We start from the raw sequence: 72,089 nt of genomic DNA, 5'->3' as shown, positions 1-72,089 counted from the left end.
CCACCATGTTTCTTTTCCAACTGTTCCTCTTCCTGAGCTGACCCCTATCACTTCTTTGGTCACTTCACGGATTGTATCAGCAGTTGTTTTCCATTCCTTTGGGAAATCAATTCCAAGTCTTCCTTTCACCGTTGTAGCAAATATTTTTCTTTGCTCTTCCTCTTTCAGTTTCCACCATCGTGTCTTTCTCCTCACTTTGTGTCTCTTTTATCTTACTCTTTCCAAATGCCACATTCGCAATAACAATCTTATGTTGCGCTGCAACTCTCACTCCCGGCAAACTGCCTTCAAATTTCTCCTCCAGCACAACAGGTAATCAACTTGTGTCTTACTCACATCACTTGAATTCTTCACTCTGTACTCATCTTTCTTTCTAAGATATGTATTTAGTATTGACAGATCTATCCGTGTTGTAATTCTTACAATATATTCGCCTTCTTTATTTCTCCTGCCATATCCATTCCTTCCCAACCATCTCTGCTCTCTGATATTGCTTTCTCCAACGTGCCCATTCAAGTCCGCAACGATGAAAAATCTTTCTGATTGGTCGAACATTTCCATTTGTTCATCAATCTCCTTCCAAAATTATTCCTTCTTATCTTGCGTACAGCCTGTCTGGGGTGCGTGTGCACTCACGACAGTGACTTGCTCCATATTGACTACAACCTTGATCCACATAAGTCTGTCGGACACCCTTTGGACTTTAACAATATTTTGTGCAAGTTCTTAAACCAGGATGATACCAACTCCCTTTCTTGTGGTCTCATTTCCTTTATGAAATATTTTAAATTTTCTACCAATCTGCCTTACTGATTCACCTTTCCATTTTGTTTCTTGCACACACAGAATGCTAATGTTTCTTCTTTCCATAGCATCAGCGATTTTCATCGATCTGTCTGTCATACTTCCAACGTTCAAACTTCCAATCTTGATCTCCATTCCCATCCGTTACCTCGACCATCTTTTACGCCTTTCCTCCTTGCATTAGAAATGTAGAAATATAGATGACATCCTTTGGTGAGATGTGGATTAAACTTCGAAAGTTTATGGAGGATAAAAGTTTCTGGCGCTCCTAACTGTCGACCTTCATCATCAAGTGCAGGCCTGTTGCAGACATCGGCGATCATGTCCCTCCAACCATATCTGTCCTCAGATCTTCTCAATAGCTCGATTCCTGTTCCTCCTCCACCAATCCATACGTTCAGATTGTCAATGTAATCTATACTCTATCTCCCTCTTCTTTTCTTCCCAGCAACTTTACCCGTAAGTACAATCTTTTCAATTCCGTTTTTTCTGTAAATATGTCCGAGAAATTTTAACTGTCTTTTTCTGATGGTGTTTACCAAAGTTGGTCGTACTCCAAGTTCTTTTAATACCTCCTCGTTTTTTATTTTATCTTTCCATGAGATTTTAAAAATGCGTCTATAAAACCAAATTTCGGCTGCAGTTATTCTACGACCTTATCTATTGATGAATCACCACAGACGATTAAGTAATTAACAAACTGAGTCTAAAGGACAGTAAAACTTTAACTGCATAAAAATCATATCACATATATATGTATGTGTGATAGGTGTATGTATGTCGCCATTAGTATTCACAATGAGGTATGCCCTACCTAATTCAGTCAGACCAAACTAGTGCATTAAAGAGCAAATATCGTGGGATTGTTGAAGGTTCATTACCCACATATTGCCTATAAACGAAACCGTGAATAATAGTAGGAATTGTCATTCGTATAAATCTTACATATAGATATTAAATTTATATTGAATTAAATAGTCTAAAATTATGCCATGCCATTGAACAAAATCATCAAGTTTTTTTCTCTAATTTTATAGCCGTGCCCAGATGATTATTACTGCACGTTTGACTATCCCTTGGAGGCTATAATGTGCTGTAAGTATTTCATTGTTTGATATCACAATGTCTAACATTTTAATATTGAAAATATATAACGTGAAGTCTACTCGTATCGTCCACTGAACGCTAGCAGGGAAATAGTTGTGATGTAATGTGTTTTTACTTGGATGCTACGATTTCTTTTAAACGTAATATTAATGAATTCCCTCTGGGACTAACCATATGACCCTGGTAATTGTGGGTTTTTATAAAGTCACTCCACAAACCTGTGTTATGTTAATTTATTTAATGAATATAACAGCTTCAAAATTAGCAAAATACCAAAAACGGAGCGTTTCGGGCTGAAAATCCTTTTTCAGCCAACAACAACAAAACTTAGAGACATAAATAAATTACTAAATTCAAGATTGACGATAGTTGTTAGCCTGGAATTTAGAAATGTATTTAATCTTCTGTTGTATTTTGTTTTGTTTGGTATTTTCTTAAGCTGTTCTATCTATTCATTTTTGTTTATTACTTTTTACAGTCCACAGCTTCTAACAGCTTAGTATCACTTTAAAGTCATGTTAACTGATGCACTCCGTATAAATCAAGCTTTAAAATTGAGCTTTATATAGCGCAATATCCACTAAATGTGCTCAAAGCGTTTTACAAGGAGCCCCTGGTATACAGCAACATTTAACATGTAGGACGGGACATGATGCCTGTTTGGCGATATTACAATTTTTCGGAAAAGACAACGCGGTTGACGGCCAGGTACTCATTTATTTTACGCCTGAGTACGGTGAGAGAATGTGAGAAAAGAGCCTTTTCCATGGATTAAACTATGCGCCGAGCGCGAGGCTCGAACCCAGGACCTTCCGATCCGAAATCGAGTGTCATACCACTAGACCACATAGCCTCACATAGCCGTACAATCCATAAAAGAGATCCTCGTCAAACACTTCTGTCGCCTCATTTTATGCTCAAGATTGTTGTTGCTTTAGGTCTCTTCCAACACAATTGAGGTTATATGAGAGGAAGATTGTTCACTCGTCATAACTCAATAGCTTATATCATGTTATAATAAGAATAGTAATGGGTATAAATGAACACAACAGCTTCACAAAAAAATATAATTTCTTCAATTTAGAATAATAGAAGTATGTTTTGGATCTCGGTGATCTAGTGGTATGACACTCGCTTTCGGATCGGAAGGTCCTGGGTTTGAGCCCAGCTCAGTGGCGCATATTTAAGTCCTTGGAGAAGGCTCTTTACTCACATTATCTCACCGTACTCAGGTGTAAAATGAGTACTTGCCGATAACAGGGTTGTCTGTCGGAAATTTGTAATATCGCCTAACAGGCGTCATGTCCAGTCCTACATGTTAAGTGTTGCTGTTGGTCAGGGACTCCTTGTAAATCGTTTTAAGCACGTTTGGTGAATACTGAGCTATATGAAAGCTCAAATATTATCAACTTACCAGTGCTACTCAATAAACTTCTTGAATTGAGAATATCTTTCCTTCATAAACTCTTTTGTTTTTCTCTATAATTCTGTGACATGCGCTATAAAGCATATTAAGATATGAAGTGAGTAGAAAAGTGCCAGAAGACAATAGAGAACAAAAAATTTTCGCGGCGGTGGTGGGGTTTGAACCTGCGACCTTATTGGTATAAAGCATATTCCATAGATGTTTATGTTTTTATTGTTTTATTTTTGTTTGTTTGATTTTTTGCTGTTAGCTGAAGAAGGAATTTGGGTCCGAAACATTCGATGTTTGTTTTTTTTTATTTGATTTTTAAAAATTTAAGCTGTTATATATTTATTTTTTCTTCTGTATATTTCTAATTTTTTTTTTAGATACAAAGAATGTCTATGATCTCTATCCAGAAGAACAAGACGAATAATAAGACCATGACCAAGATCAGGAAGACCAAGAGCAAGGATGATGTCAGTAAGTATAGACTATATCAGTCTATTAAAAAACGTATGCTGAGTTTGTATGTTATATTGAAGACAATAAATGTGGTTCCTGGAATTGAAATAAAGTTAAAAATCCCACTTTTTGGGTCATTTTAATGTTAAAATAACTTTCTTACATGATATTTATCCTTAAATAATAACTATTGGAGACTGTCTATACATTTGATTTTGCTACCACTGAACGACATTTATATAGATATGAAATTTTAAAAGGATATTTAAATGTATTTAGTCTGTTGTCGTTGACTATACATTTGATTTTGATACCACTGAACGACATTTATATAGATATGAAATTTTAAACAGATATTTAAATGTATTTAGTCTGTTGTCGTTGTCTATACAATTGATTTTGCTACCACTGAACGACATTTATATAGATATGAAATTTTAAACGGATATTTAAATGTATTTAGTCTATTGTCGTTGAATCCAATTAAGACTGAGAATTTATCAATGATTACTTAAACTCCCATCTTGACGAGTCGTCTACACATTACAACGATATTGAAATCTCTTTATTTCATGTTTTATCAACAATTGTCCTCAATATCTCAAATTAGATCTTTCTCTGGTTTACAACCGTTCGTTATTGTTTATTCGCCTTTAAAACGTCATTCTCACATTGTATCTCATTCGTCTGTAAGTTAGTGCTTCGGTCACCGTAACGTCAATCTCACATTGTATCTCATTCGTCTGTAAGTTAGTGTTTCGGTCACCTTATCGTCAATCTCACATTGTATGTCATTCGTCTGTAAATTAGTGTTTCGGTCACCGTATCGTCAATCTCACATTGTATCTCATTCGTCTGTAAGTTAGTGTTTCGGTCACCGTATCGTCAATCTCACATTGTATCTCATTCGTCTGTAAGTTAGTGTTTCGGTCACCGTATCGTCAATCTCACATTGTATCTCATTCGTCTGTAAGTTAGTGCTTCGGTCACCGTATCGTCAATCTCACATTGTATCTCATTCGTCTGTAAGTTAGTGTTTCGGTCACCGTATCGTCAATCTCACATTGTATCTCATTGGTCTGTAAGTTAGTGCTTCGGTCACCGTATCGTCAATCTCACATTGTATCTCATTCGTCTGTAAGTTAGTGCTTCGGTCACCGTATCGTCAATCTCACATTGTATCTCATTCGTCTGTAAGTTAGTGTTTCGGTCACCGTATCGTCAATCTCACATTGTATCTCATTCGTCTGTAAGTTAGTGTTTCGGTCACCGTGACGTCAATCTCACATTGTATCTCATTCGTCTGTAAGTTAAGTGTTTCGGTCACCGTATCGTCAATCTCACATTGTATCTCATTCGTCTGTAAGTTAGTGCTTCGGTCACCGTATCGTCAATCTCACATTGTATCTCATTCGTCTGTAAGTTAGTGTTTCGGTCACCATGACGTCAATCTCACATTGTATCTCTTTCGTCTGTAAGTTAGTGTTTCGGTCACCGTATCGTCAATCTCACATTGTATCTCATTCGTCTGTAAGTTAGTGCTTCGGTCACCGTATCGTCAATCTCACATTGTATCTCATTCGTCTGTAAGTTAGTGTTTCGGTCACCGTATCGTCAATCTCACATTGTATCTCATTCGTCTGTAAGTTAGTGCTTCGGTCACCGTATCGTCAATCTCACATTGTATCTCATTCGTCTGTAAGTTAGTGTTTCGGTCACCGTATCGTCAATCTCACATTGTATCTCATTCGTCTGTAAGTTAGTGCTTCGGTCACCGTATCGTCAATCTCACATTGTATCTCATTCGTCTGTAAGTTAGTGCTTCGGTCACCGTATCGTCAATCTCACATTGTATCTCATTCGTCTGTAAGTTAGTGTTTCGGTCACCGTATCGTCAATCTCACATTTTATCTCATTCGTCTGTAAGTTAGTGTTTCGGTCACCGTGACGTCAATCTCACATTGTATCTCATTCGTCTGTAAGTTAAGTGTTTCGGTCACCGTATCGTCAATCTCACATTGTATCTCATTCGTCTGTAAGTTAGTGCTTCGGTCACCGTATCGTCAATCTCACATTGTATCTCATTCGTCTGTAAGTTAGTGTTTCGGTCACCATGACGTCAATCTCACATTGTATCTCTTTCGTCTGTAAGTTAGTGTTTCGGTCACCGTATCGTCAATCTCACATTGTATCTCATTCGTCTGTAAGTTAGTGCTTCGGTCACCGTATCGTCAATCTCACATTGTATCTCATTCGTCTGTAAGTTAGTGTTTCGGTCACCGTGACGTCAATCTCACATTGTATCTCTTTCGTCTGTAAGTTAGTGTTTCGGTCACCGTATCGTCAATCTCACATTGTATCTCATTCGTCTGTAAGTTAGTGTTTCGGTCACCGTATCGTCAATCTCACATTGTATCTCATTCGTCTGTAAGTTAGTGTTTCGGTCACCGTATCGTCAATCTCACATTGTATCTCATTCGTCTGTAAGTTAGTGCTTCGGTCACCGTATCGTCATTCTCACATATCTCATTCGTCTGTAAGTTAGTGTTTCGGTCACCGTATCGTCAATCTCACATATCTCATTCGTCTGTAAGTTAGTGTTTCGGTCACCGTATCGTCAATCTCACATTCGTCTATACTAATTCAATCATCCTGTATTGTTGATAAAGGGAAAACCCGAAGCGTCCGCATTATCTGTTTTGGTTGAGATTTTAAAAATAACAAAAATATTTGGAAACGTAAAACACACCGTAAAATTAACATTGGTGAGCATTTCTTGTACGTTTTGGCATTCTATTTTTAAAACGCCCTCTCATGAAATTTAACTGATACATGATCATAATCCATTTTAAAGTTTAAATCACGGTTAAATAATTTTGTTTAGGTCCTTGATGAACTGATTTGTCTTTGAAATTTATTGACACCAATTTCCCTTATGGCCGATGGGACTTAAGTATGTAGCTAGTTTGAGAAGTAAAAGAGAATACTCCATGAGCAAATATTATTTTAATATGATGCATCAAACATGAAATCTATATTTCCTTAAATTTTTCTCTCCAGCCAAGATCAAGTTTTTATCAGACATCAGATGATGGAGTCTCATAAGGATCTATTTTTGGCCTATCCTATAGCATATGACAATAAAATCAATGAAATAAATCGATTGAGTTTCATCTCACGAACGTTATTTTTATCACATACGTGGATGAAACTACAGTTACTTTGAAAATACAAATGTCTAAAAATTCAAAAATTGTCAAAGACAAATGATGTTCTTTAAAAGTCATTGTGGTCTAGTGGTTTGGCACCCATCTTCGGACGGATGGGTTACTGGGGTGATGATTCGGGCTCGTCCCGGCGAGTCGGTGGAGCAATTTAAAGACTAGGAGAAATTATAGAAGATAGGGGGTTTCCTATGATACGTTTCCCTACAAATCGGGCCGATGCCCTGAGCCCAGCCTGGAAGAGAAAAGAGAGAAGGTGGAAGGAGGTTGTACTTCACGTATTGACCATGATAAAGAAATTATAATTAAGTCCATCCAAAACACAAATTGGAATCAGGAATGACACAGCTCTACTTATCCATTCATCCTGCTTGTCTCCCTCCTGACATCCACGAATAAAGAAAACCATGGAACAAAATAATAATAATAATAATAATAATAATAATAATAATAATAATAATAATAATAATAATAATAATAATAATAATAATAATAATAATAATAATAATAATAATAATAATAATAATAATAATATAATAATAATAATAATAATAATAATAATAATAATAAAACAACCGCTGTACGTGGTAAAGTGTCCAGTCAAGAAAAAAAATTAATTCTCCCTCTGTCTCCTCGTGCATCGTTTCATATAACCCCCATCGAACCCCCCATTATTTTTTTTGAAGCACTTACATCCAATGTACTGAGACACGGATGAGTCCCGAGGTCGAGACGCGCCTCAAGCACAAATGTTCTTTTTACCTTCGGCAAGATTGTTGACACCAATTTGAAAATGTTGTATATATCTGTTGGCATCAGACCTTTGTTTGATGTGATGGATTATCTAGTTTCCCACTTAGTTTGTTTATGTTTTATGTTTTTAAGGGTTTTACGGCGCTTGCAACACATTTAGGTCATATCAGTGACAGTAAAAATGAAAAAAATGGAATAGGAAAAAGTTATAGAATAACAATCAAAGCACCCAAGAAAAGGTAAAACAAAGGCGAACTGGTTCAAATAGGAAACAGATGAAGATTCCAAGAGCACACCATCAAAGTATTTAATTTTAAATCACCTAAAAGTCTCATCCAGACACAAGTCCCAACTAAGAGGGATACGCTCAAAAGTTTACAAATCATATATAATACATAAACAAAACAATACAGTGCATAACAGAGAGATGATTTACAAGGAGAAAAAAATAATCTCCCAAAACTCTAACTATACATCTGACTGTTTCCCTCCCAGCCAGGGCCTGGACAAAACCAAGTACAGTGCATTCTGGATACGTCAACGTTGCTAAAGTCAATTTTTACCCAAGTCATTGTTTTTCTGGGTCCCTCCCCCTTCTTCCTATATAACATTCGTAAGAAAAAAAAAAAAAAAAAAAAAAAAAAACTCCACATAAGTCGATGTTCTTATCACTCATGACCAAAATAAAATCACAAATAAACAAGTATTTTCATTGGTTAAAATAGCTACCAGTATGAATTTTCATTGGTTAAGAATATCTGCGAATGATTGATGCACACCAATGTGACGTAGGTGCTTTGCCTGACGTCCGTGTTCAATGTACATAAGCAGTATCGAATAACTTGGATTTCTCCATCTCACATTTGTGACCCTCCGTCTCAAAACGGTATTATGTCGGGATGATTCAGATCCCAAAAAGTGAATTTAGAGATAGATTGATGAGAAATTGGAGCTTAGAAGATTTTGCAATGCAAGAAATAGTCTTTATACTCCAGCATAAAGTAGAGAAATTAAACCCAAGTTGGATATTTGTGGCCATGAATTCAAATTCCCTTACCGAGTGGATCCCGACATAATACCGCTTCGATACGGTGGGTCACATTTTACATCGTCGCAACTTCGAGTTCAAGATTATTTATCTTTTTTTTCTAATCACAGGCCATTATTCTATCTAATGGCCCTCTTAATTAGTATCAATTTTATCAAGAATTCAAGTCATGTCTACAACTACAATGGCAAACCTATCACTGAAAAGAAAGATCCAGTTGATCGATGCAGTTGAAAAGTCTGGCATGCGACAGAAAATCATCGCAGAGGAAATTGGCGTACCAACCATTTCTGTCTCGACGATTTACAAGAAGCATGAGCTAGAGGTTCCTACCATTCCGCTTTTCGCGGAATAATTCCACTTAATTGGTCCACATTCCGCAGTCAAGGCAAGCATTCTGCTTTTCGGCTTTCCAAAAACAAACATCATCTCTCAAAAATAGCTACACATTTGACTGTTTCCCTCCCAGCCAGAGTATCCGACCAGGGTTAGCACAAAACCAAGTAATCTCGCTCCAAGACAAAGACAGAAAGCAAGTTGGAAAATGGATAGCGGGGGATAGTAGTGACGGTAAGTACCTCCCTGCCCACTATGGGAGGTCAGGAACCCCACCTAGGAAGTCACGGTAAGTACCTCCCTGTCCACTATGGGAGGTCAGGAACCCCACCTAGGAAGTCACGGTAAGTACCTCCCTGCCCACTATGGGAGGTCAGGAACCCCACCTAGGAAGTCACGGTAAGTACCTCCCTGCCCACTATGGGAGGTCAGGAACCCCACCTAGGAAGTCACGGTAAGTACCTCCCTGCCCACTATGGGAGGTCAGGAACCTCACCCAGGAAGTCACGGTAAGTACCTCCTTGTCCACTATGGGAGGTCAGGAACCCCACTCAGGAAGTCACGGTAAGTACCTTCCTGTCCACTATGGGAGGTCAGGAACCCCACCCAGGAAGTCACGGTAAGTACCTTCCTGTCCACTATGGGAGGTCAGAAACTCCACCCAGGAAGTCACGGTAAGTACCTCCCAGCCCACTATGGGAGGTCAGGAACCCCACCCAGGAAGTCACGGTAAGTACCTCCCTGCCCATAATGGGAGGTCAGGAACTCCACCCAGGAAGTCACGGTAAGTACCTCCCTGCCCACTATGGGAGGTCAGGAACTCCACCCAGGAAGTCACGGTGAGTACCTTCCTGCCCACTATGGGAGGTCAGGAACCTCACCCAGGAAGTCACGGTAAGTACCTTCCTGTCCACTATGGGAGGTCAGGAACCTCACCAGGTAGTCACGGTAAGTACCTCCCTGCTCATTATGGGAGGTCAGGAACCCCACCCAGGAAGTCACGGTAAGTACCTCCCTGCCCACTATGGGAGGTCAGGAACCCCAACCAGGAATTCACGGTAAGTACCTCCCTGCCCACTATGGGAGGTCAGGAACCCCAACCAGGAATTCACGGTAAGTACCTCCCTGCCCACTATGGGAGGTCAGGAACCCCACCCGGGAAGTCACGGTAAGTACCTCCCTGCCCACTATGGGAGGTCAGGAACCCCAGCCAGGAATTCACGGTAAGTACCTCCCTGCCCACTATGGGAGGTCAGGAACCCCAACCAGGAATTCACGGTAAGTACCTCCCTGCCCACTATGGGAGGTCAGGAACCCCAACCAGGAATTCACGGTAAGTACCTCCCTGCCCACTATGGGAGGTCAGGAACCCCAACCAGGAATTCACGGTAAGTACCTCCCTGCCCACTATGGGAGATCAGGAACCCCAGCCAGGAAGTCACGGTAAGTACCTCCCTGCCCACTATGGGAGGTCAGGAACCTCACCCAGGAAGTCACGGTAAGTACCTCCCTGCCCACTATGGGAGGTCAGGAACCCCAGCCAGGAATTCACGGTAAGTACCTCCCTGCCCACTATGGGAGGTCAGGAATTCACGGTAAGTACCTCCCTGCCCACTATGGGAGGTCAGGAACCCCAACCAGGAATTCACGGTAAGTACCTCCCTGCCCACTATGGGAGGTCAGGAACTCCACCCAGGAAGTCACGGTAAGTACCGCCCTGCCCACTATGGGAGGTCAGGAACCCCAACCAGGCTTCCAGTGCCAAATGGGGTCTAGATGTACAATTAAAAGGACTTGAGGAAAAGGTAAGACATAGGGGAATGGTTCAAATAGAGAACAAATAGATCCCAAGAGCCCACTATGTGTACTTAGGAAACCACAAAAAGTCTCACCCAGACACCACACAAGATCCTACTAAAAGAAATACACTCAAATGTTTACAAATAATATGATAAAGATTTTTAAAAAATATAATAAAAGTACATAACAGAGAGATATGATTTACAGTACATCCTGTATTTTATCCTGATTTTTATCTGACATTTCGCCTGGATTTTAATACCATCTGATTTGTGATAGTCTTGTGGTTTTATTGATATACATTTTAACGATTTCTAACAGAGGATTTTTCTAAAATTTTAAAATTTAAGTATGGATTTTCCAAAGTCGAACATAGTTTTAAACTGCTATTTGTTTACAGCCATATTGGAAACTTTATTCACTGTGCTATATTTTACAACTTTTAAAACAACTACCGTGTACATCGATCTATTAATAATACTAATTTTGTGAACAGACTCAGAGGGGGTAGACGAAAACAACGCCCTATAACCACCGTCATTGGTCATCGGCCAACCCCACGCCCGCTCCCCCTACGACCTCGATCCTCGCTTTAATTTATCAACACTCGTCCCCCATCCAATCTAATCACTTCAATGAGTAATCCTCACCGTTCCTTGTCAAATGTCAACACTGTCCGTGACAGTCAGTATGAAATTAACGACCACCATGACAACAACTCGCAGCAACAGCACCGTCTTGAGCAACAACAACAACAACAACAACAACAACAACAACAACAACAACAACAACCTGCACGTAGTGATCATACCAGTTTAAAAATTGGATTACTAAATGTTAGATCGTGTCGTAATAAAACTCAAGACATAATCGACATTATTGAAGATCATAAAATTAATATTTTTGTCATCTTGGAAACATGGCTTAATCATTCATATGATGATCCAATTATGAAAGCAATTACACCCGAAGGCTTTTGTATTAAATCATTTCCACGCATTGGGAGGAAAGGAGGTGGTATTGCAATTATTTACAACTTGTCACTCTTTGACAAGATATCATTTCACCATGATAATTTTAGAAGTTTTGAATACGCTGGATTTGCCATTCATGAAAATAATTTTAAAAAGTCGTTTCACTGTGTCTACCGCCCACCACCAAGCCAACAAAACAAAATATCAACAATTGATTTTTTATCTGAGTTCGGAGAATTTATGTCTATGCAATCCATTAACAAAAAGCATAATATTTTTATGGGTGATTTTAACATTGATTATTTCGGAAACAAAAATGAATCGAAAGTATTTCGGGAGATTATTGACACAAACAACTATATTCAACTTGTAAGCGGTCCTACAAACAACCATGGCCACACAATAGATCATGTCATTACAGACATTGAACATTCTCTCTCTTCACCTGTCTCAAATATTGATAAATTAATCTCTGACCATCATTTAATTGTGTTTTGCGTTTTATTTCCAATGAAGCACGAAGTAAAAAAGATGATAACATCTCGTAATTTGAAGAATATAAACATGAACATTTTTAAACAAGACCTTGACCATAACGTTAAAAATAAACATGATGCGAATGGTCTCCACGAGTCAATTGTTGGTACGGTGGACAAGCATGCTCCCTTAACAACTAGAGCAGTAAAAGTGAGACGTCAAGCACCCTGGTATAATACCGAAATAAAATTGAATGGATTAGCCAGGAGGCGGGCAGAAAGAAAATGGCTCAAGTCCAGAGATGCTGTCGATAAGAAGCGATACATCGCGGCTAGAAATGATGCAAAAGCCGTCAATTTCAGGGCCAAAAAGAAATTCTATGAAGAAAGCCTCAAAAACGTGGGACGTTCGAGACAATTCTTTGCCTTGACCAAGGAACTGCTGGGACAACAGACGCAACCAGCTCTCCCATCTTTAATCGATCGTGCATATCTACCAACTCGCTTTGGTCAATATTTTAAAGAAAAAACGGATACCATCAGGAAGGAACTCTCGTCTGAATCGATCCCTACAACATTTGACAAGTTTCATGGTGATTCGTTAACACATTTTTCAAAGATTACTGAAGCTGACTTACGTGATTGCATTATGTCGTCTCCAACTAAAAGTTGTGATTTAGACCCCTTAAATACTGCCATTCTAAAAAAATGCATTGATGTAATTTTAACACCATTTACATGTATTGTTAATAATTCGTTGCAGTCAGGTGCTGTACCAGACATTTACAAAGTTGCTCATGTCAAACCCCTTTTGAAAAAACCTGATCTCGATAAAGAGAACTTAAAAAACTATCGCCCTGTCTCTAATCTTCCTTTTCTCTCTAAGATCTTAGAAAAGCTTGTTTTGAAACAATTACTGTCTCATCTTAAAAATAATTGTCTTGAAGAAAAATTTCAGTCTGCTTATAGGCAACATCATTCGACGGAAACCGCACTTGTTAGGGTTGTTAATGATCTCCTCTCTGTTATAGACAATGGTTCATGTTCTTTGCTGAATTTGCTTGACCTATCGTCTGCTTTTGATACTATTGATCACAATCTTCTTCTCAAACGTCTTGAAATTACTTATGGCGTGTCTGGTGCAGCGCTTGATTGGTTTAGGTCATATTTGTTTAATCGTAAACAGATTATTACGGTGGATGAATATAGATCGGAGGAAATCTTTCTTGATTGTGGGGTTCCCCAGGGTTCAGTACTTGGACCCGTTCTTTTTGTTTTGTACGTTGGCCCTCTGTCTAAAATCATCAGAAGTTTTGGTCTGTCTTACCATCAATACGCTGATGATACGCAATTGTACTGCGTTTCCAATATGAGAAATTTACAAGAAGTATCAGCCAATAGTAAAAATTGTATCCAAAGTGTTAAGAAATGGATGAATGAGAACAGACTGAAACTGAATGATGATAAGACGGAGGTGCTGTATGTGGGGAACAGGAAGTGGAAAAGCCTCTATTCAAATTGTTGACAAAGTGAAAAACCTTGGCACATTCTTAGACTCTGGACTGTCGATGGAGCATCAGGTTAATAATTTGGTTAGATCTCTCTTTTTCCAACTAAAAAAGATTGCTTCCATTAGACGGTTCATATCTGAGGATGTGACCAAGCACCTGGTTGTGTCCCTCGTACTATCGAAATTGGATTATTGTAATGCTCTGTTGTTTGGCGTTTCGCAATACAATCTGAAACGTCTTCAGATTGTCCAAAACAGCGCTGCCAGACTAGTATTTATGAAGCATAGGTGCGACTCTGCCGGACCTCTACTTCATGACCTGCATTGGCTGCCTGTTGAGAAAAGAATTAAATTCAAAGCTTGTGTTTTAGTGTATCGTTGTCTTGAAGGTACTGCCCCTTCCTACCTTTCAGAACTAATTGAAAGATATTCAAAACCCGCCCCTTACGTTCGGCCAGTGATTCCACAAAACTAGTTGTCCCTCGAATTCGGAAAAATGCTGGAATGAGATCCTTTTCTCATTTCGGACCCTCTATTTGGAACGCCTTACCGCAGAGCATTTGTGAAAAAGAATCTTTGTCTATTTTTAAACGTTCGCTTAAAACATATTTGTTTCGATTTTAGTAGATGGTATGAGAAGCAAGATAGGTTTGGTTTGTGTTGTGTGTTGTGTTGTGTGTGTGTGTATGTGTGTGTGTGTGTGTGCTTGTGTTTGTGAACGAGTATGTTTCAGCCAAAGTAATTTGTAATTTAAGCGCTTAGAGTCTGGTGTCTCTGAGTTATAGCGCTATATAAGTTTTCAGCATTATTATTATTATTATTATTACAGGGAAAATACATATCATCTCCCAAAAATATAATTATAGATTCGACTTTTTCCCTCCCAGCCAAGGGCAAAACTAAGTAATCTCATTCCAAAACAAAGACAGAAAGCAATTGGAAAACAGATGGGTATAGAAGACACAGCAAGTTCCTCATTGCCCACCATGGGAAGTCGAAAACCCCACAAAATTAAAGGCCTGTCAAACAGATTCACTTTCAAAATAATTATTTTTAGAGTAGCCTACCCTTGAACCAGCGCGATGGCAGCAGCCTCTTATGGTTCACACTATTATGTTATGACGATCGACCAATCAGCAAAGTCCGGTCCGCATTCGTGCACTGTCGCAAAACCGCCGGGTAGCATTAGCATCGTCACAACACACCTTTCGACTAGATGCTCTGCCGTCTCGGGTTCTTGCCCACAGCGTGGACATATTGGACAGGAAGTTAGACCCCACCGATGCGATGCATTATTTTATTGGCTTCCAAAATTTTCCCTTAACATTTTTTTTTTTTGTTTGTTTGTTGCTTTAGGTCTCTTCCAACACAATTGAGGTTATGTGAGAGACCGCCGAAACAAAAAAACAAGCAATCTAACAAAAATAGTACAAATGTCAATCAAAATCATAGCCTAAAAATATCATAAGCTAAATTATAAATAACCAAGAACAAACAGGCAGAAGATTTACAGAAAAAAAATAATCCCCTGTCAAAAATACAATCACAAACCAAAGAAGCAGGATAGGCTAGTAAAGAGAAGAAGAAACGACATCACTATCGGATCGTACACCCATGCGAACATCATAGGTATATGATTCAAGGGTGATGCTCCCATCCAACCACCCGCTCCCTTAACATTCAAATAAAATATTTTGACTGTATGGCAAAAGAGAGAGTTATGGTCTCAATAATATATCAAATTTTATTTCTTAAAACTTGCACCATCAACCATGAGAATTTCATGCTTTCATCAAAAATTTGCACAATTCCAAGGATTGAGTTCCTAGTTCCCCTAGCGATATGAAGACACATTCATACATTCATACGCTCACATAAACACACACACACACATTCATACATTCACATAAACATACAAACTCACATGCATACGCTCACATAAACACACACACACACATACATTCACATAAACACACAAACTCACATGCATACGCTCACATAAACACACACACACATACATTCACATAAACACACAAACTCACATGCATACGTTCACATAAACATACACACACACATACATTCACATAAACACACAAACTCACATGCATACGCTCACATAAACACACACACATATACATTCACATAAACACACAAACTCACATGCATACGCTCACATAAACACACACACACACACACACACATACACACACACACACATACACTCAAAACAAAATCAATTCCATTTTTCCAAACTAAAATCAACAATATATCCAAGGTTTGAGCAAAGCCATGTTTTGGGCTCAAAACCCTACTTCAGCCACAAAATTTACATTGACCACAACAATATCAATTATACTTGAATGAAGGGTACATAACGTGGTGTTACGGAAATGAGTATTTGCGACTGTCATCATTGTCCATCGCCGTCTGTGGTGGTGTTGATGATGATGTTGTTGTTGTTGTTGTTGATTTGGATATTGCAGAAGCTATGTTGTTTGAGAACTAAAGTGAAACCTCGATATATCGTTGTTTGGGATTCTAGCAGTATTTGTATTCACTATCTGTCAATGTTGTATGGGATTCTAGCAGTATTTGTATCCACTATCTGTCAGTGTTGTATGGGATTCTAGCAGTATTTGGAATCACTATAACATGTCAGTGTTGTATGGGATTCTAGCAGTATTTGGAATCACTATAATATGTCAATGTTGTATGGGATTCTAGCAGTATTTGGAATCACTACATATCAATATTGTATGGGATTCTATCAGTATTTGGAATCACTATAATATGTCAATGTTGTATGGGATTCTAGCAGTATTTGGAATCACTATAATATGTCAATGTTGTATGGGATTCTAGCAGTATTTGGAATCACTATAACATGTCAGTGTTGTATGGGATTCTAGCAGTATTTGGAATCACTATAATATGTCAGTGTTGTATGGGATTCTAGCAGTATTTGGAATCACTATAATATGTCAATGTTGTATGGGATTCTAGCAGTATTTGTATCCACTATCTGTCAGTGTTGTATGGGATTCTATCAGTATTTGGAATCACTACATATCAATATTGTATGGGATTCTAGCAGTATTTGGAATCACTATAATATGTCAGTGTTGTATGGGATTCTAGCAGTATTTGGAATCACTACCTATCAATATTGTATGGGATTCTAGCAGTATTTGGAATCACTATAATATGTCAGTGTTGTATGGGATTCTATCAGTATTTGGTATCACTATAACATGTCAGTGTTGTATGGGATTCTATCAGTATTTGGAATCACTATCTGTCAATGTTGTATGGGATTCTAGCAGTATTTGGAATCACTATAATATGTCAGTGTTGTATGGGATTCTATCAGTATTTGGAATCACTATAACATGTCAATGTTGTATGGGATTCTAGCAGTATTTGGAATAATCAGAGCTACTTTGATCACATAATGTCAAGTTGTGTATGGGATTCTATCAGTATTTGGAATCACTATAACATGTCAATGGATTTAGGTATTGGGATTCTAAGCAGTAGTTTATGGATTCACATAATACATATGTCAGTGTTGTATGGGATTCTAGCAGTATTTGGAATCACTATAACATGTCAGTGTTGTATGGGATTCTATCAGTATTTGGAATCACTATAATATGTCAGTGTTGTATGGGATTCTACAGTATTTGGAATCACTATAACATGTCAGTGTTGTATGGGATTCTACAGTATTTGGAATCACTATAATATGTCAGTGTTGTATGGGATTCTATCAGTATTTGGAATCACTATACATGTCAGTGTTGTATGGGATTCTAGCAGTATTTGGAATCACTATAATATGTCAGTGTTGTATGGGATTCTAGCAGTATTTGGAATCACTATTATGTCAGTGTTGTATGGGATTCTATCAGTATTTGGAATCACTATAATGTCAGTGTTGTATGGGATTCTACAGTATTTGGAATCACTATAATATGTCAGTGTTGTATGGGATTCTAGCAGTATTTGGAATCACTATAACATGTCAGTGTTGTATGGGATTCTATCAGTATTTGGAATCACTATCTGTCAATGTTGTATGGGATTCTATCAGTATTTGGAATCACTATAATATGTCAGTGTTGTATGGGATTCTAGCAGTATTTGGAATCACTATAATATGTCAATGTTGTATGGGATTCTAGCATTATTTGGTATCACTATAACATGTCAGTGTTGTATGGGATTCTAGCAGTATTTGGAATCACTATAATATGTCAGTGTTGTATGGGATTCTAGCAGTATTTGGAATCACTATAATATGCCAGTGTTGTATGGGATTCTAGCAGTATTTGGAATCACTATAATATGTCAGTGTTGTATGGGATTCTAGCAGTATTTGGAATCACTATAATATGTCAGTGTTGTATGGGATTCTATCAGTATTTGGAATCACTATAATATGTCAGTGTTGTATGGGATTCTAGCAGTATTTGGAATCACTATAATATGCCAGTGTTGTATGGGATTCTATCAGTATTTGGAATCACTATAATATGTCAGTGTTGTATGGGATTCTAGCAGTATTTGGAATCACTATAATATGTCAGTGTTGTATGGGATTCTATCAGTATTTGGAATCACTATAACATGTCAGTGTTGTATGGGATTCTAGCAGTATTTGGAATCACTACATATCAATATTGTATGGGATTCTATCAGTATTTGGAATCACTATAATATGTCAGTGTTGTATGGGATTCTAGCAGTATTTGGAATCACTATAATATGTCAATGTTGTATGGGATTCTATCAGTATTTGGAATCACTATAATATGTCAGTGTTGTATGGGATTCTATCAGTATTTGGAATCACTATAATATGTCAGTGTTGTATGGGATTCTATCAGTATTTGGAATCACTATAATATGTCAATGTTGTATGGGATTCTAGCAGTATTTGGAATCACTGTCTGTCAATGTTGTATGGGATTCTAGCAGTATTTGGAATCACTATAATATGTCAATGTTGTATGGGATTCTATCAGTATTTGGAATCACTATAATATGTCAGTGTTGTATGGGATTCTAGCAGTATTTGGAATCACTATAATATGTCAATGTTGTATGGGATTCTAGCAGTATTTGGTATCACTATAACATGTCAGTGTTGTATGGGATTCTAGCAGTATTTGGAATCACTATAATATGTCAGTGTTGTATGGGATTCTAGCAGTATTTGGAATCACTATAATATGTCAGTGTTGTATGGGATTCTAGCAGTATTTGGAATCACTATAATATGTCAGTGTTGTATGGGATTCTAGCAGTATTTGGAATCACTATAATATGTCAGTGTTGTATGGGATTCTAGCAGTATTTGGAATCACTATAATATGTCAGTGTTGTATGGGATTCTAGCAGTATTTGGAATCACTATAATATGTCAGTGTTGTATGGGATTCTAGCAGTATTTGGAATCACTATAATATGCCAGTAATGTATGGGATTCTAGCAGTATTTGGAATCACTATAATATGTCAGTGTTGTATGGGATTCTAGCAGTATTTGGAATCACTATAATATGTCAGTGTTGTATGGGATTCTATCAGTATTTGGAATCACTATAATATGTCAGTGTTGTATGGGATTCTAGCAGTATTTGGAATCACTATAATATGCCAGTGTTGTATGGGATTCTAGCAGTATTTGGAATCACTATAATATGTCAGTGTTGTATGGGATTCTAGCAGTATTTGGAATCACTATAATTGTTATGGACTTATACATAGAGTTACTCTAGGAAAGAGTTGCTCCCCTTAGTTATTAGCTAATTGATTTTAGTTACAGCTTAATTAGTTATTATTCATTAAGTCCATTGTTAAAATATTATTTGTGCTTAACAAATATCAGAGTGGCATGCCCTAGAGAAGGATGCACTCTTTGTTCCTTACTTTTCATAGTTGAGTTACTTATACTATTTTTCCTTCTTAAAATGTTGTTGCGATATATTTGTATATACTGTAACTTATACACAGTAATAAACTGTTCTCTCACATATCACTTAACGCTTCTGAGTTGAGTGATTCCACAATATTAATCTGGAGGCCCGTCAAAAACGCAACATTGGCGACGAGGATTTTTCATCTTTATCCTGCGCATCAGCCTATTGGAGCGTTTTGTGACGTCAGTCGAAAAGCCAACACACCACGGACGGAAACCTGCCAGCCGAGAAAACCGGAGCAAGTGCCTTTTCTGCCTGCAGTGTCGTCAGCACGTGGTAAGACGCCTTCTTCGTGGACAGCCGCCCATCACGTGGTAAGAAGCCTTCCCGCCTTTTTTTTCCCGCCACAGCTCGTGGGCGCTGAGGTCAACTGCCTACGTCACGAAAGAAAACAAAACGGTACGTCGTCTTCATACAACCAAGCAGTCGGACGCTTGGGGGAGTAATTATAGTTATATTTCGTCAATAATTTACTACCCTTCGCTCGCGTCCTATCTTCGTACCTTTATTGTACATAATATAGTCGTGTCAGCAGTACTGTCATCATGTCAAATAAAGAGCTCATAACCATATTACAACAACAGATTGAACAGCAAAATGAGCAAATGAAGCAAGTCGTTGAACGACAAGAAAAGCAGATGGAAATGTTCATGAAACTAATGACCGGTAGCAATACATGTTTACCAAAACCTCCAGCTATTCCGAGCTTTGTCGCATTCGACCCTGCCTTAGAGATATGGAGCGACTACTGGCATCGTTTTAATACGTTTTTAACTGCTCACTCCGTACCTGATGAGAAGAAAGCAGACGTTTTCCTTGTCAACCAATCGCCGGTTGTTTACAAAATACTGACTAACATGGCGAGTCAAGAAACACCAGCTAAGGCGATAACTGCCCTCAGTCTTCCAGATATCGAAAAATATATGATGGAGCAGTATCACCCTCGACTATTTGTTGTCAGAGAACGTTATAAATTTTGGACGAGCCTCCAGAGGAAACCAGGCGAAACTATTCAGGAATTGGCAGCTAGAATTCGCCAGAGCGCTGTCACATGCGATTTCCCATCCATTGAAAACCCCTTGGATGAAGCTATGCGTACCTGTTTCATGTGTGCAGTTAACAACACAGCTGTTCTTGAAGCGCTATTCAAGCACAAGGAGGACGAGCTTTCGTTTAACAAAGCCATCGAGGTCGCCACGGAGATAGAAGATGCCTCAAAAGTGGCTAACGAGACTGCATTATCTGTTCAACCCGAGGTCCATAAAATTAAGCCTCAAAGAAAACAGATTCCGATAATTCAGCAAGGCAGTCAAAACAAACAGCACATCAAACGTTCGAATGAAAGACAGACAGAGCCGACAAAGGATTTTGATAATAAAAATCAAACCTGCTCGAGATGCGATGGGCGCCACAACAGACAAAACTGCAAATTCAAAACAGCCGTGTGTCGCTTCTGCCAGAACACTGGACACATCGAAAGAGCCTGTAGACGTAAAAAGAGAATGTCGAGTTCGCCTAACATCAACACGATTCGTCGCATGTCACGGGTCAATTTCGTTTCAGTGACACCGCTTAAGTTAGCTACGACTGTATTCAACCATGAAATTGTTTTCGAAATAGATACAGGGACTGGTGACAATTTCATTTCTACTAGAACATGGGAGAGGATTGGCAAACCACAACTCTGTAATGCCAACATTAAGTATCAATGTGCATCCAACCAGGAACTCCCCGTCATTGGAACTGTTTTCTTGCCGGTGTCTGTGAACGATACGTGCCGCGAGATAAATTTTGTTGTCACCACTATGCCGTTACACTTATTAGGACGTTCTGCCATACAAATGCTCAATGTTTCAGTAGATGAACTGTTTCAAACGAAAAAAGTAAAATCTGTTCGTAGTAAGCCCGCAACAAACATGTCACATCTTCAAAAGGCATGTAAACAAGTGTGTGCAGAATTTCCTGATGTTTTCAAACCAGAACTCGGTAAATTGAAAGATTTTGAACTTGACATTAAATTTAAAGCCGATGTGACGCCTGTGTTTCACAAGCCTCGTTCCGTCCCCTATGCGATCCAAGACGACCTCAACAAGAGCTTGGATGCCGGTATTGCAAAGGGTATTTGGAAACCTACATCCTTCAACGAATTTGGAACACCGATTGTGCCAATAAAAAAGATGACAATCAGTGGTGAGAGACCGAAAATTCGAGTATGCGGAGACTACTCTGTTACAGTTAATCCGCAATTGGAAACTCACAGATATCCGATACCGTTACCTGAGGACCTCATGCGCAAATTAGGAGGAGGCTACGGATTTTCCAAAATCGACCTAGCCGAGGCTTACACACAAATCCCGTTGTCACCAAAATCACAAGAACGCCTCGCACTCAGCACGCATAAAGGTGTTCTCCTTCAAACGAGACTACCTTTTGGCATCAGTTCAGCTCCCGGATATTTTCAACAAATAATGGATCAACTGACTCAGGATCTTCCAGGTGTCGCAGTCTATATCGACGATATCCTTGTGAGTGGCAAGGATTCCACCGATCATTGACACAATCTGCGAAGATTATTACAGCGACTTCATGATAAGGGACTTCGCTGTAATCTCCAAAAATGTTCTTTCGCAGAATCACAATGTGAGTACTTGGGTCATCTACTATCAAAAGACGGAATTGAAAAAGGTACAAAGGTTGATGCAATCACTAAAATGCCACCACCCACTAATGTATCGAGCCTAAAATCGTTCTTAAGACAAGTACAATTGTATTCGAAATGTTTACCAAATCTTTCAACTGTCTTAGAGCCCCTCTATCAGTTAACCAAGAAAGAAGTTAAATGGAAATGGACAGCTAAAGAACAAACAGCTTTTCAACATGCGAAGAGACTTCTTTGTGACGAGACAATTCTTGTGCATTTTGATCCATCTCTCGACGTGGGTATGTCTTGTGACGCATCAAATGATAGAATCGGAGTCGTGTTATTCCATCGTTTCCCAGACGGTAGTGAAAGACCGATTGCCAATGCTTCTAACATTTTGAACAATACTCAGCGAAGATACAGTCAGATTCAGAAGGAAGCGTTATCAATCATTTTTGCGCTGAGTAAATTTCATCAATTTCTTTACGGTCGCAATTTCATACTCGTCACCGATCACAAACCTTTATTGTCGCTCTTTGGTCCAAGAAAACCAGTACCTGCTTTAGCTGCCAACCGCCTGGCCAGATGGGCTTTGACACTAAGTCAGTACGACTATAGAATTGAATATCGTAAGACAGCTCACCATGGCAACGCTGATGCACTGAGCAGACTTCCTGCAAGTGCCGACCCAGTCTTCGACAGAGAGGAAGATGGAGAAGATGTCAACACTGTGTTTACAATCTCTACAGTTGGAAAACAGCTAAGAGCTACTGACCCCGGAGTCATCGCTAGAGAATCCGCTAAAGATGACACCATATCCGTTGTCATGAGAAATACGACTCGTAAATGGTCTAAACCAGATTCCAAAACGGACAATCTTAAACCATTCTTCAAGATGAAGGACACGCTGTCAACGTCTCATGGATGTTTATTCTACGGATCAAGAATAGTTATTCCTAAGAGTTTACAACGAGACGTCCTCAATATCCTTCACAACGGTCATTTCGGCATGCAACGCATGAAACAATTAGCGCGAACGATCGTATATTGGCCAGGTATTGATTCTGACATCGTCAATACGTGTCGTGGATGTGTTACGTGTGCAGAACATCAAAACAACCCACCAAAGGAGCCAAACCATCCATGGATAACGCCAGACTCACCGTGGAGTCGAATGCACATCGATCACGCAGTGAATTTTATGGGTAACAACTGGTTAGTAATGGTCGACGCCTACTCAAATTACCCATGCATTCACGCAACCAGTTCGACGTCAACGAAAGCAACAACTAGCCTTCTGGAAGAGGACTTCGCTCACTTCGGCTATCCTCACGCTATCGTGTCGGACAACGCAGCATGCTTCACTTCTGACGAATTTCAGACATGGTGTAGGGAGAGGGGAATCAAACATCTCACTGGAGCTCCCTATCATCCCGCTACAAACGGTGCAGCAGAACGACTTGTGGGAAGTTTTAAAAAGGCTTTGAGAAAATCGTCTTTTCCTCCAAGACAAGCCTTGCAACAATTTCTTATGCAATATCGTCGCACACCTTTAGCTTCTGGCTCGTCACCTAGTGAATTGCTTCATGGACGTCAAATTCGCACATTGATCGACACACTCCGCCCAATGTCCACCTCAAATTCCAAACCACGTGTAACAAAAACGCGTTATAAAGTTGGGACACACATTTATTCCTTACGTTTTGGTAATCGAAATGACAGAGAGGCGAAATGGATTCCCGCAACTGTCACCAAAGTGTTGGGACCACGTCATGTCATGGTAACTCTCCAGAGAGACGGAACAACGTGGAAGCGTCATATTGAACAAATAAGACCACGTTACAACCTTCCTCGCCAAAACGTATCTGCTTCAGCAAATGATACCATAGAGGACGATTTCATTACTAATCCTATCGGTGATTATTGTGAGCGTTCATGATCGAATGCAGCTACCCCCGGAGCAGAATCGAATCGTGAATCGGATCGTGTCCAACTGAGAAGATCGTGTCGTACCAGAAAATACCCCAATCGATTTTAGCCTTCGAACCTTCGAAACCTACTTCTCAGGCAAAACAGGGAGGTGTTATGGACTTATACATAGAGTTACTCTAGGAAAGAGTTGCTCCCCTTAGTTATTAGCTAATTGATTTTAGTTACAGCTTAATTAGTTATTATTCATTAAGTCCATTGTTAAAATATTATTTGTGCTTAACAAATATCAGAGTGGCATGCCCTAGAGAAGGATGCACTCTTTGTTCCTTACTTTTCATAGTTGAGTTACTTATACTATTTTTCCTTCTTAAAATGTTGTTGCGATATATTTGTATATACTGTAACTTATACACAGTAATAAACTGTTCTCTCACATATCACTTAACGCTTCTGAGTTGAGTGATTCCACAATATTAATCTGGAGGCCCGTCAAAAACACAACAATAATATGTCAGTGTTGTATGGGATTCTAGCAGTATTTGGAATCGCTATAATATGTCAGTGTTGTATGGGATTCTAGCAGTATTTGGAATCACTATAATATGTCAGTGTTGTATGGGATTCTAGCAGTATTTGGAATCACTATAATATGTCAGTGTTGTATGGGATTCTAGCAGTATTTGGAATCACTATAATATGTCAGTGTTGTATGGGATTCTAGCAGTATTTGGAATCACTATAATATGTCAGTGTTGTATGGGATTCGAGCAGTATTTGGAATCACTATAATATGTCAGTGTTGTATGGGATTCTAGCAGTATTTGGAATCACTATAATATGTCAGTGTTGTATGGGATTCTAGCAGTATTTGGAATCACTATAATATTCCAGTGTTGTATGGGATTCTATCAGTATTTGGAATCACTATAATATGTCAGTGTTGTATGGGATTCTAGCAGTATTTGGAATCACTATAATATGTCAGTGTTGTATGGGATTCTAGCAGTATTTGGAATCACTATAATATGTCAGGGTTGTATGGGATTCTAGCAGTATTTGGAATCACTATAATATGTCAGTGTTGTATGGGATTCTAGCAGTATTTGGAATCACTATAATATGCCAGTGTTGTATGGGATTCTAGCAGTATTTGGAATCACTATAATATGTCAGTGTTGTATGGGATTCTAGCAGTATTTGGAATCACTATAATATGTCAGTGTTGTATGGGATTCTAGCAGTATTTGGAATCACTATAATATGTCAGTGTTGTATGGGATTCTAGCAGTATTTGGAATCACTATAATACGTCAGTGTTGTATGGGATTCTATCAGTATTTGGAATCACTATAATATGTCAGTGTTGTATGGGATTCTAGCAGTATTTGGAATCACTATAATATGTCAGTGTTGTATGGGATTCTAGCAGTATTTGGAATCACTATAATATGTCAGTGTTGTATGGGATTCTAGCAGTATTTGGAATCACTATAATATGTCAGTGTTGTATGGGATTCTAGCAGTAGTTGGAATCACTATAATATGTCAGTGTTGTATGGGATTCTACAATTATTTGGATCTTTATCTGAACTCAAATTGGAAAGATTTTAATAAATAAGTCGAAACAGATGGTAATTACACATTTTTTTTAAATGGCCAAATCCCATCTATCTGACACCGTTTTTTTTTTTTCATTGTGATCAAAAACTTTAGGAAAATTCTGTCAGTGCATGACATAATCAGTCTGAAGGTAAAAATGTTGGTTTTGCATTTTTTTTTTTTTTTTTTTTTCATTTTCTGAAAGAATATGCTCCCCAGAGCATTTTAATCTTTATTTGAAGTAAATCGGATGATTTTTCATGAAGTTTTGGTCAGATGTATGGGAAAGGTATCCAGCAACTTTTCTCAAGTTTCATACTTTTTCAACGTGACTAGCTGTAAAAAAATTTTAGAAGTGAAGTTAAGCTTTGATATTTCCCGAAGATGTACAAAAATGGTTGATTTAATAATTTATGACAAGAACTCATTTTGGATAAAAATTGACCTTCTAACTAAACTTGGCAATATCTTAGCTCAAACCTTTTCACCATCCGACTGATTATGTCATTCCTTTTTCTTCTTGTTCTTGTTCTTCTTGTTCTTGTTCTTCTTGTTCTTCTTCTTCTTCTTATCATTATTATTATTATTATTATTATTATTATTATTACTATTATTATTATTATTGTACGCATTGATGGTATTACGATTGTTGTATTTTTGTGTGGTGTATCAGTTTATTTTTTGGTTCCATTTACCTTTTTTTTTTCTTTCTTTTCCACTTTCATGTATGTTGGCATCAAATTGTTGATTTATTGGCGAAAGCCTAAAATTGAATAAACTTCGTTAATAAACTTCGTTTATTAAACTTAGCATAGACGGTAAAACAAATTTTTTTTTTTCTATTATTATTGTTTAAAGCGTTCTCGCCATCAGATGTGTCAGGTGGCAGATGGCGCTATAGTATAATGAGGTTTTGGCATTTCTTAAAAGAGAAACGATTTGTTACAGGCAAAATGTTGGCTATACTCGAGGCTGGTGGTATATAAGGGTGTTGGGAGGGGGGTGGGGGCGCTGGAACGAGGTGACTCTACTACATCTAATGTCCCTCATACTTGGGGGGACGTTTTTCTCGGAAGGCCTTGAGTCCTTCTATCCTGTCTTTGGTTGGGATGACCTGTAGAAGATAATAATAATAATAATAATAATAATAATAATAATAATAATAATAATAATAATAATAATAATAATAATAATAATAATAATAAGGAATAATAATAATAACAATAACAATAACAATAATAATAATAATAATAATAATAATAATAATAATAACAATAACAATAATAATAATAATAATAATAATAATAATAATGACATTTATATATATTGCACCTAATCCTCTATACAATAAAGTTCTAGGTGCATAACAATAACATCAATCCATTCAAATCTCTCTCTCTCTCTGTCTATATATATATATATATATATATATATATATATATATATATATATATATATATATATATATATATATATATAATATATATATATATATATATATATATATATATATATATATATATATATTATATATATATAAATATATATTTCTCACAAACACACACACACACACACACACAAACCTTCCACCATCTAACTATCTACCTATTTAATATATATATATAGAAAAGAATAAACCAATATATAGAAAACAAACAAACACCATCAAATAATAAATCGAATGATACATAGGATTCTATTTAATTCACATAGTCGTGACGGGTTTTCCCTTTGTCGACAAAACTTGATGAAAGAGACTCTAAAAGACGAATGAAAAATGATAGAATAGTGCTGTCATTAAAATCATCATCATCATCATCATAATCATCATCATCACCATCATCTCTCCAGTTCGTGTCATGACACTTGTACCATCGTCTGTCCCTCGTTGAGCTCTGCATGTTTCTCCATCAAGATCTCTTTCTCAAAATTACTCTTTCTGTATATATGACTGTAGCTTTCTGTAGGAACGAAGGACTATCAATCGTTTAACTCCTGTGGTTCTAAAGAGAGAATGTGTTATGAGGCAGACCATGATGAACGACTTTTAAAGTCAAATAAAGTGAAACATCGTAAATGTCAAAATCGACTTTTCTAAAGGCCACCACAACATCCAGTTTGACTTTCCTTTGTCTTATCTACTTATTCATCCTCTTGGTGCCTGATCAGCACATTAGGCTGACACGGTGGAGCTCCATCTTGATGCTTGATCACCACATAAGGCTGACAGGGAACACCATCTTGGTGCCTGATCACCACATAAGGCTGACAGGGAACTCCATCTTGGTGCCTGATCACCACTTAAGGCTGACAGGGAACTCCATCTTGGTGCCTGATCACCACATAAGGCTGACAGGGAACTCCATCTTGGTGCCTGATCACCACATAAGGCTGACACAGTGGAACGCCATCTTGGTGCCTGATCACCACATAAGGCTGACACAGTGTAACGCCATCTTAATGCCTGATCACCACATAAGGCTGAGATGGAACGCCATCTTGATGCTTGATCACCACATAAGGCTGAGATGGAACGCCATCTTGATGCTTGATCACCACATAAGGCTGACAGGGAACTCCATCTTGAAGCTTGACCACCACATAAGGCTGACACGTTGGGGCGCCATCTTTCTCGGTTGGAGGCAATTTTTGTCATCCCAAGACCAACCACTAGCTTTAAGCTCATCCTCCAGATCTAGAGCGGGTGGCCACATCTTCTCGTACCCTGGTGGGTCGGTCCACTTCAGGGCTATCCTGGGAATGGCACTCAGATCCATTCTGAGGACATGTCCAGTCCATTTCCATCTTCTCTTTACAACTTCAGATACTGGTTCAAATTCAGTGCGTTTAGCCTGTTCTTTGTTTGAAATTACTTTAGGCCAAAATATCCTCAGGATCCTTCTCAGGCATTTGGTCATATCTCTCATATTTTCCACTTGTTTCTTTTTCATTTCTTGCCTAGGTGGCGTTATCTCACAATGACGTTTCTGTTTGTTTTTAAGGGTTTTACGGCACTCAAGACACAATTATGTCATATCAGCATCAATAAAGAGGAAGAAAATTGGATAGTAAAAACATTCTAGATGTACAATAAAAGGACGAGGAAAAAGTAAGACAAAGGGGAATGATACCAATAGGGAACAGATGTAGATTCCAAGACATACTTAGTTTGAGACTACACAAAAGTCTCATCCAGACACCAGCACAGTCTCACTAAAGGTTACACACTAAAATGTTTAGAGAATAGATAATTAACAAAACATGATTTACAAAGAAAGAAATATCATCTTCCAAAACTATAACTATATATTTGACTATTTCCCTCCCAGTCAAGGACTCCAGCCACGGCTGAGACAAAACTAAGTAATCCCATTCCAAGACAAAGACAGAAAGCGACTTGGAAAACAGATATAAGAGGATAGAAGACATAGCTTGACCTCCTGCCCACCATAGGAGGTCAAAGGATCCCGCCCAGGATCTCACAGTGAAAACATGGGCGATTCCTGATGATATCACTTGTTTGTATCTGTATCTGTATGGTTGGCGCTGAAGAAACCAATGGTCTGGTTGTATTTCAGCGGCGTCCTCATTGGGCGTGGGCGGGCCTTGAAATCGTTTAGGTGTGGTGCCATGGTGACCAGTTCATCCAGCCCATTCCACTCTGAGATAGTTCTAATGAAGAAATAATTTCCGTAGTTTTGTGTTCTTGTCTGTGGGATTTTGAAGCAGTTCGAATTGTTTGTGGCGTACCTGTCAATGGGGTTTTCGGTTATGTGGTTGGCGAAAGTGAGTGCTCGGATTTTTCTTTTGTTTGGTCGTGGCGTGAAAATGAGTTTGATAAGTCAATGCTATTCCTTCCCACAATGCCTAGCGACAACTTCATGTAGGGTGTCATTTTTTTAAATAAATTCATAGCGGCTAACTTTTCAAAGAGCTAAATCAGGTCAACACCCTAACACTAACAACACCGTCATGATCTAAAAAACACAAGTATGTTTGGACTATTGTACAACATAATCTAGATTTAGAGATTTTCTGTTCTATGTTTTACTTTGCTTGTCAAAAACAAAACATCCTGGGACACGCAAGGGTCATTTCGGGCTGCTAAGTTGTTTTGTTTTTGTTTTTAAGGGTTTCATGGCGCTTGCAACACATTAAGGTCATATCAGCGCCAGTAAAAAGGAAGAAAATGGGATAGTAAAAAGTTCTAGAATTACAATTAAAGCACAAAAGATAAGGTGAGACAAAGGGGAATTGGTTCAAATAGGGAACATATGTAGATTCCAAGAGCACACCGTCAATGTATTTAGTTTGAGATCACCTAAAAGTCTCATCCAGACACAAGCACAGGTCCCAACTATGAGGAATACACTCAAATGTTTACAAATCAGATAATATAATATGTAAACTAAACATAATACAATGCATAACAGAGAGATGATTTACAAGGAAAAAAATATCATCTCCCAAAACTATAACTATATATTCGACTGTTTCCCTCCCAGCCAAGGAACTCCGGCAAGGTTCAGGACAAAACTAAGTAATCTCATTCCAAGACAATGACAGGAAACATTTGGAAAACGGGTATAGTGGGATAGAAGACACAGCAAGTACCTCCCTGCCCACTATGGGAGGTCAGGATCCCCACCCAGGATACAGGGGGATAGAAGACACAGCAAGTACCTCCCTGCCCACTATGGGAGGTCAGGAACCCCACCCAGGATACATGGGGAAAGAAGACACAGCAAGTACCTCCCTGCCCACTATGGGAGGTCAGGATCCCCACCCAGGATACAGGGGGAGAGAAGACACAGCAAGTACCTCGCTGCCCACTATGGGAGGTCAAAAACACCACCCAGGATACAAGGGATAGAAGACACAGCAAGTACCTCCCTGCCCACTATGGGAGGTCAGGAACCCCACCCAGGGGCTGCTAAGTTCAACAAGTCAAAATGAGGGACGTTTTGGGGCAGAATGTGGGACAAATGAGAGACAGAGAAATAGGCGTACACACACACACACACACACACATACACATACACATACACACACACACAAATACACACACACACATACAAACACACACAAATACACATTGTCAGTAGCGGACAGCACACAATAATATTACTGATTGGATGTAGTTTAAAATAACTGGGTCATTGACCCTAGTATTGGAGGCATCATATAGTAATAACTCGATCATTGACCCTAGTATTGGAGGCATCATATAATAACATCTCAGTCATTGACCCTAGTATTGGAGGCATCATATAATAATACCTCGGTCATTGACCCTAGTACTGGAGGCATCATATAATAATAACTCAGTCATTGAACCCATTATTGGAGGCATCATATAATAATACCTCGGTCATTGACCCTAGTATTGGAGGCATCATATAATAATACCTCGGTCGTTGACCCTAGTATTGGAGGCATCATATAATAATATCTCGGTCATTGAACCCATTATTGGAGGCATTATATAATAATACCTCGGTCGTTGACCCTAGTATTGGAGGCATCATATAATAATATCTCGGTCATTGAACCCATTATTGGAGGCATCATATAATAATACCGCTGTCATTGACCCTAGTATTGGAAGCATCATATAATAATAACTCGGTCATTGACCCTAGTATTGGAGACATCATATAATAATAACTCGGCCACTGACCCTAGTATTGGAGGCATCATATAATAATACCTCGGTCGTTGACCCTAGTATTGGAGGCATCATATAATAGTACCGCTGTCATTGACCCTAGTATTGGAGGCATCGTATAATAATACCGCTGTCATTGACCCTAGTATTGGAGGCATCATATAATAATACCGATGTCATTGACCCTAGTATTGGAGGCATCAGATAATAACTCGGTCATTGACCCCAGTATTGGAGGCATCATATAATAGTACCGCTGTCATTGACCCTAGTACTGGAGGCATCGTATTACCTCGGTCATTGACCCTAGTACTGGAGGCATCACCGCTGTCATTGACCCTAGTATTGGAGGCATCATATAATAATACCTCGGTCGTTGACCCTAGTACTGTAGGCATCATATAATAATACCGCTGTCATTGACCCTAGTATTGGAGGCATCATATAATAATACCTCGGTCGTTGACCCTAGTATTGGAGGCATCATATAATAATACCGCTGTCATTGACCCTAGTATTGGAGGCATCATATAATAATAACTCGGTCATAGATCCCAGTATTGGAGGCATCATATAATAATACCGCTGTCATTGACCCTAGTATTGGAGGCATCAGATAATAATAACTCGGCCATTGCCATTGACCTACAAAAATTTAATATTATCCGACATCAACTACATACACTTTGAAGGGACTAATCAAGACACACAGAATGTGTATTACTAATCAAGACACACAGAATGTGTATTACTAATCAAGACACACAGAATGTGTATTACTAATCAAGACACACAGAATGTGTATTACTAATCAAGACAAACAGAATGTGTATTGATTGATCATACAGGATGATATATATCACAGTCACATTCTCCTAATACTAATAACTATCAACAACTGGGCTGAAATGCGGGACATGAGGTGGTGCGGGACACTTGGCCGCCCTGAATTTCCACACACATAAACGTTCCAGTTTTCTTTCTTTTTTTTTTTTTATTTTCTCAGATTGCTAAATTGGGACATCCTGATCTGATCACTGTGGTTGATCTCTATGTAAAATTACCTGGGCGTAGTAAGCTTCCTCAAATCGCAAACCAGCCTCTAACTCCACCTGCAAGTAAAATGGAAATATGTTATTAATTTGAAATTAACAAATAATTTATTAACTTATGGGGCAGCGCAGCTCAGCGGTACGGTCTTTGCTTCGTACCCGAAAGGTACAGAGTTCGATCATCCGCCGATTCACTGTGTGGCCTTGAGCAAGTTACCTCGCCTTAGCTCAATTTGCGGTGCTGCACTGCAGCTAACGCCTGGGTTATTCCAGTCTTCCCTTGAAATAGACCCTAGAGACAAATTTCCCCTATGGGATGAATAAGGGGAATTTTATTATTTTATTATTTTATTTTTATATTCAGTGGCTCAAAACCATTCTTTAGCCATTAACAAAACAACAAAAAATTTGGATTGTTTTTGTTAATGGCTAAAGAAGGGTTTTGAACTCGAAACGTTTATGGTATTTTGTTCTTTTTCAAAGCTGCCATATTCATCTTTGTTCATTCTTTTTAAAAGTCCACAGCTTGTAGTTCTAGGAGTTTTTATAAATCACTTCCTGGTCCAGAGCATTGGGAAAGGAACATGTGCAGCTATGTGGTCTCGTGGTAAAACACTCGCCTTCCGATCAGAAAGTCCTGGGTTCGAGTCCTGCCCTGAGTGGGGCAGTCCTTGGCAAAAGGCTCTTTAGTCACATTCTCTCACCATACTCAGGTGTAAAATGAGTACCTGGCTGTTATCAGCGTTGTTCATGTTGAAAAAATTAGGCTTTTAACGAAATCGGGCCGAACGAGACGCCAAACGCCGATCCCGAATGGATATAGCCTTCTCACGTGACCATGAACGAGATCTGGATAGTGAAGGCTCTCAAGCGGTATGCAGCATCGGATCTACCATGTGTTAGGGGAGGGGCAAGGTCAGTGTCATTCAATAGTATATAATTGTGCATGTGGCGCTCTTTACGGAGAGAAAATTATAAATTGATTACGGGGGAATGTGGGGGGAGGGGGGGAAGGGGGGGGGGGGTTGACCCACAAACGATCGAGGTGTTGGGCTTCGGGTAGACCATGATACGAGATCAAAGAGAAATGGCCGCTGGTACTTGGATGGTGGCAATGGTTGGGGGGGGGGGGGGGGGGGTAGTGACAATCAGCATGGGATGTATATATTAACATTAATAATATAGGCAATAGATGACCAGAGATGTGTATTGTTTGTATATGTTTGTGTGTGTGTGTGTGTGTGTGTGCGTGCGCGCGTGTGTGTGAAAGGGATTATACAAAAATACCTTTCTCGGGAGCTTCCAAATGATTACGTATACGATAAATTTGAAAACCACATTGTTTGAATCAGCTTGCAAAAAGGAGAACATTTATCTTTGTTTCACAAAAATAGGTTTAGAAATAAAAATTTTTCTAGTAGATTGATTTTGAAAAAAATATTGCTCAATTTTTTAAAATTTAATGACAGTTTCTTTATTTTCCGGTCGATTTTCTTGATTTATATCTCATTTTTCAATTCTCAATGTGACGAGCACACTGATGTATCTCGTGTGATTCAAAAGCGTTGTTTGTTTTTGAGTCCTGCCTCACTAATTAATTCCTGAGCGTTTAGAGGTGACGCAGCTATTACATACAAGAGCTTGCAGTCGAGTCGGCAGGGCTTTTGGGTTACACAACCACTATTTACCCATCGGTCAGCGGTACTCTTTGATGTATACAACACTCACCGCCTTTACGCAAAGCCGCCTGCCCATAAATCAAGAGATGGTCTCCTAACCATTCACAAGCGAACTGTCAAACGAGCAATCGATGATTGGATAAGAATCTCAAGATCTCATATAATAAGGTAAGTTTTGGAGAGGTGATATCCCCCCACCCGTCATCGGACAGAACTTTCATTGCGTTATATCATATAAGCTCCACCTCCTCTTTCTATTCCGGAGTGACGAGATTAGACGAGAGGACGCGAGAAAAAATTGAACACGTGATCGGTAAGTCGTTTGTTCGGCCTGCATCGGCAAATAACTATAACTCTGTAATTATGTAATTTCGCCTAACAAGCATCATGTCTCGTCCTACATGTTATGTTAAGCATTGCTGTTGTTAGCTTGGCACTCATTGTAAAATGCTTTGAGCATGTTTAGGGGATATTGCGTTATATAAAAGTTCAAGTTTAAATATAGATGTTCCTTATTGATCTCCATTTCCAGACATGACCAGATTGACTGGGAGGTTTAACAATAAGAGAGCAATATCCACGAAACGTGCTCAAAACATTTTACACTGAGGCCAACCTTGCGTAAAAAATGCGTATTCTTACCCATTTTTGCTCATAATACATATTTTGCTAAGGTGTTTACATATTATTCATTTATTTTTTTTATTATTATTTAAGCATTTGTAACAATCATACACTCTTTTGGTGTACTGAAACACTTTAATCTGTTTGTTGACCTGGACGTTCATTTAGGGAGTTCAATATCTGGGTGGGTCATATCAGATTTATAAGTGGATTCTGGAGGTAGATACTATTCATATTGTCTATAAGGAGTATGTTTATTTTTTTGTTTATTGTTTTTAAGGGTTTTACGGCGCTTGCAACACATTAAGGTCATATCAGCGCCAGTAAAAAGGAAGAAAATGGGATAGTAAAAAGTTCTAGAATTACAATTAAAGCACCCAAGAAAAAGAAAGACATAGGGGAACTGGGAACAAATAGGGATCAGATGTAGATTCCAAGAGGATACCACCAATGTTCTTAGTTTGAGATCACCAATAAGTCTCATCTGGACACAAGAACGGCCCCCACTAAGAGTAATACACTCAAATGCTTACATTATAAATTAGAACAAATATAATAATACATAACAGATTTACAAGGAAAAAAAATATCATCTCCCAAAACAATAACTATGCATTTGACTGCTTCCCTCCAAGTCAGGACCCCGACCAGGGCCAGGACAAAACCAAGCAATCTCATTCCAAGACAAAGACAGAATGCAAGTTGGAAAACAGATATAGGGGAATAGAAGACACAATAAGTACCTCCCTGCCCACTATGCCCACCCAGAGATTTATAAGTGGATTCTGGAGGTAGATACTATTTACATTGCCTATTTATAGTAAGTTTATTCATTGATCTAAATTATCAATAATATTATTGCTAGTTTGGTCTAATTGCCCATCATCAAATTTAAGGCTAATTACAGTTTTTGAAGGATTGTACCCATTTGTTCAAAGTCCGACTCATTTTGGATATCCATTGTACACATGTGTTCAAAATCTGACTCATTTTGGATATCCATTGTACACATGTGTTCAAAATCTGACTCATTTTGGATATCCATTGTACACATTTGTTTAAAATCTGACTCATTTTGGATATCAATTGTACACATTTGTTCAAAGTCTGACTCATTTTGGATATCAATTGTACACATTTGTTCAAAGTCTGACTCATTTTGGATATCAATTGTACACATTTGTTCAAAGTCTGACTCATTTTGGATATCCATTGTACACATTTGTTCAAAGTCTGACTCATTTTGGATATCAATTGTACACATTTGTTCAAAGTCTGACTCATTTTGGATATCCATTGTACACATGTGTTCAAAGTCTGACTCATTTTGGATATCAATTGTACACAATTGTTCAAAGTCTGACTCATTTTGGATATCCATTGTACACATGTGTTCAAAGTCTGACTCATTTTGGATATCCATTGTACACATGTGTTCAAAGTCTGACTCATTTTGGATATCAATTGTACACATGTGTTCAAAGTCTGACTCATTTTGGATATCCATTGTACACATTTGTTCAAAGTCTGACTCATTTTGGATATCCATTGTACACATTTGTTCAAAATCTGACTCATTTTGGATATCCATTGTACACATTTTCAGACATGCCAAATTAAAAACTTCAAATTTAGTAATTTTTATGTCAATTTTTAGTAATTTGACAAGGAAATTCGTAATTTCTGAAATTGTGTATGAACAACCACAATATTATTATTATTATCATTTTTATAGTAGTAATAGTAATAGTGTAGTAGTAGTAGTAGTAGTAGTAGTAGTAGTAGTAGTAGTAGTAGTAGTAGTAGTAGTAGTAGTAGTAGTAGTAGTAGTAGTAGTAGTAGAAGTAGTAGTTGTTCTTCTTCTTATCAGTATTATTATTATTATTATTATTATTATTATTATTACTATTATTATTATTTTTATTATTATTATTATTATTATTATTATTATTATTATTATTATTATTATTATTATTATTATTATTATTATTATTACTATTATTATTATTAATATTATTATTAAGTATTACTAAGCATTAAAAATTCGTAATTTTCCATAAAATTTAGTATTTGGCCATGAAATTTGTCTAAAATTCGTAAAATTACGAAAAATCCTAAGATTCTGCATGTATGCCTTTTCATGGGCCAGGGTTTTTTTACAAGGAGTCCCAAGCAAATAGAGATGCTTAACTCTACATGTAAGATGAGACATGAAGCCTGTGGAAGGCTTGATTAAAATTTGTTTATTCGACAAAGACAGAGGATCGCTGTAAACGACCAGGCATTCAATTTACACCTGACTGTCATCCCAAACAATCTCCCCAATAAAGCGTATGACCCGATTAAGCTGTCATCTGCATTTTTTGCCAAATTGGGACCTAAAATTTGCCAAAATTTGCAACAAAAAAAAACACCAAAATTTGCCAAGAAATTTGCCAAAAAGACCAAAATTTGCCCAAAAATTTGCCGAGGAGAACTAAGCGTTTCAGTAAAAATTAACACGCAATACAGAAAAAAATATAAATAAAAGACAATTTATTACATTTGAGGAGGCTACATTATGAATAGCGTTGTTACAAAGATTTTAAAGGATCATTATCCGTAGAGAGTACCTTCCCTTGGTTTGGGCCCAGGCAAAGCTGCAAGATTTCTCAAGTTTCGCACCTTATTTTCTCGTTATTTTGTTTTCTCTTCTTTCTTTTTCTTAGAATTTGCCAACCGATTTGCCAATTTTCCCAAAATTTGCCACGATTTGCCAATTTTGGGAAATTTGCCAAAATTTGCGAATCGCCCTGATATTTGCGGCCGCATATATATATATATTATTATTATTCCTAAGAAAATTAACAACAACAAATGCATAATCATCAACAACACCAATTATTTTACCTCGATTCCTCGATTGATCGCTGCTTTGGCCATCTTCAAAGCAATCGGACCCTGAATCATGTGAAAAACAAAAACAATGAAAAACACAAATCACTGTAAAATCTAGACTTGGATCTTATCCGTGCATTTACAGACCAGCGAATAAATGAAAAAATCATCAAAATTATCCGTGGATAAATGGATAATCATCAAATAATCTAGTAGTAATAGTTACATAGTAATGTCCGGAAGCATCAATTGATCATTGGGATTGAATATTAATAATAATAATAATACTGAGTGCGAATTGGGGGGGGGGGGGGGGGGGGGGGTTGAGGTGGCTTTGCTGATTTTAGAAAAAAAACCCAACTCATTAAGAATGCCAACTAGAAATTCTTCAAAGTAATTATCACCTATGGAAATGTGATTGTATTAATAAATGGTCATTAAATCGTTTAATCTAATTTTAATTGTTCAATATACTACGATTGGCAGCATCTGTAGGCAACAACGAGATAACCCATTGATGACTCCGCTGCAATGACATCAGTGTCTCCAACACGTCTAGGCCTACGTCATCACACAATGCAATGCACGTCATCACACAACGCAATGCACGTCATCACACAACGCAATGCATGTACATCATCACACAACGCAATGCACGTACGCCATCACATAACGCAATGCACATACGTCATCACACAATGCAATGCACGTACGTCATCACACAATGCAATGCACGTACGTCATCACACAACGCAATGCTCGTACATCATCACACAACGCAATGCACGTCATCACACAACGCAATGCACGCACATCATCACACAACGCAATGCACGTACGTCATCACACAACGCAATGCACGTACATCATCACACAACGCAATGCACGTACATCATCACACAACGCAATGCACGTACATCATCACACAATGCAATGCACGTACGTCATCACACAACGCAATGCACGTACGTCATCACACAACGCAATGCACGTACATCATCACACAACGCAATGCACGTACATCATCACACAACGCAATGCACGTACGTCACCACACAACGCAATGCACGTCATCACACAACGCAATGCATGTCATCACACAACGCAATGCACATATGTCATCACACAACGCAATGCACGTACGTCATCATACAACGCAATGCACGTACGTCATCACACAACGCAATGCACGTACGTCATCACACAACGCAATGCACGTCATCACACAACGCAATGCACGTACGTCCTCACACAACGCAATGCATGTCATCACACAACGCAATGCACGTACATCATCACACAACGCAATGCACGTACGTCATCACACAACGCAATGCATGTCATCACACAACGCAATGCACGTACGTCATCACACAACGCAATGCACGTACATCATCACACAACGCAATGCACGTACGTCATCACACAACGCAATGCATGTCATCACACAACGCACTGCACGTCATCACACAATGCAATGCACGTACGTCATCACACAACGCAATGCACACACGTCATCACACAACGCAATGCACGTCATCACACAATGCAATGCATGCACGTCATCACACAACGCAATGCATGTCCTCACACAACGCAATGCACGCACGCCATCACACAACGCAATGCATGTCCTCACACAACGCAATGCACGCACGCCATCACACAACGCAATGCATGTCCTCACACAATGTAATGCACGTCATCACATGTCATTACACAACGCAATGCACGTCATCACACAACGCAATGCACGTCCTCACACAACGCAATGCACGTCCTCACACAACGCAATGCACGTCATCACACAACGCAATGCACGTCCTCACACAACGCAATGCACGTCATCACACAACGCAATGCACGTCCTCACACAACGCAATGCACGTCATCACACAACGCTATGCACGTCATCACACAACGCAATGCACGTCATCACATGTCATTACACAACGCAATGCACGTCATCACACAACGCAATGCACGTCATCACACAACGCAATGCACGTCATCACATGTCATTACACAACGCAATGCACGTCATCACACAACGCAATGCACGTCATCACATAACGCAATGCACGTCATCACACAACGCAATGCAACCCGACTCCGTTCTACCATAATTACTGACTGTATCATCAGCTAGGCCACTGTGATGGTGGTGTTGCGGCAATGTGGTCTAGTGGTATGACATCCGCTTTCGGATCAGAAGGTCCTGGGTTCGAGCCTCGCTCAGCGCATAGTTGAGTCCTTGGAAAAGGCTCTTTACTCACATTCTCTCACCGTACTCAGGTGTAAAATGAGTACCTGACCATTGACAGTGTTGTCTCTGTCAGAAAAAAATTGTAATATCTCCTAACAGGCATCATGTTTCGTTCTACATGCTACTGGTCAGGGACATCTAGTGGATAACGTGCTATATAAAAGCTCAATTTTGTTTTGTTTTGTTTCGTGTAATGAAGATGGTGTTGTTCCAATTTGTAATAGAAAAGTAAAACCTGCACACACAATGTATTGCAATACATGCTTTAAAGGAGTGTGTTAAATTGCTTAATCAACTGATCTTGATATCTTTTAAATATATTACAAAAATATAAATGAAGAGAACATACCAGATGTCCAGCCCATTACATTTATGACCATTAAAAAAAGTAATCAAAATGTGTTGAATCAGGAAATGAATGTTTTACTGTGTGTAATAATATTAAGACTGGACAAAGCATTAATCAGTTTCGGAATCCAACGTCTGATTTTAAAGATTTGAATGGTTTTATTGTCCGCACAACAACAAAAATATTTTGAAACAGTAGGGATTTTTAATTGCTTATAAAACCTATTAGAATAATCACAATGAAACGAAAAACGAACAAAAATAACAAGTGAAAGTAGTACTGTCTGTTCCATAAGTTAATATTATTGTAATGTAAGTGGTCATCTAGATATGGTGTTGTATTCCATCACGAAAATGCAGTTCTTCGTGTCTTATCAATGCTCTACCATTGAGTTATGTGGAAATATTATTATTATCTTTTGCTTTGTTTTTGTTTTTTCAATAAAACAAAACAACTGTGTGATTAGTTCTCTTGGTTGTTTTTTGTTTTGTTTTTCGAGGTTAGCCTTTTTGTTTCAGTAAGAAGGTTGAGTGAAAAGTCATACCTGTAGTCGCATTAATTTTGTTTTTGGCTTGCAAAATTATGCGCATAATTTTACGAATTTATTTTTTTTTCATTATTCTGCTGAGTCATCTTAATTGACCGCAAGAGAAAACTTTCATCTCTCATTTAAAAACACACACACCATCACATAACACACCTCCACATAACACACCATCACATAACACACCATCACATAACACACCTCCACATAACACATCTCCACATAACACACCTCCACATAACACACCATCATATAACACACCATCATATAACACACCACCACATAACACACCACCACGTAAATCTGTCTACATAATGCACTTCCGGTGTTCGAATTTTTCTTTTTCATACTTTTACTGTCCTTCAAGTAAAGGTGGTCAATTTTGGCTTAGACGAAACAGTGAAATTTATCGCTCAGTGGCTCAGTTAAAATTGGCTACCATTGGGAACACGACAGGTTTGGAAAGCGAAAAAATAATTTCACGAAGGCTGTGTGAAAATACACTGGGGTGTGTTCCGACACGGCAATTCTAAAAAGCGTCGCTTAGCCTTGGCAATATATCCATAGTTAATATAAACGGCCCATGAGCTATGCGTAGCGCTGTGGAACATTCCTAATTACTTTACGGTCATTCGACTATGATTCATAATTTATTTATTTCTTTTTTTTTTAAATATTTGAATTTGACGAATTGACTGAGAATTGACAGGTCTAACCTTGGGTGCGATTTCATCAGCCAATTCGAGAGCCTTCTTGTAGGCGGCATCCCCGTCATCGTTCTGGTCGACACAGTGGTTGACGATACCAAAGTCATGAGCCTCTCTTCCATCCAAGATTCGACTGTCCAATGACAACAAAACACAAAATGACTTTTTAAGGGTTTTACAGCATTTGAAATGGATTGACTCTTTCTTTATGGTATGTTTAACACAATGACTCTTTCTTTATAGCAAATGCAAAACAATGACTCTTTCCTAATAGCAAATGCAACATAATGACTCTTTCCTTATAGCAAATGCAAAACAATGACTCTTTCCTAATAGCAAATGCAACATAATGACTCTTTCCTTATAGCAGATGAAACACAATGACTCTTTCCTTATAGCAAATGCAACACAATGACTCTTTCCTTATAGATAGCAAATGCAATACAATGACTCTTTCCTTATAGCAGATGAAACACAATGACTCTTTCCTTATAGTAAATGCAACACAATGACTCCTTCCTTATAGCAAATGAAACACAATGGATCTTTCCTTATAGCAGATGGAACACAATGACTCTTTCCTTATAGCAGATGAAACACAATGACTTTCCTTATAGCAGATGAAACACAATGACTCTTTCCTTATAGCAGATGGAACACAATGACTCTTTCCTTATAGCAGATGGAACACAATGACTCTTTCCTTATAGCAGATGGAACACAATGACTCTTTCCTTATAGCAGATGAAACACAATGACTCTTTCCTTATAGCAGATGAAACACAATGACTCTTTCCTTATAGCAAATGCAACACAATGACTCTTTCCTTATAGCAGATGAAACACAATGACTCTTTCCTTAGTTGTAAGTGGTAGTGATGCCTTAGCTGCCAACTTTTCAAAAATAAAATAAGGAACGCCCATTTGGCCGAGGCTGAGGGGACGATGTGTGCCCCTCCCCCCTCCTCCTCCCCCTTTCATCGAATCGCAACATATAAAAGTCAGTCTTTTTAATTACTACTACTAACACTAAAAAGTTTAAGATAACAGAGGCTAGTCCAAATGGTGCTAAATTATCGGGTATAGTTCCAGCCCATTTGAATCATTATGAAATGACACTTTCCACAATGAGATCAAAATTTCAGAACAGACAAAAAAAAAAGAAAGAATCCAACTGCCTTAACTTTGATAAGGACCAGTACACTCTAGCACAATTGTAATATAAATGAAATAACTTGGGATGTTTAGAAATGCATAACTGCTAACCTGGTACATCACTTGAAAGGGTTTTTTGGGATAAAAATGAGGGAGATTGGCTAAAAAGTAGGAGATTGCATATATATTTTCTTTCATTCAACATAATGGTCTTTAAATAGTACACTATAATAGTAGTTATAGTAAAATGAACCTATAAATATTGGAGAACTCCTACCTCTTTACTTTGACAAGATAAACACACCTAAAAATGACTATACTTATTTCTCTTGAACTTAAACCATTATAAAAGCTTGCTTGAAAAAAAAAAATAGAACCAGATCAAGATTTTTTTTAATGGATTGAATTTATATTTCATAAATTAATAAAGGGAAATAATCATTGTCATGTTTAATCTATGTAAACAATTGATTTTCTGATTGAATACCTTCCAATCAAAGATGCTGATTTAATTTAATTTTTAATTAATACAATATTTGTAACAAATAGTGAAAGTATCAATACTGTCTGAGAACACTAAAAGTATATTCGAGGCTAACATGCATATTTTATGCAAATCTCCAATACATTATGAAAGGTTTTATTGAAAAACAGGCGTCATATAATCAAGGGGTATCTTTGGAACAGTATAAACTCATCGAAAATTGACAGAAGTTGCCCATAACCCAGAATTTTGTCTCTTCTCCAGACCAGAGTTTTGGCATCACCGCAACGCTGTAAAGGGTCAAGCACTCATTTTCATACCTTAGTACGGTGAGAGAAGAGAATGTGAGTAAAGAGCCGTTGCCAAGGACTCAAACGATGCACCGTGCAAGGTTCGAACCCAGGACCTTCCGATCTGAAGGCGAGTATCATACCACAAGACCACATAGTCTAAATGATGATACTGATGATGATGGTAACAATCATAAAGATGATGATGATCATGACGATGATAATGATGACAATGATGATGATAATGATGAATATGAATGTGTGTGTGAGTCATTCTACAAGACCACATCGCCGCCGACAACCGACTCACCTGGTAAAAATCAATTCTTTGGCCTTGGAGGCCGACAACCGACTCACCTGGTAAAAATCAATTCCTTGGCCTTGGAGGCCGACCACCGACTTACCTGGTAAAAATCAATTCCTTGGCCTTGGAGGCCGACAACCGACTTACCTGGTAAAAATCAATTCCTTGGCCTTGGAGGCCCCAATGATCCTGGGGAGTCGCTGAGTTCCTCCAGCCCCTGGGATAATGGCAAGGCTTGTCTCCACCAGGCCCAACTTGGTGCTGGATGCTTGAGGAAAAAAAATCAATCAATCAATCAATTAAATAAATATATAAATAAATAACAGAAATTAATCAATTAATTAATAAATAAATAAATAAATAATATAAATTAATAAATAAATAAAATTAATTAATTAATAACATAAATTAATTAATAAATAACATAAATTAATAAAATTAATTAATTAATTAATAACATAAATTAATTAATAAATAACATTCATTAATTAATAAATAACATAAATTAATAAATAAATCAAATAAATTAATAAATTAATAAATTAATTAATAACTAAAATAAAACCCTAGCTTTTTTATTGCGCAATATCCATTAAACATGCTCAAGTGCTTTACAAAGGATGATAAACAACAGCAAAACGTATTAACATGTAGGACAGGACATGGTGCCATTAGGCTATATTACAACATTTTTTTCAACATAGACAACACTGTTAACGGCCAGGTACTCATTTTAAACCCTGAGTACGGTGAGAGAATGTGAGTAAAGAGCCTTTCCCCAAAGACTCACATATTTGCCACTCAGAGCGGGGTTCGAACCCAGGACTTTCTGATCCAAATGCAAGTGTCTTATCACTAGACCACATAGCTGCACATGTTCCTCTCCAAATGATCTGGATCAGAAAGTGATATCTAAGCTCCTAGAACTACCAGCTGTTATACCCCTAGACCACATAGCCACACAAGGCATGTAAGTTAGTTTTGAGAAACGGGGAGGGGTAAAACATGCTATGTGGTCTAGAGGTATGACACTCGCTTTCGGATCAGAAGGTCCTGGGTTCGAGCCTTGCTCGGCGCATAGTTGAGCCCTTGGAGAAAGCTCTTTACTCACATTTTCTCACCGTACTCAGGTGTAACATGAGTACCTGGCATTTAACAGCATTGTCTCTGTCCAAAAAAAAAAATTGTATTATCGCCTAAAAGGCGTCGTGTCCCATCCTACATGTCAAATGTTGCTGTTGGCCAGGGATCCCTTGTAAAGCGCTTTGAGCATGTTTAGTGGATATTGCGCTATATAAAAGCACATTTTATTTTTTTTAAAATATTTACCAGCAGTTCTCATATCGCAGGCCAGTGCCATTTCTAATCCACCGCCTAAGGCTGCTCCGTCCAGGGCGGCTATCGTTGGCATGGGCAGGTTATGTAACTCTGATATCAACCCACGGGCAAAGCTGACAAAGTACGCGGCCTCCTGTTGTGTCATCTGGAGTCTTTCCTTGAGATCTGCTCCTGATTGAATGATGATGATATTGATGATATTGGTGATGATATTGATGATATTGATGATGCTGATGATGATATTGGTGATGATATTGATGATGCTGATGATGATATTGATGATGATGATATTGATGATGATGATGATGATATTGATGATGCTGATGATGATATTGATGATGCTGATGATGAAATTGGTGATGATGATGATGATATTGATGATGCTGATGATGATATTGATGATAGTGGTGATGATGATGACATTGATGATGCTGATGATGATAGTGGTGATGATGATGATATTGATGATGCTGATGATGATATTGATGATGCTGATGATGATAGTGGTGATGATGATGATATTGATGATGCTGATGATATTGATGATGCTGATGATGATATTGATGATGCTGATGATGATATTGATGATGCTGATGATGATATTGATGATATTGGTGATGATGATATTGATGATATTGGTGATGATGATGATATTGATGATGCTGATGATGATGCTGATGATGATATTGATGATGCTGATGATGATATTGATGATGCTGATGATGATATTGGTGATTATGATGATGATATTGATGATGCTGATGATGATATTGATGATGCTGATGATGATATTGATGATAGTGGTGATGCTGATGATGATATTGATGATGCAGATGATGATATTGGTGATTATGCTGATGATATTGATGATGATATTGACTTGATAATGATGGTAACAATGATAATGACTTTGATAATGGTGATGATGAGAACTAAACTAGAGCTTTTATATAGCGCAATATTCACTAACTGTGCTCACATCGCTTTACAAAGGGTCACTGACCAACAGCAACAAGTTACATGTAGAACGAGACATGTCACCTGTTCGGCGATATTACAAATTTTTAAAAAAATTTTTGACAGAGATAATGCTGTTGACGGCCAGGTACTCATTTTACACACGAGTACGGTGAGAGAATGTGAGTAAAGCATTTTTTCCAAGGACTCAATTATGCGCCGAGCGAGGCTCGAACACGGGACCTTCCAATCCGAAAGCGAGTATCATACCACAAGACCACATAGCCTAAATGATGATACTGATGATAATGGTAACAATCATAATGATGACGATGATCATGACGATGATGACAATGACATTGATAATGATGACAATGATGATGATAATGATGAATATCCTAATGATGACAATGATGATGATAAATATCCTAATGATGACAATGATGATGATAACGATGAATATCCTAATGATGATGATAATGATAAATATCCTAATGATGATGATAATGATAAATATCCTAATGATGACAAAGATGATGATAATGATAAATATCCTAATGATGATGATAATGATAAATATCCTAATGATGACAAAGATGATGATAATGATGACAATGATGATGATAATGATGACAATGATGATGATAATGATAAATATCCTAATGATGACAATGATGATGATAATGATAAACATCTTAATGATGACAATTAATGATGAAACAAACAATTGTCTTTTGTTTATTTTTAAGGGTTAACACATACGTGCCTACTCGAAAATTTCAAATTCAGTAAGAAATACAAAATTCATCAGTAATTAATGGTCAGATTTCAGTAATACTAAATCAAACAAAAATGATGATAGATACACCCTTTTATATATGTAAAATAAACTTACCACGTAATATATAGGCCTACTAAGAGTTCCATAACTAACGGAAGTCTATCCAACCCGACTAGGCTCGGCTGGGCATTGCCAATGACCCCCGCAATTATAATATGCTTATTGATGACCTACTTTCAACACTGCACTGTTTCTACCGATGAGGGTAAAGTTTCCGTGTCGAGTCGATGACGTCACTCGTCGCCAGCCAACGAGGCATTGAGATTTTTTATTGTAGCATGTGGTAAATAATGGGAAAAAAATATATTTTTTACTTTAACGTTGCGACCATTTGTATCAGTAATATTTCTTCTATTTCCGTAAGTCCGTAATTGTCCTTACACTTAATTGTCCTTACACTTCCGTAACAATTACGGACGGCCAGTAATAACAGGCAGGTAAGGGGTAACAGCGTTTGTAAGATTGTATCAGCACCAGTAAAAAGGAAGAAAATGGGATAGTAAAAAGTTCTAGAATTCCAATTAACTCACTCAACCCTAACACCGACTATATCCTTATTATACCTGTCTTACCGTTTACTCCATGCCAATTTATTACATTTTTCTGAGACAAATTATAGGCGTAGTATCAAAGCTAATCATGTGAATGATAGTTGAATAAATCTATCTATGTACATGCCCATTTTTCATAAATTTTTCTTCCAATTTTGAAAAGTAGCAAAAATCTCAAGGATTGATTGAGTTAAAGCACCCAAGAAAAGGTAAGACAAAGGGGAATTGGTTGAAATAGGGAACAGATGTAGATTCCAAGAACACACTATCAGTGTACTTAGTTTGAGATGACCCAAAAGACTTCATATCCTGACACAAGCAGAGGTCCCGACTAAGAAGAAGAATACACTCAATTGTTTACAAATCATATATAATATGTAAACAAAACAATAACAGAGAGATGATTTACAAGACAAAAAATATTATCTCCCAAAACTATACATTTGACTGTTTACCTCCCAGCTAGGGTAACCGGCCAGGGCCTCGACAACACCAAGTAATCTCATTCCAAGACAAAGACAGAAAGCATGGAGGAAACAGATATAGGGGGGATAGAAGACACAGTAGGTACCGCCCTGCCCACTATGGGAGGTCAAGAACCCAGCCCAGTGAAACAAACAAGCAAACAAACAAACAAACAATCACACGAAACCGGATGGCTAAGACTAACCAGCACAGAACACCCCAGGCACCTCACTCCTGACGATGACCAGACGAATGGAGTTGTCTACCTTCACTTGCTGCATGGCGTTCATGAACTGGTCAGAAAAAGAAAGGGGGATAATAAATTATCTGACTTGCTGCAAAGAGTTCATGAACTGGACACAAACAAGGGAGATAATAAATTATCTTACACTTGCCTCCGGACTGATTGGTCCTGGTTTGAACAATGCAAAAGCCGAGTCCTTAGAATAGGCTATCTCACCCAAGTCAGGTGTACAATGAGTACCTGATCCTTGACATATATATATATATATATATATATATATATATATATATATATATATATATATATATATAATATATATATATATATATATATATATATATATATATAAATGAAAAATAAAAATATAAATGGGGTCACTCACTTCTATGTGACCGAAACACATGTTTCTGTGGCTTCCATCCACGTCGTCAGTCGGCATATTGTCCGTAGAATGATTTTATTCCCTTTGGGGTCGATTGTTGATATACAGTTGAGCACTCTCGGTACCGAAGACAACACACCACTCACAATTCACAGACAATATGCCGACTGAAGACGTGGATGGAAGCCACTGAAACATGTGTTTCGGCCGGCCACATATAAGTGAGTGATCCCATTTATATTTTTGTATTAGCTCTAACCGCCATTATCGAGCAGAAATTTTAAAAAGGTAACATCACCTTACAGGTGTGTTGTCTCTCGTCCTACATGTAAAATGTTGTTGGACTGGAACCCCTTGTAAAGTGCTCTCAGGTTAGAAAGTCCTATAAATTTCCTCATGTTATAATGTGTGTCAAGACTCAACTCAGAATTTTGTTTATTATCAATGATACAGAGTTTGTTCTGTAACTAACGAAAACAAAGGAGTTTGTTCTGTAACTAACGAAAACAAAGGAGTTTGTTCTGTAACTAACGAAAACAAAGGAGTTTGTTCTGTAACTAACTAAAACAAAGGAGTTTGTTCTGTAACTAACTAAAACAAAGGAGTTTGTTCTGTAACTAACTAAAACAAAGGAGTTTGTTCTGTAACTAACTAAAACAAAGGAGTTTGTTCTGTAACTAACTGAAACAAAGGAGTTTGTTCTGTAACTAACTAAAACAAAGGAGTTTGTTCTGTAACTAACTAAAACAAAGGAGTTTGTTCTGTAACTAACTAAAACAAAGGAGTTTGTTCTGTAACTAACTAAAACAAAGGAGTTTGTTCTGTAACTAACTAAAACAAAGGAGTTTGTTCTGTAACTAACTAAAATAAAACAACCGTCTGACGATGTTCCTAAGGAACAAAGAGTGCTTTGAAGTTGGCACAATCAACATTCATACTCACTCACACGCAAAACAAGCACAAATCAAAATGTAGAACTCTATAAAGAATTCCAACATAATCAAACACACAAACACATAGCCAAACAACTCCAATACATTACAATTTTTTTTAAATTATAAAATTGAGCTTTTATACAGCGCAATATCCACTAAACGTGCTCAAATCGCTTTACAAGGGGTCCCTTGCCAACAGCAACATTTGACATGTAGGACGGGACATGACGCCTTTTAAGCAGATTACATTTTTTTTTCAGAGACAACGCTGTTAACAGCCAGGTACTCATTTTACATGTAAGTACGGTGAGAGAATGTGAGTAAAGAGCCTTCTCCAAGGACTCAACTATGCGCCAAGTGAGATCGAACCCAGGGCCTTCCGATCCGAATATGAGTGTCATACTACTAGACCACATAGTTGCACTATAAATACAATAATTATCACACAATGTTACTTTCGTTATTCTTTTATTCAAGCCTGCCAATCTCAGTATGGTGTTTTTAGTCTGATGGAAGTCAAGTCTAGAAATCCAGGCTTTAGATTGCATCATTTTTTAAAAAACTTGGGCTTATTCTATATAACCCAAATATCCAAGAAATATGCTCAAAGTGCTTTACAAAATGTCCCAAGCCAACAGCAGCACTTAACGTGAAAGACAAATGACACCTTCAATGGCACAGTTGCAAAATATCTTTTCAAGAGATAGGACGCTGTTATAAACTAGGAACTTATTTATACCTGGGTATGGTGAGTTGTAAGTAAAAAGGTCTTTCCAAACACTCAAGGTCGCACCACCCAAAGGGGAACTTGAGCCTGAGACCGACCAGAACCACACACACTCCCATTCATAGACTCAAAGTCACAAAACAAATATTTCAAATTTCTTATAATACTCTCCACCTTACTAACTTACTTACTTATCCGAACCAGCGATCATCTGAGATTTAGCCCTTCAGTCTTGTGCCATAACAATAAAACCCCAAAAACCAAACCAAAGCCCATGAAAACTACAGAAGGAACAATCGTAGATGACCAAAAAAAAAGCCATAATCTTCAACTCTCCACCTTAAAATCAATGTTTAACACATTGTGTTCATATATATTATGTTGTTTTTTTTTTAACTCACCATGTTTGCAATATTCCTGCCTAAGGCATTTTTGTATCGGAATCTCCTCAAGGAGAAAACCACAACACCTGAAATAGAAGAAATGGATTGAACATGATCTCATAACAATATAATGTGAATGACGTAACTCATATTTTATTATACTCATATTAAAAATCCTAGTGGTTATGTCCCTTAGACCGGTATAGGGAATGAGATTAGTGGAAGAGTAGCATCCCTTGATTGGACGTCACCCATAGTCTGTGACGTCACCGGTGGAAAAGTTATTAGAGAGAGAGCGTCATGTTGGTTGTGTGCATGCGTCTCTCGTCCTCGCTTCCGCACCGCATGCGCACATCCAACATGACGTTCTCTCTCTAATAACTTTTCTGCCGGTGACGTCACAGACTATGGGTGACGTCCAATCAAGGGATGCTACTCTTCCGCTAATCTCATTCCCTATACGTTATTGTATATCGTTTCGTTTCCCATTTGATCCATGATTTTTATTATGCTTATGATTATACTTTTCCTGTTGTTGTTCCCCTGCGAGGTAAGCAAGACGTGTGTCCCATTTCGTAATAAATTCATAATCGAACGATCAACAGCAACACATAACAAGTAGAACAAGACATGACGCCTGTTAGGCGATATTACAATTTTTTCGGGCAGAAACAACGCTATTAACGGCCAGCTACTTATTTTACACCCGAGTATGGTGAGAGAATGTGAGTAAAGAGCCTTTTCCAAGGATTCAACTATGCTCCGAGCGAGGCTTGAACCCAAGCCAGGAACTTCCGATCCAAAAGCGAGTGTCATACCACTAGACCATATAGCCACAAATATGTTCTAAATATGTGTGGTCTGGGAATAATAACATGTGTTATCTTATTTCTGTTTGCTACATGAGTAGGATGTGCAACTGTGAAATGAAGACTTGAGTCTGAATAGTCTCCCGTGGCTATTCAGACTCAATCCCCTGATTATGTGCATACTCAATCAACAAGTTATTCGGACTTTTTTTCTTTTTTTTTTTAAACTGAGCTTTTATATAGCGCAATATCCACTACAAGGGATCCCTGCCCTACACCAACATTTAACATTTAGGACAAGGCCTGTTAGGCGATATTATAATTTTTTTCGGACAGAGACAACGATGTTAACGACCAGGTACTCATTTTACACCTGAGTATGGTGAGAGAATGTGAATAAAGAGCCTTCTCCAAGGACTCAACTATGCGCCAAGCGAGGCTCGAACCCAGGACCTTCCGATCTGAAAGCAAGTGTCATACCCCAAGACCACATAGTCGCACTCGAGTCTAAATAGTCCCCTGTGGCAGTATGGTTGTTGTGTTTTTGGTTTTTATTTTGATTTATTTTACTACATAAAATTTATGCAAATGAAAACAACAATAATGTTAAAGTTAGACTATCCATGGCTAGAGCTGTAGCGCGAATTATTTTTATAAGGGTTGTAGGGAACGTGTTTGTTGTGTGTTCGGGTTTGTTGTTATTCCCAGCTGTGTTGCTGTTGTGAACTGTTTTATGTCCGTGAAGCACTGTGGGTTCGTGAGTCTTGTGTGTTGCTTCTTCTTGTATGTGTTTCTGACTTTGTAACTGGCTATAAAGTGAATGCACGTGTTCAGTCTCTCTCTCTCTTGCTTATTTGAATTGTGAATACTGACTATCTCTTGCTTATTTGAATTGTGAATACTGACTATCTCTTGCTCATTGGAATTGTGAATACTGACTATCTCTTGCTCATTTGAATTGTGAATACTGACTATCTCTTGCTCATTTGAATTGTGAATACTGACTATCTCTTGCTCATTTGAATTGTGAATACTGACTATCTCTTTCTCATTTGAATTGTGAATACTGACTATCTCTTTCTCATTTGAATTGTGAATACTGACTATCTCTTGCTCATTTGAATTGTGAATACTGACTATCTCTTGCTCATTTGAATTGTGAAAACTGACTATCTCTTGCTCATTTGAATTGTGAATACTGGCTGTCTCTTTCTCATTTGAATTGTGAATACAGACTATCGTTTTGCATGCTTTCTAATTGATATTTTCTATACCTAACAGGTATGTGTGCTTAGGGTATTTTGCATGCCAGGAACCATGCCCGAGATAGCCAGTAGATTTATTTTATTGAGATAACCATATATATAGAGATAAAGACGATATATGGAGATGCCCATCGACGTATTCATGTCTTTGGAGATCCCCATTAAATCTTAGATTAGGTGGTGACGCCCAATTTGATCTCTAAACGGAGAACCCGGGAGGCCTTCCAAAAGTTCCTACAAAGGGAAACGACTCAAATAATATTCCATCAACTAACCCAAGAAAAAATAAATCCTAGTACTAGTAGTACCTGTAACTAACCCTAATAGGAAAAACACACTAGCACCTTTGCTAAGACTTATGACTAACCCTAATAGAAAAAACTATTCACGACAGGATCTTGTAAATTCTGATTCTTTTATGGAAATGTCTTACAAAGATCATAGAGCCCCTAATGTACGATATATTTTGTATCGTTTTGTACCCATGCACATGGTTATGATTACAGCCTACACAGCGCGCCACTTGCCAGTCAGAAAAAGAAACAGCTAAGCTGTATCCTGCACAGTGTCCACCTTGTGTTTGCTTATGGAAATTGGAGCTCGAGTCCGAATGGCCACGAGAGTCGAGAGACTATTCAAATTCAGACTCGAGTCAGAATTGCCACTTCAACTTCAGTGAATTGAGTGAGTGAATGAGACGCGAGACATTTTAGTTTTTGGTTTTTAAAGGTTTTACAGCGCTTGCAACACACTTAGGTCATATCAGCGCCAGTAAAAAGGAAGGAAATGGGATAGTAAAAAGTTCTAGGATTACAATTAAAGCACCCAAGAAAAGGTAAGACAAAGGGGAATTGGTTCAAATAAGAGACATAGGTGTGGATTCCAATTCCAAGAGCACACTATCGAAGTACTTAGTTTGAGATCACCTAAAAGTCTCATCCAGACACAAGCACAGGTCCCCACTAAGAGGAATACATTCAAATGTTTTACAAATCATATATAATATAAAGAAAACATAATACAGCGCATAACAGAGAGATGATTTACAAGGGAAAAAAATCATCAAATATCATCTCAAAACTAACAATACATTTGACTGTTCCCTATCAGTCCAGGGCATCTGACCAGGACCAGGACAAAACCAAGTAATCTCATTCCAAGACAAAGACAGAAAGCAAGTTGGAAAGGAGATATATAGAAGACACAGTAGGTAAGTACCTCCCTGCACACTATGGCTATGGGAATGGGAGGTCAGGAACCCCAGAGACGTGAGACTGAGACCTCGAAAAAGAGTTGTACTGTTTTTATCAGAGATAGAACTTAAAAATCAGACTAATTAGGTCAAAAATAGAGAGAAAAAATAGGAAAATATTTTCAGGGCAATGATATTAAATGCCCTCAACACAGTCACAAAGCAATGAAAGGCGGTGTGTGTAACGTTCTCTCATTCTCTGCCAATCGTACACACACTCGTAGTCAAGTCAGCTCAGTGACCGGTGCAGATTGTGCGTTACCTTTACGATCGCCATCCAAATGATTTACATGGAACTCATCTTCCAGTTTGTCCTCAGTTGTCTGACTGAAGAGTCTAGAGCTTGCACTGGGAGCGAAATGGGGAAAACCTTTGAAATTCAAAGTCAAAGAACAGCGACGAACGAGTGACAGCAGGGCCATTGTTGTGTTCATTTTTTGTGTTGTGAGTGATAGTGTCGAGCGGAAGTCTCGATGATACCTCAAGTCATCGGCCACCAACACTCAAAACTTCCCGAACTCGATGACCAAGGAAAAGTCGGGAATTCCCGAGAAGTAGCACTTCAACTGAGCTTTGGATGGCTTTTTTGTATTAAAACTTAAAATACATTAAATAAATTCACTTTGTATAATAATAAAACATTGATACCTATAACCATTTTGATCTATTTACGACGTTTGTGTTTTGTTAGCTGTTTAAAATATGATATAACGTCAATACCCAATACCAATGACTAGGTATTGAATGAAAGCACCGATGACTAGAGCGATTCTCGAGACTTTTTTGAGTCTCGAGACTCAAAAAAGCATCGAGACGCAAAAAAGTCTCGAGCTTCGCTGGAATCATCGCCGACGAGAGAGGGGTGAACAATGCAGATAGTACACATTGTTAGTAACGCGTGCGTCGCTCGCGCAGTATAGTCTCGAGACTCGGGACTCGGGACTCAATACGAGAAGCATCGACGACCAAGATTCTCGAGACGAGAAAAGCATCGAGAACTAAGTGGAGGTCGGGAAGTTCTCAGTCGTCGATGACCTGACTTCTCAAAACCTAAAGCATCGTTGACCTTTTGGTGACCCGGATGCCCTCCCCTAGTGAGTGAGTTGTGTTGTTCTGTAAAGATGGGCGCTAATCGATGTCACTTTCAGTACTTACATTTGTGAATTAATCGATACATAGAAGTGTTGAGCGATAAAAGGATATGACGGTGTTTCTTTTTTACGTTTCGGCGGGTTCCGTAAAAAAGAAGAAAAAAAGAAACACCCTATGATATGATATGATATGATATGGTATGATATGATATGATATGATATGATATGATATGATATGATATAGAGCTAGAGCTTTTATATCGCGCAATATCCACTAAATGTGCTCAAAGCGCTTTACAAAGGGTCCCTAGCCCTGACCAACAGCAACACGTCACATGTAGAACGAGACATAACGCCTGTTAGGCGATATTACAATTTATTTCCGACAGAGACAACGCTGTTGACGGCCAGGTACTCATTTTACACCTGAGTGCGGTGAGAGAATGTGAGTAAAGAGTCTTTTCCAAGGACTCAAATATGCGCCGAGCGAAGCTCGAACCCAGGACCTTCCGATCCGAAAGCGAGTGTCATACAACTAGACCACATAGCCGCACGTCATATGATATGATATGATATGAAGTTTAATGGGCAAAAATAGGCAAAGGCCTTTAAATGCCCATGTCGCGTTAGCAAGTCAGCATAGCAAATCAATTCCAAATTTTAGCCGTTTTAATTTGATTTACCAGCAGTCACGCCAACGGATCTGAAAGGAAAGTGTGAAGCATATTAAACATCATAAAATTGAAGTATTAAATTTTAGCAATGACACCAACTAATGCAAGCAATAAAATGATAATTATATAAAATTTGAGAATATAAATATTGTAAGGTATATATTGTAATCAAACGTCAATTGGTTAAGTTTGATACGAGCAAAAAAAGATCATTGTAGAAAAAAGAAAAGAAAGAAAGAGCAAACAAAACGCCTACCTCGCACTTGTGAGATCACAATTGGAATACGGAGCAGTTGCTTGGGACCCCTACCTGAAAGAGGATATTCAAAAACTTGAGAGAGTCCAGAGACAAGGCGCCCGGTTCATAACTGGGGAACTATAAGAGCAGAACCCCAGGATGCATGACAAAAATGTTAGAAGAAAGAAACCTCATCAGCCTCCAACAATGAAGTAAAGAAACCCGTCTGTCATTCATGTTCAAGATTATAACAGATCAAATACCATCGATAAAGGCAGACTCATTTTTCACGCCACGACAAAACAAAAGAAAAATCCGAGCACTCACTTTTGCCAACCACATAACCGAAAACCCCATTGAGAGATACGCCACGAACAATTCGAACTGCTTCAAAATCCCACAGACAAGACCACAAAACTACAGAAATTCTTTCTTCATTAGAACTATCTCGGAGTGAAATGGGCTGGATGAACTGGTCATCATGGCACCACACCTAAACGATTTCAAGGCCCGACTGACATGGGCCCGCGCCCAATGAGGACGCCGCTGAAATACAACCAGACCATTGGTTTCTTCAGCGCCAACCATACAGATACAGAAAGAAAGAAAAAGAAATTAAAATTTATTTTCTAAAAGCGTTTTAAAAATAAAATTTACAATTTACAGATATGATAGACGCCAATGATATCAACTGTTTTAAAAATCAGTATTTGCAAGTCATTTCAAATATCAAATGGGCTGTTATTTGTCAGCGCCATTTTTAAAAGGATTTTTAAAACTCGTAGTTAAGACCCTCTTTTTTCATTTATTGTTTTGTTTTGTTTTGTTTTTATTCTGTTTCGGTTTTTTAAATGATGTTTGTAAAGATTTAAATCGAAATTTAACAAACGGTTATTTCGAAGCAATGAGGCACGGCCTAGGTGCACAAGTTGGCAGGTCTGATAACCGGAAGCAATTGTGGGCCCTGATTTAATAGTGTTGTAATGGACTTTGTTTTTGAAACAATGAGACTATAACAATGGGGTTCGTCTGCAAATAAATTCACGTCGACATGACTAAAGAGTGGAATAGTATCAAGACGGCGGCAAATGATGTTTGACGTCATCATAATATGTCGTCCATGTCTTTCGGGATCCCAAGTTTGAGAGTTTTTGCAAAGACGGGGGGGGGGGGGGGGGGGGGGGGGGCATTTAAATCGATCGATATTTGAAGTATATGATTTTATTTATTTATTTATTTTATTTTATTTTTTCAATTTTTTTGTTGTTGAAAAGACAACTTTCGAGGGTGCAGCAGTTGATTAATTAAACATAAATACCTGAAACACTCACTTTTCTGTACTAATTTTTTTTCTTGAATCGAAGTGACTATTTTCATCCCCCTAGTCTAGGATGCTAGTCTTCATAATAGTAGTCCACAATTGTTGTATGTTTAATCCAAAGGTTGTAATGCAGTAATTTGTTAAGTTTCTTGTCACAAGTTGCAAAATTAAAAAAAAAAAAATCAATCAAATCCAAGTCGCAAAACGCCGGCGACGTTTTTTTTCGATAATCCAATCGGCCGGGGGGGGGGGGGGGTGAGAAGAGAGGCAGCTTTTGCAAAGACGGGAGTCATTTAAATCGATCGATATTTGAAGTACGATTTTATTTTATTTATTTTTTTAATTTATTTTTTATTTTTTTGAAAAGACAACTTTCGAGGGTGCAGTAGTTGATTAATTAAACATAAATACCTGAAACACTCACTTTTCTGTACTAATCTTTTTTTTTTTTTTCTTGAATACGAAGTAAAGGCCATACACATGTCCCACGCTGTCCCTAAGGACAAAGGGAACACCCCCCCCCCCACACACACACACACACTAACACACACACACACACACACACACCAAAATATGTTAGTATTCGTTACAATTCTTTTCGGATTGTTCGCAATGGGCAGTAACTCATTCAAAATAACATTAGAATTTGGCTTAAATATACTAATAATATTAAGTAATTGAATATCTACCAATAACTATTTAGATTGACCGATACTATAGTCAATACCTAAGCAATAAGGATTTGTGCTCATCACTGCTGTGTGTTCATTTCTTTGACTTTGACCCCTTGTGTATGACCTTTATACTTTGACCTCCGAGATCAAGTTTTAGGAGTGCCAATGTGAAATATTCAATGCAAAGTCTAAACTAAAATCAATAAATGAAAAAAATAAAATTCTCCAGTTGAATCGTTTCTCAGCCATCTTTTAGTCTGAGATACCAAACTGTGAAGTCAATGATTTCCCCGGCGATATTTTTCATTCTTTACAAGACATCAATGTAAATTTTTCATCAAATTAAGTTGATTGGTTATATTATTATTTTATAAAAGTATGTATAATATGGTAACATTTTGAAAAGTGATTTCTCAAATATAGTGATATTTCATTTACCAAACGATATAGTACCTCAGTTGATACGAGAGACGCATGCGCAATCCGCAATGCTATGCAGACGTTCTCATTGTAAAGAATATTCAGAAAAGTGAGTGGAGCAGGCACTTATGTTGGTAACAACAAGATATGAAGTGAATAGAAAAGTGCCAGAAGACAATAGAGAATAAAAAATTTTCGCGGCGGTGGTGGGGTTTGAACCTGCGACCTTATTGGTACGACAACTCCGCCTGGCAGGTGAGAGCGTGGCTCTACCGTGTGAGCTATCCACGAACACAAAAATATTCGTTTCAAACCCAAAGTCATTACTAGATCCCTCTCTCACCCACTTCTTGAGACCGCCGATTCGTTCGTACACCACCATCGCGAATAATTTTGACCAGCAGTTAAGCTTAATAGCCAATATTCTCAACACAAACATATAACATAGAAACGATTGAGACATTGAGTATGCTCCGGTGTATGGGGTGAATTTTTAATTCAGAAAAGTGAGTGGAGCAGGCACTTATGTTGGTAACAACAAGATATGAAGTGAATAGAAAAGTGCCAGAAGACAATAGAGAATAAAAAATTTTCGCGGCGGTGGTGGGGTTTGAACCTGCGACCTTATTGGTACGACAACTCCGCCTGGCAGGTGAGAGCGTGGCTCTACCGTGTGAGCTATCCACGAACACAAAAATATTCGTTTCAAACCCAAAGTCATTACTAGATCCCTCTCTCACCCACTTCTTGAGACCGCCGATTCGTTCGTACACCACCATCGCGAATAATTTTGACCAGCAGTTAAGCTTAATAGCCAATATTCTCAACACAAACATATAACATAGAAACGATTGAGACATTGAGTATGCTCCGGTGTATGGGGTGAATTTTTAATTCAGAAAAGTGAGTGGAGCAGGCACTTATGTTGGTAACAACAAGATATGAAGTGAATAGAAAAGTGCCAGAAGACAATAGAGAATAAAAAATTTTCGCGGCGGTGGTGGGGTTTGAACCTGCGACCTTATTGGTACGACAACTCCGCCTGGCAGGTGAGAGCGTGGCTCTACCGTGTGAGCTATCCACGAACACAAAAATATTCGTTTCAAACCCAAAGTCATTACTAGATCCCTCTCTCACCCACTTCTTGAGACCGCCGATACGTTCGTACACCACCATCGCGAATAATTTTGACCAGCAGTTAAGCTTAATAGCCAATATTCTCAACACAAACATATAACATAGAAACGATTGAGACATTGAGTATGCTCCGGTGTATGGGGTGAATTTTTAATTCAGAAAAGTGAGTGGAGCAGGCACTTATGTTGGTAACAACAAGATATGAAGTGAATAGAAAAGTGCCAGAAGACAATAGAGAATAAAAAAATTTTCGCGGCGGTGGTGGGGTTTGAACCTGCGACCTTATTGGTACGACAACTCCGCCTGGCAGGTGAGAGCGTGGCTCTACCGTGTGAGCTATCCACGAACACAAAAATATTCGTTTCAAACCCAAAGTCATTACTAGATCCCTCTCTCACCCACTTCTTGAGACCGCCGATTCGTTCAGGTTCAAACCCCACCACCGCCGCGAAAAAATTTTTTATTCTCTATTGTCTTCTGGCACTTTTCTATTCACTTCATATCTTGTTGTAAAGAATATTATACAGCACAGACAGGGTCGACGAGTACAAAGGGAAACAACCACAACCTATATAAATGCATCGTGTTATTGTATTGATCATGTCCCTTGTTCTTCCTGATTCATGATTATTTTGTAAACAAGAACGGTCGATCTGTGCGGGCAGAGATTTTTTTTTTCTTTTTTTTTTAGGTTATGTGCGTCAGATCGTAGCCATCGTTGACTTACAGCTTGACACTGACCAAAAAATGACGTCAAAATGCCAGTGTTTGGCCTCAAAAGAAAGCAATAAATCGTGAGTTGTATTCAATAGTTCAACCAATTGAATCACTTCTTTCCTTGGGCTCTACTAACGAAAACTCACAAAGCAGTGCAAAAAAACAAAACAAAAAACAAACAATGACGTCAAAATGCCAGTCCTTTTGGGTTTCAGTGTCAGGCTATAACTTAACGATGGCTACGATCCATGTCATTTATTATGAAAACAAGAATGGCCGCTCTCAATCCCAGGAAAGCTTTTCAACCGTATTGTTCTAAAGAGAATTAAGAATGCAACAGATGCTAAAATGCGGGACGAACAGGTAGGTTTTCGGGAAAACCGTTCAACCACCCACCAGATTGCCTCTCTGCGAGTCATAGTGGAACATTCTATAGAATGGAACACTCCTCTTATTGTCAACTTTCTGGATTACGAGAAGGCTTTCGACAGTATTGACAGAGCAATATTGTGGAAAATTCTGGCACATTACGGACTCCCTGAGAAGTTAGTAAACCTCATTAAGGAAATGTATGAAGGATCAAGATGCAGGATTTTACACGAAGATCAGCTTACTGACAGGTTTGAAATTAAGATTGGTGTGAAGCAGGGATGCTTGCTCTCACCATTCCTGTTCATCCTTGCCATTGATTGGCTAAGGAAGGAAACCTCCTAAGGGCGGAGAAATGGGATACAGTGGACCCCCTGGACACAGTTGGATGATCTGGCTCTTCTGTCCCACACCCAGGACCAGATGCAAGCAAAAACCACCATTATAAACAGCCTCTCGGAATCAATTGGTTTAAGAATTCACGCTGCAAAGTCAACGGTCTTAGGGATAGGTACGCGTCAACGGAAGCAGATCAAAGTAAAAGATCAGGAACTCGAAGATATAGACACTTTCTGCTATCTCGGAAGTATAATTGACAAGGATGGAGGCACGGAAGCAGAGGTGAAAGCACGGATAGGAAAGGCACAGGCTTCATTCACATCTTTGAACAGAGTTTGGAGAACTAATAATATGTGTGCAATCAGAGAGAGAGAGAGAGAGAGAGAGAGAGAGAGAGGGGGAGAGGAAGGGAGAGAGAGATAGAGAGAGGGGGAGAGAGAGAGAGAGAGGGAGAGAGAGACGGAGAGAGGAAGGGAGAGAGAGAGGGGGAGGGAGAGAGAGATAGAGAGAGGGAGAGAGATAGATAGATAGATAGATAGAGAGAGAGAGAGAGAGAGAGAGAGAGAGAGAGAGAGAGAGAGAGAGAGAGAGAGAGAGAGAGAGAGAGAGAGAATAGTTCGTCAGGGCCTAAGACCCATGGAACCAGAGGTCGTTATCGTATTTTCAATAGCATTAAAAGGAAATGAGCAATTGCTTGCTACCCTTCGGATAAGATAGGACACTCGTTTATTGCAAATTACTTTCCGTCATACTTATCAGACCCAGCTACCCAATCACTTAACCGGGATTGATTGATTCCCGGTACTTGACGTGTTAAGCGAGCGCTCTACCAATGAGCCATCAGTACCTCCAACACACTTGTGACAGTGCGTCCTTGCCAGCAAATGATCATCACCTGGTTGAAGCTCACTTTATCGTGCTGCACTCCGGCTAAGACTGTTTAGATTGTTCGAAGTTGACGTCGCTCAGGTCTTTGTTATTGTTCTTTTTTTTTTTGCCATCCGTGTTTATGAGTAATTCGCACTAATCTGTATGAACCAGACTATAAACGATCATGGTTACACACAGTTCTGTGTGCTGGTCCGTTCTACTTCCGGATGGCAATGTTGTGAGCTTGTTGTGAGATAGTATAAGACTTGGCTAAGAAGCTCATAACATTGCCATCCGGAAGTAAAACGCACCAAAACACAAAACTGTGTGTAACCATGAACTTTTATAGTGTGGTTGATACAGAGTGAGAATCACTCACAAACGCGGATGGCAAAATACAATAACATAGGCTTGAGTGACGTCATCTTCGTTCTATCTATACTGAGTGCATTCAATTTGGCTACCTCTCCTGCTGGTGAAGAATTAGTGTGTCATAGACGCGATACATTTCTGAAACTTACTCACAACAAACACATAAAACACAGCAAACAAAACTACGTGTAAACGTTCGTATAACACACACATTTATTTAGTGAGAACTGATCATTCAAAGGTGTTATGAAAAGACAACAAAGAAACTCCGTGTGCGTTTCACTGAAATGTAGGAAATTGAAGGGAATTCTGTTCGGCAACTAAAATGAGTGAGTTGCACTCACTTTGCTATGATAAAAGAGAAGACCGACTGAGAGGTAAAAAGGTCAAATGGAGGCAAGGAATTTACCCGTTTAATTCTATGAATCGAGGGCAAAGATGGACCGTAGTCTTACAGCCTAAAATGGGTTATTTCATTCTTCCCTTAATGCCAAAAGAAAATAAAATCCTTAAAAATATACTGAATAGAGAATATACCATTCAAAACACAAGAGGAAAAAGATAATCAAAAACAGGGAGGTGTGTTTCCCGGTTTCCTGCTCGTTACGTAACAATTACTTCAGGTAAAACAAGGAACTTCAAAAACTTTGAAAACCGCCCGCCCACCGCTTGTCCAACCCGTCCAGATTACTCGACCAATCAAAAGTAGTCAAAAGTGACGTCACGGTACAGTTGTGTCATGGCGGCGAAAAGAGAATGTTGATTGTTTACGAAAACAATGCTTTTATATTCAATGATGCAAAATGCTTTTGAAAGGTTTGGATGTGATTTTAAGAGTTCAATCATTTTGTTAGACATTACCATTTTATTCGACTGAGTGTATCAAGCTCATTTCCCACCCCCTGATCAACAGAAGTGCGTCATAGTGAATTCGTCGCGTCAGTCAGTCGTCCATTCTTTTCCTTTTGTTTTCAACTTTCACTCGTTCCATTCCATCTCTGCTCGCCCCATCTGTAAAGTAAATTATGGCATGGAACCAAAATGCTACTTAATTTTTTTTGTGAGGGGTCTAGATCTTCATTTTATTTAGTTGCAGTCATTTTTGAGTATCTTTATTTGAGTTGTCTTGTGAACAAAGAACAACAATAAACAACTCGTAAATTTTAAAAGTTTTTGACAAGTTTCAGTTTCAGAATTATGATGGATGGTGGTACACGTTTTGGGAGGCCTTCCGAAAGCTCCTCGGTCTAGTATCTCTTTCAAATTGTATTTTCACTGTGAATCTTTTGTCATGCGTTTATTTATTCAATTTGTCAATATAGTATCATTTTAATAAGGTAGAGGCTAAGGCTAGGGAGACAAACCTTTGTTATTTTTTAGGTAATAATCCTGCGCCCCCCCCCCCCTCCCTCCCCACCCACACGAAAAAAATGTCAGAGAAGAGATTGCAAGTTATCGGCCGGTCGCCCACACAAAATTTAACTTTTATTTTTTAACAATATTTTTAGATTTTTGCTGGGAAAACACGATTTTGGTCTTCAGACTCAAAATCATAGAACTGTTTCTTGTACTGTTATGATGTTGAGGAAGGCAGTTTTTGTTGTTGTTGTTTTTTTTTGTTTGTTTGTTGTTTGTTGTTTTTGTTTGTTTGGGTTTTTTTTAGAGAGAGAGAGAGAGAGAGAGAGAGAGAGAGAGAGAGAGAGAGAGAGCTATCAGCCGCCCATCACAAAAAGTATTTGAATTTGAACTTTCTATTTGTTCTTCAATGTTCTATATGTATGTAGTTACTTTTCTGGTGGGGGGGGGGGGGGGGGGGGGAGGTACTTACTGTTGAGTACAATGCAGTACAACAACGAATACAAAGCTTTTGTTTGTAAAGGGTTTTATGGCGCTTGCAACACGTTTAGGTCGCATCAGTGTCGGTAAAAAGTAAAAAGGAGGAAAATAGGATAGTTTTAAAAACACCATCCAAGTGCGGCAGCCTTTTCTCTTTGATCTCGTATAATGGTCTCCCCTGCGCCAAACATCTTGGTCGTTTGTGGGTTACCCCCCCACCCCTTACCTAGAACAGAGCTCCGCATTCACTATTATCTAATATTAAATGACACTGACCCTGCCCCACCTCTAACGCATGGTAGGATGTGACCCTGCCCCACCTCTAACGCATGGTAGGATGAGGCCTGAGGTAGCCTCCACTCTATCGTCGTCTCTGTTTCTTGTGAGCTGACGCCGACAGCAGATCTTTGTTCAACTGAATGTCTCAGTAGAAAACAGGGACGTTTTAAAAAGATTAAAAAGTGAGTCTGCCTATACTACTGGTTCGTTGGATCTGAGATTGAGTCTGTGATAAGTTCGTTTGAGAAGAGGTTTTTCACTAAAGTCAAGAGAAGAAAAGAAGAAAAAAAGATGGGTGGGGGGGATTTTTCTCTGTTCACAGAATTTAGTTATACGTTGAGTCTGAATTGTTTATTTTATATTATTGAAGCCTGCATATTTTTTTCTTTTTTTTTTTTTTAAATGCATATTCACCTAACCTTAATGAATATTTTTCATTTTTAAAATACATAAAACCGCGGGACCAAATATTATGGTGAGAGAATTTTTTTTTTAAACAGAAAAAAATCGTGACGCTATTTTAATACGAAATGGAAATCAAGAGATATTCGTACAAGAAACAAGAACAAAAACCTTTAGATAATTACCGTCAAGTTTTTCTGTTGTTTTTTTTAATGCTCTATTGCTTAAAGAGACTACGTCCGTTATACCAAAGATATATAAAAATCACGATATTACGAAAATCAGTTTTGTTATTTAATATTAGATAACAATGCATGCAGAGCCCTCTTTAGACACAGATTGAAAATGATAAACTGGTGGTGATGGGGGGGGATCCACAAACCGAGATGTTGGGTGCAAGGGAGACCGTGATCCGAGATCAAAAAAAGAAAAAGCCGCCGATAATTCCATAAATGAAAACACGGCTTTACTCGGGAGGCCAAAATCACGGTCTGTCTTGCCAAAATTGAATTTCTTATGGGGCAGGGGTATGATAATAATGTTAGCTACAAGGCCAAAAAACAAACAAACCAATATATAAAAAAATAAATAAATAAAATTAAAAAAAAACAACCAATCCACAACATGAAGGAACAGTTCTATAAATAAATACACCGTTAACCTAGCAAAAATCTAAAAATATTGTTTTAAAAAAAAAAATGTAAATTTTGTGTGGGCGACTGGCCGATAACTTGCAATCTCTTTTCTGACATTTTTTGGCCCCCCGCCCCCCCACCCCTTAAATAATAAAAGCAAAAACAGGCAAGCAATAAATAAATAGAAGAAAAAACTCGCCTCTTCAACATAAAAAAAACCAGTTCTATAAACGAAAATACAGTTTTACGTCGGGAGACCAAAATCTTGGTCCCCCTAGCCATATTGGCCGATTTTGGCTAGGGAGACCAAAATCTTGGTCTCCCTAGACACTTCCTTTTAATAACGACGTGACCTCCGAACGGAGTAGTGTCTAGTTACATGGTAACTTTTAAAATTTTTAGGCAGTTTAATAATGAGCAGCAGCAGTGGGGAGTCAAATTATGACCCAACTCACCCATAAGAAAGTTATGGCTGGAAATTGTCGTTCGCTTTTACTAAAAACTTTTAGGGGGGTTCAATTAAAGATGCATAAAACTTCATAAAAAGAGGAATATCGCAGATATTTTGGTATCATTATTATCATTACTACTAATACTAACCGGGCACCTAGCCTCAGGATCTATTTATACACGGTAAATTTGAATCTCGCCTTTAATGGGTATTTTAATTGTATTGTTTGATTTTAACAAATAACACACACATACACACACACACACGCATACAGAGCAAGGTCCATCCATTGCTTGTAGTTGTAGCGGCAAACCAGTTACCGGAGTTACCATGTACGTAGATCCTGAGGCTAGGTGCCCGGTTAACGTGTACGTAGACACTGTCTTCTCCGAACGCTCGGGAAAATAAACTTGATCTCCATTTCTCTGAACGGGTTCGCTCTCAAGATTTTTTTTTTTGGTTATAATTTGCGAGAGTGTTTGTGTGGATGGTGAATATGTATGCATTATTTGGGTTTTCTTTGGGCACTCTGTCTTTTATTCCCAACTTCTATCTTGACGGTAATCAGAATGTCTGAGGTTCGATCCCCAGTCCAGGTAGACTTTCTTGTTTTGTCTGGTACCTTTCATACACACTTGTTCAGATCTTCATCTTATGCTCTTCACATCTTTTAAGACATTAATTACTATTGTATAACATATTGTTCATCATCAGGATTGTTGTTTTCAAAATGTGCGGCTATGTGGTCTAGTGTATGACACTCGCTTTCGGATCGGAAGGTCCTGAGTTCGAGCCTCGTGCTCGGCGCATAGTTGAGCCCTTGAAAAAGGCTCTTTACTCATATTCTCTCACCTCGGGTGTAAAATGAGTACCTGGCTGTTAACAGCGTTGTCTTTGTCCGAAAAATTGTAATATCGCCTAACAGGCGTCATGCCCCGTCCTACATTTTAAATGTTGCTGTTGGCCAGGGACCCCTTGTAAAGCGCTTTGAAAACATTTAGTGGATATTGCGCTATATAAAAGCTCAATTTATTTATTAAAAATTTTACTCATTTTGGCTCTCCATTGTACGTTAGCATGGGCCAGGCTTGACAGCTCTGTGCATACCTGCCAACCCTTCCACTTTTGGCGGAATCATTTCCTATTTCCACTCTTCATTTTCTGTGTAAATGTTGCTGCTCGAAGCTCGAAGAAATAAATAATAACGTGAAGTTGAATGTAAGCTTCAATTTAGTTACAACAACAGATCAAATGAATGTTTCGGGTTTTCCCTTTGTCAACAAAACATTGAAACACCACAGATGAATGAGATGATGTGGTAGTGGCGTAGTTAAGATGAATAAACAAAACATAAAACCCGAAACGTTCATTTGATCTGTATTTGTAATTAAATTGAAGCTTACATTCAACTTCACGTTATTATTTATCTCTTCATTTTCTACCATTCTGGCATGGTCTCTAACATTCCGATTTTCCAAAATGATAATGATGATGATGTTTAGAAGAAAAAAATGGGGAAAGAGGAGGGGGAGGGGGTTAAAAGTTGGATTTAAAAAAAAAATGATTGCCAAAAGGGAGCTAAGTAGGAAAGTTATACTCCTTTTCCCCCCTTCCCCATTCCATTACCAAATACAATGTGATGTGTAGTTTTGACAGCTGTGCTGGAATACTGTCTCGATGTGTTTGGTGGCAAAGATGGTCGTCATTTCAATACAAAATTATCCTTTGTTAGGAAATTCCTATATTTTTTTTTTTGGTCTCAGATTCCTATTTTTTGAACTTCTGATTCCACTTTTGGAATATGAAGGGTTGGCAGGTCTGCACTGTCCTGTGTGTAAATTACTGAAATATTCATCATATTTATTTCTACTTTTATTGGTCTTTTCCAGGATCCTGTGAGTGACTGATTTGACACAACACAATTTCAAGTACATGCAACACTAGTCAAGTTGTCTGCCGTGGTTGGAATCAGGAGCTTAACTCACTCAACCCTAACACCGACTATATCCGTAGTTTACCCGGGTTAATTTTACCCCATGCCTTTTTTATTACATTTTGCTGAGACAAATTATAGGCGTAGTATCACAGCTACTATTTTTAGTCTTTTTTTCATGTTAATGATAGTTGAATAAAACTAGCTATGTACATGCTCCTTTTTAATATATTTTTTCCAATTTTGAAAAGTGGCAAAAACCTCTAGGATTGAGTGTTACAAGAGCTGATGGGGTATTGCAGTCCTTGTCATGTCCCAAGAAAAAGAAGGCGACGAGGAGGAAGAAGAAGAAGAAGACAAAATCAATTGTGTCCGAGTTGTTTTTAAACAGATTTTGTGGGATAGATTTTAATTTTACTACTATTCATAATACCCGTCCTCATACTTCCATGTTTACGCTGGATTGCCGCCATCATCGGTATTCATTCAATCAGCACAGACTGCAGAGTTTTACTGTGTATATATATATATATATTCGATTTTGGATTAAATTTAGCATTGGACTACAGTGAACGGACTTTATCTAAGTGTGAAAGAGAGAGACAGAAAGAGTTGCCCACCTCTATGGTATATCTTTGTGAATTACCATGGCTCTTTCTTCCTATGACGAGTTGTTGAAACAGGTAACGTTTTCTCTGTTTTGTTTTTTTTTTTATGTTAGGTACGGTCGTAATGTTTGCATTAAAAAAATTGGGTGCTGTTTTTTTTTTTTTTTTTTTTTTTTTAATGGAAGTTAATGTAACAGTGCTGATGGTTTTCCTCGGATCCGCGGAAATCCACAATTTTGGAGTCCAGAGGAGGAATTTCCTCCTTTTAAAAATTACATTTCCTCGAAACAATGTGCTAGCAATGAGAGAGTTGATGTGTGGTGGAACACACAGGTGCAGTTTCCCACTCTCCAGAAGTTAGCTAGAGTATCAATGATAGTCTATCATCTCAATTGCTCTAAAAGTAGGGTTTAGTGCAGTCAATGTGGGGCTTAAAGTTAAAGACAATTGTTCAACATTTTCCTACTTTTTCACTTTTTGTCACCATCAGCACTGATGTAATGTAAGGTGTGTTTATTGTAATGTTAGATATAAAAAAAAAAAAAAAAGAGTCCTGTGTTAGTCGTGTGTATGTTCGATTCTAGGTTGTGTTCTTGTCTGGGACTATTATTCTGGAATGGGGTTGGTGGAGTTGTCCAATCTTCTTTGTAGTATTCAATTCTAGGTTGTGTTCTTGTCTGGGACTATTATTCTGGAATTGGGTTGGTGGAGTTGTCCAATCTTCTTTTAGACCTGTAAATTCTCAGTCAATTAACTGAAATCAGTCAATTTGTCAAATTCAAATATTTAAAAAAGGAAAGAAAGAAAGAAAAAAAGAAAGAATTCACAAATCGTAGTCGAATGACCGTAAAATAATTAGGAGTGTTCCACAGCGCTACGCATAGCTCATGGGGACCGTTTATATTAACGATGTATATATTGCCAAGACAAAGCGACGCTTTTTATAAAAGGCGTGTCTGAACACTTCCCTGGGTATTTTCACACATCCTTCGTTAAATTATTTTTTCACTTTCCAATCCGTCGTGATCCCAACTGTAGCCAATTTTAACTGAGCCACCGAGCGATAAATTTCACTGTTTCATCTAAGCCAAAATTGACCACATTTACCCTTCGAGTCTCAAAACTATGATAAAGTAAATTGCGAAAGCCGAAAGTCCGTTATGTAGACATCTTCAAATCGAAAGTTAGGATAGATTGCTACAAGCACATTTCGATTGCCTCACGTTGTAAACAAACTGGTTGACCGTTTCTTCACTGATTGAGTACCTGATCATAAGGAACAATGGTAAGTAGCCTAATTAATTCCCGTGCAAATCAGGACGTTTTCTGGCATTGTTTTGCTCAAGCCCAAGCGAGCTTGCTGTTTTGTGGCGATTTACCTTCATTTCGATTCTTTGAATTTTTCCGCTACGCCTGCCGAAGTTTCTTCTTGATAATTCACTTCTACTTAATTCAGTGTATTGGCCTGAAGCCTGAAGTCATATTTATTTAAGTTTTTTTTCTCTGTCATTTACTGATTGAAAATCAAGTTTGCTCATTGCTACATTATTCTAATGTTCTCACAATGGCTGAGCTGTTCTTGGATCGCAATTCAGACTTGTCGAGCATCGATAAAGATGTGAGTTCCGTGAGGAATAAATTCAATTGGTCATGGCTAGAAGTTAAAGATGATAATGGTGATTATTTTTCTATGTCAAAAAAATTCCAGAGGCAGGAATATGACTTTGATGAAGTCATCTTTACCTATATGAATGACATGCTTATTTAGCATTCCTTCTACATCAAATTATGACAGTCATACTTCCAGACTTCCAGTAAGAAATAACACCCACTATTTTGATATATTGTATTTATCACTCTCCTCTCCAATGATGCCCTTATTTTTTTAAAAAATAATTGAATCTTCAGTTTGTCGAAGAGTTTCAGTCAATTTTTATAGAGCTCATTTACAGGTCTATTCTTTGTAGTATTCGATTCTAGGTTGTGTTCTTGTCTGGGACTATTATTCTGGAATGGGGTTGGTGGAGTTGTCCAATCTTCTTTGTAGTATTCGATTCTAGGTTGTGTTCTTGTCTGGGACTATTATTCTGGAATGGGGTTGGTGGAGTTGTCCAATCTTCTTTGTAGTATTCGATTCTAGGTTGTGTTCTTGTCTGGGACTATTATTCTGGAATGGGGTTGGTGGAGTTGTCCAATCTTCTTTGTAGTATTCGATTCTAGGTTGTGTTCTTGTCTGGGACTATTATTCTGGAATGGGATTGGTGGAGTTGTCCAATCTTCTTTGTAGTATTCGATTCTAGGTTGTGTTCTTGTCTGGGACTATTATTCTGGAATGGGGTTGGTGGAGTTGTCCAATCTTCTTTGTAGTATTCAATTCTAGGTTGTGTTCTTGTCTGGGACTATTATTCTGGAATGGGATTGGTGGAGTTGTCCAATCTTCTTTGTAGTATTCGATTCTAGGTTGTGTTCTTGTCTGGGACTATTATTCTGGAATGGGGTTGGTGGAGTTGTCCAATCTTCTTTGTAGTATTCGATTCTAGGTTGTGTTCTTGTCTGGGACTATTATTCTGGAATGGGATTGGTGGAGTTGTCCAATCTTCTTTGTAGTATTCGATTCTAGGTTGTGTTCTTGTCTGGGACTATTATTCTGGAATGGGATTGGTGGAGTTGTCCAATCTTCTTTGTAGTATTCGATTCTAGGTTGTGTTCTTGTCTGGGACTATTATTCTGGAATGGGGTTGGTGGAGTTGTCCAATCTTCTTTGTAGTATTCGATTCTAGGTTGTGTTCTTGTCTGGGACTATTATTCTGGAATGGGGTTGGTGGAGTTGTCCAATCTTCTTTGTAGTATTCGATTCTAGGTTGTGTTCTTGTCTGGGACTATTATTCTGGAATGGGATTGGTGGAGTTGTCCAATCTTCTTTGTAGTATTCGATTCTAGGTTGTGTTCTTGTCTGGGACTATTATTCTGGAATGGGGTTGGTGGAGTTGTCCAATCTTCTTTGTAGTATTCAATTCTAGGTTGTGTTCTTGTCTGGGACTATTATTCTGGAATGGGATTGGTGGAGTTGTCCAATCTTCTTTGTAGTATTCGATTCTAGGTTGTGTTCTTGTCTGGGACTATTATTCTGGAATGGGGTTGGTGGAGTTGTCCAATCTTCTTTGTAGTATTCGATTCTAGGTTGTGTTCTTGTCTGGGACTATTATTCTGGAATGGGATTGGTGGAGTTGTCCAATCTTCTTTGTAGTATTCGATTCTAGGTTGTGTTCTTGTCTGGGACTATTATTCTGGAATGGGATTGGTGGAGTTGTCCAATCTTCTTTGTAGTATTCGATTCTAGGTTGTGTTCTTGTCTGGGACTATTATTCTGGAATGGGATTGGTGGAGTTGTCCAATCTTCTTTGTAGTATTCAATTCTAGGTTGTGTTCTTGTCTGGGACTATTATTCTGGAATGGGATTGGTGGAGTTGTCCAATCTTCTTTGTAGGATCATGAGTTGAGCTTTTTGAGCTTTTTTT

The 72,089-nt window shown here is 38.2% G+C and overlaps 4 protein-coding genes and 1 long non-coding RNA gene across 5 annotated transcripts in view; 3 read left to right on the top strand and 2 right to left on the bottom strand.

Moving 5' to 3' along the window:
• The window catches only part of LOC144960652 (uncharacterized), an 18,402-nt gene extending 11,460 nt beyond the window's left edge, over positions 1 to 6,942 (top strand). Inside the window, exons 3-5 of the long non-coding RNA XR_013642902.1 lie at positions 1,842 to 1,899; positions 3,706 to 3,799; positions 6,842 to 6,942. This is a non-coding gene — a long non-coding RNA (uncharacterized LOC144960652). The remainder of the gene's footprint in view (positions 1 to 1,841; positions 1,900 to 3,705; positions 3,800 to 6,841) is intronic.
• A 13,488-nt stretch (positions 6,943 to 20,430) lies between these two features.
• On the top strand, positions 20,431 to 22,440 carry LOC144960742 (uncharacterized). The gene has a single exon (XM_078894035.1). It carries the CDS (start codon positions 20,431 to 20,433, stop codon positions 22,438 to 22,440), a length of 2,010 nt encoding a protein of 669 aa, XP_078750161.1.
• Positions 22,441 to 26,730: 4,290 nt separating this feature from the next.
• On the bottom strand, positions 26,731 to 54,783 carry LOC144960284 (methylglutaconyl-CoA hydratase, mitochondrial-like). The gene is made up of 9 exons (XM_078893325.1): positions 54,468 to 54,783; positions 50,898 to 50,965; positions 48,414 to 48,501; positions 45,386 to 45,565; positions 44,204 to 44,324; positions 41,833 to 41,956; positions 37,970 to 38,020; positions 32,790 to 32,837; positions 26,731 to 27,171 (listed from the first exon to the last, which is right to left on the bottom strand). Exons 1-9 carry the CDS (start codon positions 54,637 to 54,639, stop codon positions 27,094 to 27,096), a joined length of 930 nt encoding a protein of 309 aa, XP_078749451.1. The 5' UTR covers positions 54,640 to 54,783; the 3' UTR covers positions 26,731 to 27,093.
• On the bottom strand, positions 35,978 to 36,667 carry LOC144960716 (uncharacterized; the record flags this gene model as incomplete). Its single annotated transcript, XM_078894006.1, has 1 exon — positions 35,978 to 36,667. A coding segment is annotated over one exon (690 nt), but the record flags the coding sequence as incomplete, so codon positions are not given.
• Positions 54,784 to 63,141: 8,358 nt separating the features above from the next.
• The window catches only part of LOC144960500 (uncharacterized), a 96,758-nt gene continuing 87,810 nt past the window's right edge, over positions 63,142 to 72,089 (top strand). The window contains exons 1-2 of the mRNA XM_078893665.1: positions 63,142 to 63,243; positions 67,920 to 68,646. Coding sequence (XP_078749791.1) covers positions 68,611 to 68,646 — 36 coding nt within the window. The 5' untranslated portion in view covers positions 63,142 to 63,243; positions 67,920 to 68,610. The remainder of the gene's footprint in view (positions 63,244 to 67,919; positions 68,647 to 72,089) is intronic.

This window comes from Berghia stephanieae, chromosome 15 (assembly GCF_034508935.2).
Source record: "Berghia stephanieae isolate SIO BIC M18660-M18661 chromosome 15, UCSD_Bste_1.3, whole genome shotgun sequence".
NCBI lineage: Eukaryota > Metazoa > Mollusca > Gastropoda > Nudibranchia > Aeolidiidae > Berghia > Berghia stephanieae.
This window is presented reverse-complemented; position numbering and strand designations above follow the sequence as displayed.

Bases quoted from the DNA above. Each gene is read 5' to 3' on its own strand.
- LOC144960742 (XM_078894035.1), top strand. From the start codon at position 20,431: ATGTCAAATAAAGAGCTCATAACCATATTACAACAACAGATTGAACAG.
- LOC144960284 (XM_078893325.1), bottom strand. From the start codon at position 54,639: ATGAACACAACAATGGCCCTGCTGTCACTCGTTCGTCGCTGTTCTTTG. The intron at 50,966-54,467 runs GTAACGCACAAT...CTTCTATTTCAG, and splicing joins TTTGGATGGCGATCGTAAAG to GTGTTGTGGTTTTCTCCTTG. The intron at 44,325-45,385 runs GTAAATATTTTA...TTTTTCCTCAAG, and splicing joins CTGCGATATGAGAACTGCTG to CATCCAGCACCAAGTTGGGC.